General features: G+C 38.6%; 1 protein-coding gene and 1 pseudogene across 1 annotated transcript; both read right to left on the bottom strand.

Annotated features, from left to right (window-relative positions):
• Positions 1-27,142: 27,142 nt before the first annotated feature.
• LOC111531284 lies at positions 27,143-28,104 on the bottom strand (annotated as a pseudogene).
• A 7,044-nt stretch (positions 28,105-35,148) lies between these two features.
• On the bottom strand, positions 35,149-35,674 carry LOC111531279 (growth-regulated protein homolog gamma-like). The gene is made up of 3 exons (XM_023198499.1): positions 35,569-35,674; positions 35,350-35,473; positions 35,149-35,236 (listed from the first exon to the last, which is right to left on the bottom strand). Exons 1-3 carry the CDS (start codon positions 35,672-35,674, stop codon positions 35,149-35,151), a joined length of 318 nt encoding a protein of 105 aa, XP_023054267.1.
• Between the last annotated feature and the right edge of the window lie 36,415 nt (positions 35,675-72,089).

Below are 72,089 nucleotides of genomic sequence, written 5' to 3'. Positions count from 1 at the left end.
ATGTCCCTACAAAGGACATGAACTCATCCTTTTTTATGGCTGCATAGTATTCCATGGTGTATATGTGCCACATTTTCTTAATCTAGTCTGTCACTGATGGACATTTGGGTTGATTCCAAGTCTTTGCTATTGTGAATAGTGCCACAATAAACATACGTGCACATGTGTCTTTATAGCAGCATGATTTATAATCCTTTGGGTATATACTCAGTAATGGAATGGCTGGATCAATGTGGTATTTCTAGTTCTAGATCCTTAAGGAATCGCTATACTGTTTTTCACAATAGTTGAACCCATTTACAATCCCACCAACAGTGTAAAAGTGTTCCTATTTCTCTACATCCTCCCCAGCACCTGTTGTTTCCCGACTTTTTAATGATTGCCATTCTAACTGGTGTGAAATGGTATCTCCTTGTGGTTTTGATTTGCATTTCTCTGATGGCCAGTGATGATGAGCATTTTTTCATGTGTCTGTTGGTGGCATAAATGTCTTCTTTTGAGAAATGTCTGTTCATATCTTTTGCCCACTTTTTGATGGGGTTGTTTGTTTTTTTCTTGTAAATTTGTTTGAGTTCTTTGTAGGTTCTGGATATTAGCCCTTTGTCAGATGTGTAGATTGCAAAAATTTTCTCCCATTCTGTAGGTTGCCTGTTCACTCTGATGGCAGTTTCTTTTGCTGTGCAGAAGCTCTTTAGTTTAATTAGATCCCATTTGTCAATTTTGGCTTTTGTTGCCATTGCTTTTTGTGTTTTAGACTTGAAGTCCTTGCCCATGCTTATGTCCTGAATGGTATTACCTAGGTTTTCTTCTAGGGTTTTTATGGTATTAGGTCTAACATTTAAGTCTCTAATCCATCTTGAATTAATTTTCATATAAGGAGTAAGGAAGGGATCCAGTCTCAGCTTCCCACTTATGGCTAGCCAATTTTCCCAGCACCATTTATTAAATAGGGAATCCTTTCCCCATTTCTTGTTTTTCTCAGGTTTATCAAAGATCAGATGACTGTAGATGTGTGGTATTGTGTCTGAGGGCTCTGTTCATTGGTCTATATCTCTGTTTTGGTACAAGTACCATGCTGTTTTGGTTACTGTAGCCTTGTAGTACAGTTTGAAGTCAGGTAATGTGATGCCTCCAGCTTTGTTCTTTTGACTTAGGATTGTCTTAGCAATATGGGCACTTTTTTGGTTCCATATGAACTTTAAAGTAGTTTTTTCCACTTCTGTGAAGAAAGTCCTTGGTAGCTTGATGGGAATGGCATTGAATATATAAATTAGCTTGGGCAGTATGGTCATTTTCACGATATTTATTCTTCCTATCCATGAGCATGGTATGTTCTTCCATTTGTTTGTATCCTCTTTTATCTCACTGAGCAGTGGTTTTTAGTTCTCCTTGAAGAGGTCCTTTACATCCCTGTAAGTTGGATTCCTAGGTATTTTATTCTCTTTGAAGCAATTGTGAATGGAAGTTCATTCATGATTTGGCTCTCTGTCTGTTACTGGTGTATAAGAATGCCTGTGACTTTTGCACACTGATTTTGTATCTTGCGACTTTGCTGAAGTTGCTTATCAGCTTAAGGAGATTTGGGGCTGAAACGATGGGGTTTTCTAAATATACAATCATGTCATCTGCAAACAGGGACAATTTGACTTCTTCTTTTCCTAACTGAATACCTTTATTTCTCTCTCTTGCCTGATTGCCGTAGTCAGAACTTCCAACACTATGTTGAATAGGAGTGGTGAGAGAGGGCATCCCTGCCTTGTGCCAGTTTTGAAAGGGAATGCTTCCAGTTTTTGCCCATTCAGTATGATATTGGCAGTGGGTTTTTCATAAATAGCTCTTATTATTTTGAGATACGTTCCATCAATACCGAATTTACTGAGAGTTTTTAGCATGAAGGGCTGTTGAATTTTGTCAAAGGCCTTTTCTGCATCTATTGAGATAATCATGTGGTTTTTGTCTTTGGTTCTGTTTACATGCTGGATTACATTTATAGATTTGTAAACATTGAACCAGCCTTGCATCCCAGAGATGAAGCCCACTTGATCATGGTGGATGAGCTTTTTGATGTGCTGCTGGATTCAGTTTGCCAGTATTTTATCGAGGATTTTTGCATCGATGTTCATCAGGGATTTTGGTCTAAAATTCTCTCTTTTTGTTGTGTCTCTGCCAGGCTTTGGTATCAGGATGATGTTGGCCTCGTAAAACGAGTTAGGGAGGATTCCCTCTTTTTCTACTGATTGGAATAGTTTCAGAAGGAATGGTACCAGCTCTTCCTTGTACCTCTGGTAGAATTCAGCTGTGAATCCATCTGGTCCTGGACTTTTTTTGGTTGGTAGGCTATTAATTATTGCCTCAATTTCAGAGCCTACTATTGGTCTATTCAGGGATTCAACTTCTTCCTGGTTTAGTCTTGGGAGAGTGTAAATGTCCAGGAAATTATCCATTTCTTCTAGGTTTTCTAGTTTATTTGTGTAGAGGTGGTTATAGTATTCTCTGATGGTAGTTTGTATTTCTGTAGGGTCGGTGGTGATATCCCCTTTATCATTTTTTATTGCATCTATTTGATTCTTCTCTCTTTTCTTCTTTATTAGTCTTGCTAGTGGTCCCTCAATTTTGTTGATGTTTTCAAAAAACCAGCTCCTGGATTCACTGATCTTTTGGAGGGCTTTTGTGTCTCTATCTCCTTCAGTTCTGCTCTGATCTTAGTTATTTCTTGCCCTCTACTACCTTTTGAGTATGTTTGCTCTTGCTTCTCTAGTTCTTTTAATTGTGATGTTAGGGTGTCAATTTTAGATCTTTCCAGTTTTCTCTTGTGGGCATTTAGTGCTCTAAATTTCCCTCTACACACTGCTTTAAATGTGTCCCAGAGATTCTGGTATGTTATATCTTTGTTCTCATTGGTTTCAAAGAACATCTTTATTTCTGCCTCCATTTCGTTATGTACCCAGTAGTCATTCAGGAGCAGGTTGTTCAGTTTCCATGTAGTTGAGTGGTTTTGATTTTCTTAGTTCTGAGTTCTAGTTTGATTGCACTGTGGTCTGAGAGACAGTTTGTTATAATTTCTGTTCTTTTACATTCGCTGACGAGTGCTTTACTTCCAACTATGTGGTCAATTTTGGAATAAGTGCAATGTGGTGCTGAGAAGAATGTATATTCTGTTGATTTGGGGTGGAGAGTTCTGTAGATGTCTATTAGGTCTGCTTGGTGCAGAGCTGATTTCAGTTCCTAGATATCCTTGTTAACTTTCTGTCTCATTGATCTGTCTAATGTTGACAGTGGGTTATTGAAGTCTCCCATTATTATTGTATGGGAGTCTAAGTCTCTGTAAGTCTCTAAGGACTTGCTTTATGAATCTGGGTGCTCCTGTATTGGGTGCATATATATTTAGGATAGTTAGTTCTTCCTGTTGAATTGATCCCTTTACCATTATGTAATGGCCTTCTTGTCTCTTTTGATCTTTGATGGTAAACAACTTCTGCGACATCTCAGGATGCAAAATCAACGTGAAAAAATCACCAGCATTCTTATACACCAACAACAATGAAGCCAAGAACCAAATCAGAAAGAAACTCCCATTCACAGTTGCTGCAAAAAGAATAAAATACCTAAGAATACAGTTAATTAGAAAGGTGAAAAATCTCTATAAGAAGATCTACTAGCCACTGCTCAAAGAAATCAGAGATAACACAAATGGAAAAACATTGCATGCTAATGGATAGGAAAAAGCAATACCATTAAAATGGCCATATTGCCCAAAACGATTTATAGATTCAATGCTATTCCTATTAAACTACCATTGACATTCTTCAAAGAGATAGAAAAAATTATTTTAAAATGTATTTGGAAGCAAAAGAGAGATGAAATTGCCAAAGCAATTCTAAGTAAAGAGAGTGAAACTGAAGGCATCATGGTACCCGACTTCAAACTAAGTTGCAAGCCTTCAGAAACCAAAAGAGCAGAGTACTGGTACAAAAAAAGACACATAGACCAATGGAACAGAACAGAGAACCAAGAAATAAGATCATACACTTATAATCATCTGATCTTTGGCAAACCTGACAAGAACTATCGATGTGAAATAGATTCCCTATTTAATAAATGGCACTGGGATAACTGACTAGCAGTATGCAGAAGATTGAAACTGGACTGCTTCCTTACACCATATACAAAAATTAACTCAAGATGGATTGAAGACTTAAATGTAAAATCCCAAACTATAAAAGCCTTGGAAGACAATCTGGGCAATACCTTTCAGTACATAGGCATGAACAAAAATTTCATGACAAAGATGCCAAAAGCAATTGCACCCAAAGCAGAAATCAGCAAATAGCATCTAACTAAAATAAAGAACTTCTGCACAGCAAAATAAACTATGAACAGAGTAAACAAACAACATACAGAATGAGAGAATGTTTCTGCAAACTATGCATTGGATAACTAATATCCAGCAACTATAAAGAACTTAAACATATTTACAAAAATGTAACAAACAACTCCCTTAAAAAATGGGCAAAACACATGAACAATTTTCAAAAGAAGGCATACATGTGGCCAACAATCACATGAAAAAAAGCTGAACATCACTGATCATTGGAGAAATGCAAATCAAAACCACAATGAGATACTTTCTCACACTATTCAGAATGATTATTATTGGAAAGTCAAAAAATACTGTTATTCACTACAACTCCATATTTGGAGAATAACAATACTATTATTCTCCAAATACTATGCTGGTGATGTTGTGGAGAAAAGGGAATGCTTACACACTATTGGTGGGCATGTAAATTATAGATTCATTTATAAATGCTTATACACTGCTAGAAAGGAGCAGCAGTCAGGGTGTCTTAGGTGGCCTGATTAATTAATGTGTCTTGGGAAAGAAATGTGCTTCACCCAGGCATACAAGGGGGATCTCTTTCTGGAGGATTGATGTCTCAGCATTCCATAGAGGCTGAGTGTAACCACGGTGGAACTAGGCACTACTGAGGCAGAAATAATGGAAGAAAATGGAGACACCAATCCTGGCATGTGAAAGACAATGTGGCAACTCCTCAAAGTCCTAAAGACAGAAATACCATTCAACACAGCAATCCCATTACTGAATGTATACCCAAAGAAATATAAATTGTTCTGTTATAAAGTCACATGCATGCATATATTCATTGCAGTGCTATTCACAATAACAAAGACATGGAATCAACCTAAATGGCCATCAACAATAGACTGGATAAAAAAAAATATGGTATATACACCTATGGAATACTATGCAGCCATTACAAAGAACGAGATCACATCCTTTGAAGGAATGTGGAAGGAACTGGAGGCCATTTTTGTTAGCAAACTAACACAGGAACAGAACACCAAATACCACATGTTCTCACTTGTAAGTGAGTGCTAAATGATGAGAACACATGAACACATAAAGAGGAGCAACATATATATTTAGGATAGTTATCTCTTCTTGTTGGATTGATCCCTTTACCATTGTGTAATGGCCTTCTTTGTCTCTTTTGATCTTTCTTGGTTTAAAGTCTGTTTTATCAGAGACTAGGATTGCAACCCCTGCCTTTTTTTTGTTTTCTATTTCTTGGTAGATCTTCTTCCATTCCTTTATTTTGAGCCTATTTGTGTCTCTGCATATGAGATGGGTCTCCTGAATACAGCACACTGATGGGCCTTGACTCTTTATCCAATTTGCCAGTCTGTGTCTTTTAATTGGAGCATTTAACTCAGTTACATTTAAGGTTAATATTGTTGTGTGTGAATTTGATCCTGTCATTATGATGTTAGCTGGTTATTTTGCTCATTAATTGATGCAGTTTCTTCCTAGCATTGATGGTCTTTACAATTTGGCATGTTTTTGCTGTGGCTGGTACCTATTGTTCCTTTCCATGTTTAGTGCTTCCTTCAGGAGCTCTTGTAGGGCAGGCCTGGTGGTGACAACCTCTCTCAACATTTGCTTGTCTGTAAGGGATATTATTTTTCCTTCAATTATGAAGCTTAGTGTGCCAGATATGAAATTCTGGGTTGAAAAATCTTTCCTTTAAGAATGTTGCTTGTTGCGGAAAGTCTGGGACCCTGAACGGAGGGACTGGCTGAAGCCATGGCAGAAGAATATAAATTGTGAAGATTTCATGGACATTTATTAGTTCCCCAAATTAATACTTTTATAATTTCTTATGCCTGTCTTTACTGAATAATCTCTGAACATAAATTGTGAAGATTTCATGGACACTTATTACTTCTCCAGTCAATACTCTTGTGATTTCCTATGCCTGTCTTTAATCTCTTAATCTCGTCATCTTCATAAACTGAGGATGAATGTCACCTCAGGACCCTGTGATGATTATGTTAACTGCACAAATTGTTTAAACAACGTGAAATCTGGGCACTTTGAGAAAAGAACAGGGTAACAACGACGTTCAGGCAACAAGTGGGATAACCTTAAAGTCTGGCTGCCTGTGGACCAGGTGGAACAGAGCCATATTTCTCTTCTTTCAAAAGCAAATAGGAGAAATATTGCTGAATTCTTTTTCTAAGCAAGGAACAGCCCTGAGAAAGAGAATGCATGCCTAGGGGTAGGTCTCTGAAATGGCCTCTCCAGGAACTTCTGCCTTTTACAGTTGTAGATAAAGGATGAAATAAGCTTTGCTCTCCCATAGTGCTCACAGGCTTATTAGGATGAGGAAATTGCTACCTAATAAATTTTGGTCAGACCGGTTGTCTGCTCTCAAACCCTGTCTTCTGATAAGATGTTATTCATGACAATGTATGCCCAAAACTTCATTACCAATTTTAATTTCACCACGGTCCTATGATCTCACCCGCCCTCCATTTGCCTTGTGAAGCAGGTGATCTCTGTGATCCACACCCTATTCGTACACTCCCTCCCCTTTTGAAAATCACTAATAAAACTTGCTGGTTTTGCAGCTTGGGAGGCATCACTGAACCTGCTGATGTGTGATGTCTCCCCAGGACACCCAGCTTTAAAATTTCTCTCTTTTGTAGTCTTTCTCTTTATTTCTCAGACTGGTCGACACTTAGGGAAAATATAAAAGGACCCACATTGAATATTGGGGGCTGGTTTCCCCTGATATCTGGCACAAAAGCATGGTCTTTTTCTTTTTCCCAAGTGCATGTGGGAACCTGATTCCCTTTGGTAGGTGTGCAGAAACATCATTGGTTTCATTCACAGAAACACTTGTTCCACTCCCTGATGACTGGTGAGTAGTCTGTGTATGGTCTGGGTTAACTATGGGTCACATGGAGTCTAAAAATTATGCTTATCTCTTCTATCTTAAACTCTGGTTAAAACAGAAAAGTGTTTGAGTGTCCATGGAAAATATGGTCACTCTATTCAGAGCAGTGGTAAAATTCTGTGTTTGGTTTCCTGAAAAAGGAACCTTAGATGTAGACCTGTTAAAACAGGTAAGAGTTCAAGTAACCATGGAAAATATGGTTACTCTATTCAGGGCGGTGGAAAAATACTGTCCTTGCTTTCCCGAAAAAGGAACTGTATATGTAAAAGTATGGGATTGTGTTGATACAACATTCTGGGAACTGGTCTTGACAAGGAATTATGCTCCTGCACTGTTTGGGGTGATTGGACCTTGGTGCGTGCCATCCTAATACCTCCTCAATCTTCCTCTCCCACACAGCCTTCATTACCTGATCACCCTCTCCCTTTGGCTACTCCCTCACCTAACAATTCTGAAAATTCAATGTCAAACTCTGGTGACTTTGGCTTGACGTTACCCCCTACTTATCTTACTTATTTTCATGAAGAGTCAGTACTTGAAGCTCCCGCAGCTGCAACTTACAGAGCCCGGTACCATAGATATGATAATTCTTCTCTCTTCAAACTTCCTGTGCCAACTAATGGCTTCAGGACCAAACTACAATTTACCTGTAATTCTGCAGGTCCTCTCCAATCCGCCACAGCCCCTCACCCTCCTGTCATTTCGGTTCCTCAACCAATCCGCGTTGTTATATACCTCTCAATCTTACCTTTTTAAAAGAATTTAAGGATGCTTGTACTCAGTATGGTCCTTCTTCTCCTTATGCTAAAATCGTATTACAAACTTTTTGTACTGAGGTCATTTTGCTTCCTTTAGACTGGGACCTTTTGGCAAAAAGCTGTTCTAACCCCGTCTCAACCAGGTGGACAGAGGAGGCTCATTTGCAGGCTCAGCTAAATCAGACTAAAGGCATTCTAATTACTCAGGCTCAGCTCAAAGGCTCCAATAGTTTCTCTGATACTTATGCCCAATTAGGCTTTGATGCTCTTACCACAAAACAAGTAACAAAGGTGTATATAAGAGCTTTCTATAAATTACTCGTCCCAGGCCCATCTCCTGTTTCTTTTATTACTGTTAAAGAAGCTCAATTGCTTTTACTACCTAATATCATTTTAAACAAAGGAGATAAGACATGTGGCCCTGGAATTGGCTCCAGTGGTAAAAGGCTGCTTACTGGATTAATGTAATTTCTAAACAATGGCCCACCTTCACCATACACATTCAAGGAAAAAGTTCTGAGGGCCCAGAAGATACTGGGGACTGAAATTAATATTCCACATAACTCTTATATTGCTCCCAGTCAGCATATGATGAAAAACATGGGGTTTGTTCCTGGGCTCCGTCTCGGTTCAAAGCATGAAGGAATTACTAAACCCCTCCCAGTTACTGTAAAAGAAAACAGGGTAGGTTTAGGTTATCCTTTTTAGTGTCGGCCGCTTCTATGCCTCCTTATCCTATCCCTTTACAATGGAAATCTGACACACCCATTTGGATTCAGCAATGGCCACTTTCTAAAGAAAAACTGGAGGCTTTAATTCACTTGGTTTCTGAACAGTTACAACTTGGAAATAGGGAACCTTCTTCCCCCCCCAGCCCCCCGAAATTCTCCTGTGTTTCTAGTAAAAAAAAAAAAAAAAAATCAGACAAGTGGCAGATGGTAACCAATTTAAGGGTCATTAATGCTGTAATTAAACCTATGGGAGCCATCCAACCCATCATGCCTGCCCCTACTTTAATACCTAAAAATTGGTCTCTCATAGTTATTGATCTTAAAGATTTTTTTCATATTTCTTTACATAAATTGGATTATAAAAAATTTGCTTTTTCTGTACCATCTATCAATAATCAGGAGCCTGCAGCTCATTATCAATGGAAAGTACTTCCTCAGGGAATGCTGAATGCCCTACAATCTGGCAGCTTTATGTTGAACAAGTGATTTCACCAGTTCGAGCCCAATATCCCCAGACCTATATTCTCCATTATATTGATGATATTATAATAGCTGCCCCCACAGATAAAGAATTAATTGACAGTTATGAAATTTTGAGCCACCATGTTACAGAGGCTGGATTACACATCACTCAGGATAAAATTCAACAGACAACTCCTGTTCAATATTTAGGAATGGTGGTCAATAAGCAACATATTCAACCTCAAAAAGTTCAAATTAGGAGAGATTCTTTGAAAACTTTAAATGACTTCCAAAAACTTTTGGGTAACATTAATTATTTAAGATCTACTTTAGATCCTTGAGGAATCGCCATACTGTTTTCCACAATGGTTGAACCGGTTTACAATCCCACCAACAGTGTAAAAGTATTCCTATTTCTCCACATCCTCTCCAGCAACTGTTGTTTCCTGACTTTTTAATGATTGCCATTCTAACTGGTGTGAGATGGTATCTCATTGTGGTTTTGATTTGCACTTCTCTGAGAGCCAGTGATGATGAGCATTTTTTCATGTATCTGTTGGCTGTATGCATGTCTTCTTTTAAATACCATATGACCCAGCCATCCCATTACTGGGTATATACCCAAAGGATTATAAATCATGCTGCTATAAAGACACATGCACATGTATGTTTATTGTGGCACTAATCACAACAGCAAAGACTTGGAATCAACCCAAAGGTCCATCAGTGACAGACTGGATTAAGAAAATGTGGCACATATACACCATGGAATACTATGCAGCCATAAAAAATGATGAGTTCATGTCCTTTGTAGGGATATGGATGCAGCTGGAAACCATCATTCTCAGTAAACCATCACAAGAACAGAAAACCAAACACCGCATGTTCTCACTCATAGATGGGAATTGAACAATGAGATTACTTGGACTCTGGAAGGGGAACATCACACACTAGGACCTATTATGGAGAGGGGGGAGGGAGGAGGGATGGCTTTGGGAGTTTGCCTGATGTACATCATTACCTAATGTAAATGACGAGTTGATGGGTGCTGACGAGTTGATGGGTGCAGTACACCAACATGGCACAAGTATACATATGTAACAAACCTGCACGTTGTGCACATGTACCCTAGAACTTAAAGTATACTAAAAAAGAAAAAAAAATATTAATAATAAAAATAAATAAATAAATAGAAATTCCATTTAAAAAAAAAAAGACCTACTTTAGACATTCTGACCTACGTGCTCTCTAACTTGTTTTCTATGCTGCAGGGAGATTCCAATCTCCACAGTCTCAGGACTTTGATCCCTGAAGCTTCACTAGAACTGGAATTCATAGAGGAAACAATCCAGACTGCCCAGTTATCTGCAGTACAGCCATTTAATCCTTTTCAGCTTCTGATTTTTGCTTCATTACACTCCCCTACTGGACTAATATTTCAACATAATGATTTAGTGGAGTGGTGTTTTCTTCCTCATTCTGTGCCAAAACTTTGTCTGTTTATCTGGACCAAACAGCCATCTTAATTGGACAGGCTCAGTGTAAAATACTTCAAATTTCCAGATTTGATCCGAATTTAATTGTAGTTCCCTTAAATTGGCTAGAAGTTCAAACCACCTTTCCACATTCTGTACTGTGGCAAATTCAACTTGGCTGATTTCATTGGCATTATTGACAATCACTATCCAAAGAACAAATTGTTTGATTTTATAAAAATGACGTCTTGGGTGGTCCCTCGATTAACCAAAGGTCAGCAAATTTCTGAGGCTGTTACAGTGTTCACTGATGGCTCCAGTCATGGCAATGCTGGTTATGTGGGTCCTACAGGCAAGCTTATTTCTACCTCTTATACCTCCGCTCAAAAGGCGGAGTTCACTGCTGTGATTACTGCCTTACATGATTTCCCAAAAACCTCTCAATATCATCTTTGATTCTACTTAACGTGGGAAAGAGGATATGCTTGTGTTTCACCAGGACATCATCAAACAAGAACCACAGGGAAAAGACGTCCGTGTTGGAGACTTCCCTCAGACATGGTGAGATCTGTGCCAACTCCTCAGAAGCAGGCACACCAAATCACAATGGGTCTGATTCAGTCCTCCCTGATGGTGATGGAGACCCATCTAACTAATCCCACTTCTAATTACCTGTCTTTTCCTCCTTACAAACCTAAAAATCTCACCATTTCTATTAGCCTAAAAAAAAACATCCCTCTGTTCTTCTCTTCCTCCTTCACCACTAAATCTCACATACACTAGGTTTTATTTAATTACTCTCCTCCTTATACTTTCTGACTCACCAGTTTCCTCTCACACTGATTTACCTGCTACACAAAATTATTCTTATTGGGCTTATGTGCCTTTTCCTCCACTTATTCAACCTCTCACCTAGATAGATACTCCTGTGGAAATCTACACTAATGATGTGGATGCCTGGAGCTACAAATGACCATTGACCCGCTCAACCAGGAGAAGAAGGCACTGCAATTAATGTTACCATGGGTTACAAATACCCCCCTCTGTGCCTCGGACATGCAGCTGGTTGTATCCATCTAGAAACCCAAGTCTGGGCTGCTTATCTTCCAGAGACATCAGCTATAGAAAAACCGGGACATTTGGTCTCTGGCCTCTCCCTTTCTCCTTTAAAACAAATGAAAGGGGGAATAATGGGAGATACCCTATACTTTCAATATAAACCTGCAGGAAAACCATGCCCTAAAAATTTTGAGGGTCCATCTAAAACTTTAATTTGGGAGGACTGTGTTAACTCACATGCAGTAATATTAAAGAATGACTCATATGGTTTAGTAGTAGACTGGGCATCACAGGGATATTTAAAAAAACAATTGCTCCTCTGGTGGAAAGGAATGCCTGGAGGCTACTTATTTTATTTCTTATTGGGAGAATGCGAATCATCATTCTACTTTGTATAGGAGGTTCAGCTCATTCTTTCCCTTAAATTGGGAAGATAAAGACCTTATCTCCCCCGCCCCTCCCCACCCAAGGCCTTGCATCATACTCCCCATTCTGAGCCCAGAACACCCAGAACTTTGGAAATTGGCTATTGCCATGTCTGGACTGCAGGTATGGGAAGGGGAAACTATTCTGTCTGTTGTCCCCACTACCGTACCCCTCTCTCAGTAACAACGTAGATCCAGACATTCTGCTTTACTTACCTCCAATCTGACTTTTCCCATACAGAGTTGTATTAAGCCTCCTCACATGCTGTTAGTGGGAAATATCAAAATTTGAAAGAACAATCAAACTTTCCAATGCATTAGTTGTCATTTACATACTTGCATTAACTCCCATTTTGACTCCAAAAAAGTATAACACTGGTTCTAGCTCGAGAAGGAATCTGGATTCTAGTAACTTTGCCAAGACCTTGGGAATCTTCCCCCTTAATACATTTAATTAATGAAGTGTTGCAGAGAATTCTAAGGAGATCTAAGAGATTTGTTTTCAGTTTAATTGCTGTGATCATGGGCCTAATTACAGTCACTGCACTGGCCACCACTGGCGGAATGGTGTTACAGATGTCTATTCAAATGGCTCATTTTGTTAATGATTGGCAAGCCAATTCCACGCAAATGGGAAATTCTCAACAAGGCATTGATCAAAAATTGGCTAATCAAATTAATGATTTAAGACATTCTGTTATTTGGCTTGGAGATCGGGTAGTCAGTCTCGAACATGGCATGCAAATACAGTGCGATTGGAACACGTCGGATTTCTCTATCATCCTGTGTTCCTATAAGGAGACTGATCATTCATGGAAAATGGTCAAAAGACACCTTCTGGATAGGGAAGATAATTTATCATTGGACATAACTAAATTAAAGAAACACATTTTTGAAGCCTCTCAAGCTCACTTGTCCATTCTGCCTGGAGTTGAGGTGTTAGATTAGGTGGCAGAAAATCTTTATGGACTGAACCCCATGACTTGGATTAAGTCTATTTGGGGCTCCACTGTAGTAAATTTTGGAATTACATTTATCTGTTTAATTGGCTTGTCTTTAGTGTGCTGGACCAGTCAAAGAGTCCTGCATCAAAATGGAGAGAATGAACAAGCCTTCATCGCCATGGCACATTTATATAAAAAGAAAGACAGAGATATGTGGGAACTCAGGGACCTTGAAGAGAGGGACTGGCTGAAGCTGTGGCAGAAGAATATAAATTGTGGAGATTTCATGGACATTTATTAGTTCCCCAAATTAATACTTTTATAATTTCTTATGCCTGTCTTTACTAAATAATCTCTGAACATAAATTGTGAAGATTTCATGGACACTTATCATTTCCCCAATCAATACTCTTGTGATTTCCTATGCCTGTCTTTAATCTCTTAATCCCATCATCTTTATAAGCTGAGGATGCATGTCACCTCAGGACCCTGTGATGATTACGTTAACTGCACAAATTGTGTGTAGAGCTTGTGTGTTTGAACAATATGAAATCTGGGCACCTTAAGAACAGGGTAACAGTGATGTTCAGGGAACAAGGGAGATAACCATTAGGTCTGGCTGCCTGGCAGAACAGAGCCATATCTCTCTTCTTTCAACAGCAAATAGGAGAAATATTGCTGAATTCTTTTTCTCAGCAAGGAACAGCCCTGAGAAAGAGAATGCATGCCTAGGGGTAGGCCTCTGAAATGGCCTCTCTGGGAACTTCTGTCTTTTACAGTTGTAGATAAAGGATGAAATAAGCTTTGCTCTCCCATAGTGCTCACAGGCTTATTAGGATGAGGAAATTGCTACCTAATAAATTTTGGTCAGACCGGTTGTCTGCTCTCAAACCCTGTCTTCTGATAAGATGTTATTCATGACAATGTATGCCCAAAACTTCATTAGCAATTTTAATTTCACCGCAGTCCTGTGATCTGGCCCTGCCTCCATTTGTCTTGTGATATTTTGTTACCTTGTGAAGCATGTGATCTCTGTGACCCACACCCCATTCGTACACTCCCTTCCCATTTGAAAATCAGCAATAAAAACTTGCTGGTTTTGTGGCTTGGCGGGCATCACTGAACCTGCTGACATGTGATGTCTTCCCTGGGCACCCATCTTTAAAATTTCTCTCTTCTGTACTCTTTCCCTTTATTTATCAGACTGACTGACACTTAGGGAAAATAGAAAAGGACTCACATTGAATTATCGGGGGCAGCTTCCCCCAGTAGTTGAGTATTGTCCTCCACTCTGTTCTGGCTTGTAGTATTTCTACCGAGAGATCTGCTGTTAGTCTGATGGGCTTCTCTTTGTGGGTAACCCAACCATTCTCTCTGGCTGCCCTTAACATTTTTTCCTTCATTTCAAGTTCGTGAATCAGACAATTATGTGCCTTGGAGTTGCTCTTCTTGAGGAGTATCTTTGTGGCATTCTCTGTATTTCCTGAATTTGAATGTTAGCCTGCTTGCTAGGTTGGGGAAGTTCTCCTGGATCATATCGTGCAGAGTGTTTTCCAACTTGGTTCCATTCTTCCCGTCGCTTTCAGGTACACCAATCAGATGTAGATTTGGTCTTTTCACATATTCCCATATTTCTTGGAGGCTTTGTTTATTTCTTTTTACTCTTTTTTCTCTAAAGTCTCTTATTGCTTCATTTCATTCATTGATCTTCAATCATAATGGTATAAAGGGATCAATTCAACAAGAGCTAAGTATCCTAAATATATATATGCACCCAATACAGGAGCACCCAGATTCAAAAAGCAGGTCCTTAGAGACCTACAAAGAGACTTAGACTCTCACACAATAATAATGGAAGACTTTAACACCCCACTGTGAACATTATACAGATCAATGAGACAGAAAGTTAAAAAGAATATCCAGGAATTGAACTCAGCTCTGCACCAAGCGGACCTAATAGACCACTACAGGACTCTCCACCCCAAATCAGCAGAATATACATTCTTCTCAGCACCACATCACACTTATCCCAAAATTGACCACATAGGTGGAAGTAAAGCACTCCTCAGTAAATGCAAAAGAACAGAAATTATAGCAAACTGTCTCTCAGACCACAGTACAATCAAACTAGAACTCAGGATTAAGAAACTCACTCAAAACTGCTCAACTACATGGAAACTGAACAACCTGCTCCTGAAAGACTACTGGGTACATAACGAAATGAAGGCAGAAATAAAGATGTTGTTTGAAACCAACAAGAACAAAGACACAACATACCAGAATCTCTGGGACACATTTTAAGAATTGTGTAGAGGGAGATTTATAGCATGAAATGCCCACAACAGAAAGCAGGAAAGATCTGAAATTGACACCCTAACATCACAATTAAAAGAACTAGAGAAACAAGAGCGAAGACATTCAAAAGCTAGAAGAAGGCAAGAAATAACTAAGCTCAGAGCAGAACTGAAGGAGATAGAAAAAAAATAAATAAACCCTTCAAACCTCAATGAATCCAGGTGCTGTTTTTTTTGAAAAGATAAACAAAATTGACAGACTGCTAGCAAGACTAATAAAGAAGAAAACAGAGAAGAATCAAACAGATGCAATAAAAAATGATAAAGGGGATATCACCACTGATCCCAAAGAAATACAAAATAACATCAGATAATACTATAAACACCTCTATGCAAGTAAAACTGGAAACTCTACAAGAAATGGATAAATTCCTGGACATATACACTCCCCGAGACTAAACCAGGAAGAAGTTGAATCCCTGAGTAGACCAATAGCAGGCTCTGAAATTGAGGCAATAATTAGTAGCCTACCAACCAAAAAAAGTCCAAGACCAGACATATTCACATCCATATTCTACCAAAGGTACAAGGAGGAGCTGGTACCATTCCTTCTGAAACTATTCCAATCAATAGAAAAAGAGGGAATCCTCCTTAACTTATTTTATGAGGCCAACATCATCCTGATACCAAAGCCTGTCAGAGACACAACAAAAAATTTTAGACCAATTTCCTTGATGAACATCGATGCAAAATCCTCAATAAAATTCTGGCAAACAGAATCCAGCAGCACATCAAAAAGTTTATCCACCATGATCAAGTCAGCTTCATCCCTGGGATGCAAGACTGGTTCAACATACCCAAATCAATAAACGCAATCCAGCATATAAATAGAATCAAAGATAAAAACCACATGATTATCTCAACAATGCAGAAAAGGCCTTTGATAAAATTCAGCAGCCCTTCATGCTGAAAACTGTCATAAATTCAGTATTGATGGAACATATCTTAAAATAATAAGAGTTATTTATGACAAACCCACAGCCAACATCATACTGAATGGGCACAAACTGGAAGCATTTCCTTTGAAAACTGGTACACGACAGGGATGCCCTCTCTCACCACTCCTATTTAACACAGCGTTGGAAGTTCTGGCCAGGGCAATCAGGCAGGAGAAAGAAATAAAGGGTATTCAGTTAGGAAAAGAGGAAGTAAAATTGTCCTTGTTTGCAGATGACATGATTATATATTTAGAAAACCCCAATCATCTCAGCCCAAAATCTCCTTAAGCTGATAAGCAACTTCAGCAAAGTCTCAGGATACAAAATCAGTGTGCAAAAGTCATATATGCACCAATAACAGACAAACAGAGAGCCAAATCATGAACAAAATCCCACTTCATTCCTAGTTATGCAACTTACAAGGGATGTGAAGGACCTCTTCAAGGAGAACTACAAACCACTGCTCAACGAAATAAAAGAAGAAACAAACAAATGGAAGAATATTCCATGCTCATGGATAGGAAGAATCAATATCATGAAAATGGCCATACTGCCTAAGGTAATTTATAGATTCACTGCCATCCTCATCAAGCTACCAATGACTTTCTTCACAGAAGTGGAAAAAACTACTTTATAGTTCATATGGAACCAAAGAAGAGCCCGCATCGTCAAGACAATCCTAAGCCAAAAGAACAAAACTGGAGACATCACATTACCTGACTTCAAACTATACTACAAGGCTACAGTAACCAAAATAGCATGGTACTGTTACCAAAACAGAGATATAGAGCAAAGGAACAGAACAGAGCCCTCAGAAATAATACCACACATCTACAACCATCTGATCTTTGACAAACCTAACAAAAACAAGAAATGGGGGAAGGATTCCCTATTTAGTAGATGGTGTTGAGAAAACTGACTAGTCATATGTAGAAATTTGAAATTGGATATCTTCCTTACATCTTACACAAAAATTAATTCAAGATGGATTAAAGACTTAAATGTTAGACCTAAAACCATAAACCCCCTAGAAGAAAACCAAGGCAATACCATTCAGGACATAGGCATAGGCAAGGACTTCATGTCTGAAACAGCAAAAGCAATGGCAACAAAAGCCAAACTTGACAAATGGAATCTAATTACACTAAAGAGCTTCTACACAGCAAAAAATAAAAACTACCATCAGAGTGAACAAGCAACCTAAATAATGGGATAAAATTTTTGCAATCTTCTCATATAACAAAGGGCTAATATCCAGAATCTACAAAGAATTCAAACAAATTTACAAGAAAAAAACAAACAACCCCATCAAAAAGTGGGCAAAGGATATGAACAGACACTTCTCAAAAGAAGACATTTATGCAGCCAACAGACACATGAAAAAAATGCTCATCATCACTGGCCATCAGAGAAATGCAAATCAAAACCACAATGAGATACCATCTCACACCAGTTAGAATGGCAATCATTAAAAAGTTAGGAAACAAGAGGTGCTGGGGAAGATGTGGAGAAACTGGAATACTTTTACACGGTTGGTGGGACTGTAAACTAGTTCAACCATTGTGGAAGACAGTGTGGGGATTCCTCAAGGATCTAGAATTAGAAATACCATTTGACCCAGCCATCCCATTACTGGGTATATACCCAAAGGATTATAAAACACGCTGCTATAAAGACACATGCACATGTATGTTTATTGTGGCACTATTCACAATAGCAAAGACTTGAACCAACCCAAATGTCCATCACTGATTGACTGGACTAAGAAAATGTGGCACATATACACCATGGAATACTATGCAGCCACAAAAAAGATGAGTTCGTGTCCTTTGTAGGGACATGGATGAAACTGGAAACCATCATTGTCAGCAAACTATCACAAGGACAAAAAACCAAACACCGCATGTGGTCACTCATAGGTGGGAATTGAACAATGAGAACACTTGGACACAGGAAGGAGAACATCACACGGGGTGGGCTAGTATTAGGAGATAAACCTAATGTAAATGACGAGTTAATGGGTGCAGCACACCAACATGGCACATGTATACATATATAACAAACCTGCATGTTGTGCACGTGTACCCTAGAACTTAAAGTGTAATTTTTTAAAAAAAGTGGAACAACACACACTGGGTCCTCTAGGAGGGTGGAGGGTGGGAGGGAAAACAGGATCAGGAAAAATAACTAAAGGGAAGTAGGCTTAATACTTGGGTGATGAAATAATCTGTGCCACAAACCACCATGAAATAAGCTGACCTACTCAACAAACCTATACACACTCCCCTCAATTTAAAATAAAAATTAAAGAAAGTATTGATTGAAGGACACAGGTGACTGGAACTAGGGAAATTTGTTAAGAAGTTATATCAATAGTCAGGTGAATGCCAGACTCAAGGCAATTGCATGGGAACGGGAGAGGAAGAGTTTAGGAGAGTTGTTAAAGAGACAAAATGGCATGATCTAAAACCCGGGTGGAGTTCTAGTTGGAGCAAAGAGAGAGGCTCAATCTATGATGAAACTTAGGTCCCTCCCTGGCTTAGACAGCTGAGTGAATTGTTTATAAAGCAAAATGGAAATACAGAGGAACACTGGGCTCCCTATGTGAACTTTAGGGAGAGCTAACTAAATTACAGTGGTTGCATGTTAACACTGACAGCAAGAAGAAAGTGGAGAAGACAGGCATTGGCCCAGATTAGTACTATTGTACCTGATGTTCCAGTAAAGGAAAGCTGTCAGAGCTGCTGGCAAGCAGCAGCATCAGGATGTCTTAGATGTCCTGATGAATTTATTCACATTAGTTTCATGGAGAAGAAATGCGCTTTACCCAGGTATACTCAGACAGTCTCTCTCTGGGGGCTTTATGTCTCGGCATTTCATAGAGGCTGAGTGTAGCCAGGGTGGAGCTAAGTACTAACAATTGAGACAGAAATAATGGAAGAGAATGGAGATAAAAATCCTTGCATCATGTCTTGGTTCTGTCATTAACAGGTTTTATAAACTTGAGTGAGCCAGTTGATTTCTCACTGTTCATTTCCTTCACTAGCACACCATAGTAAAAATGAGATATTTCTTATTATGATGCTTCATTAGCCAATGAATACTTGAAGGGCTCAGGAAAAGTCTCTTGGAGAAAGTGATTTACAAATTAAGAGCTGAAGATTCAGTAAAAATAAGCCAGATGAACAGGCTAACGTTTGGAGAGGAGGTAAAACATGTTCCAATTACAGGGAACAGCATGTGAAAGGCCCCTAGCCAAAAGAGAAAATAGTCATTTCATGGAACCAAGTAGTGATCTGCTATAACTAGGGCATACAGTTTCACAGAGAAGCAATGAGGAAACCTAAATTATAAGCACTTAAATAACTTGATTAAGGTCTCCTAGCTAACAAAGTTCTAATCTGTAAATTGAACATGTCTGTATCTGCATTTTAACTATTAATTATGTACAGTCTTCCTACAATGCCACACAAACAGGAGAAGATCATTGCTACGGGTGATACAAACATAATATTTCTCAGTGTATCTAGAATATTATATGGTGAATAGTCTCTTGAGTTTAAGTTTTTGAAATTATGGTGAGATAATGTTAGAACTGAGAGTCATTTGGTATATAGAATCAGACCACAACAAAAAGGAGGGTAAACTCCAAAATAAATCCATGGATAAACAACTAACCCTTGCTCTCACTCTAGTCCTCTGGAAATACAAACATCATCTCAAAATGAGGTTTGTGATTGATGTAGTTCGGTTATGTTCCCACTCAGATCTCATCTTGAATTGTAATTCTCATAATACCCATGTGTCATGGAAGGGACCTGGTGGGAGGAAATTGAATTATGGGGGTGATTATCCCATGCTGCTGTTTTCATGAGAGTGAGTGAGTTCTCAGAAGAGCTGATGATTTTATAAGGGCTTTCCCCCTTTTGCTTGGCATTTCTTCTTGCCGCCACCATATGAAGGACATGTTTACTTCCCCTTCCGCCAAGATTGTAAGTTTCCTGAGGCCACCTCAGCTATGCTGAACTGTGGATCAATTAAACCTCTTTCCTTTATTAACTATCCAGTCTCGGGTATGTCTTTAATTAGTGGTGTGAGAATAGACTAAATAAGCTCTGAAAAGACCTATTATTTGCATCTATATTATTAAAAAATCCAAATCAATTCAGTTTTGTAAAGCGTGAATAATGTTATTAAATACACTGTCCAAAGACTGGATGAACTGGCTTTGTCCACACCTCTTCCCTAGAACACTCACCCATAAGATTACATTAATTTAAGATCTTCTCCTTATTCTCTGTATTCTGATGTTTCACTACAAGGTGACAAGGTGTTGAATTGTTTTTATTTATTCTGCATGTAATTTTGTTGAGACTCCCAAATATGAGACTTGTTGTCTCTGGCAGCCATGAAGGCACATCACTCAGATTTTCCTCTAACAAGACCTGCTGCAAGAGCTCAGCTGATGGCCCACAGTGGCAGGGCAGCTAGCTTAATAGTGCACTTTTATTAGTGGCATTCCCATCTTTATATTATTCCCATCTACTTCCCTGCTGGCCTTCCTTGCACCTCTCAAGTATTTACTTGCACTTCAATCTTTGTTCCAGAGTTTTCTCTTGTTATCTCATTTCTACCCAACGATTTGTTGACTGTGCCTGGAAGTGAGCTTCTGGTGACACTATATTGGAGATACAGAATTTCCACCAAAGAAGATTTTGGAAAAAGTTTCTTTAATAGGCCTATGTTTGATCTGTATAAGACAACATATAGCCATTGTTGTCATTTATATGTATAGTAAGGATAATTATAGCATATGTCACTTTGAATATCCTACCTCTTTATGTAAAAAAGTATCAATTCAATTCATTTAAATCTATAACAGAGCTTTTGTTTAAATGCCAATCTACTTAAAAGAAACAAATTATTATCAAGACATTTTGACAAGTATTATACTTATCTTTAATCTTTTTGGTAATGATCACCACTCATACTTCCTTAAGAGCCTCAAGAAAACTAATTTTTCATCTTTCATTGTGACTGTGGAAAGGAGACTATTTTGATAATTAAAAATGGGCATACCACCTGTTAATAAATGGTTCTCAACAATTATAAAATAATTTAATATTATTTATTGTTTTTAACAACTGTAAAATACATGTATTTCAAAATAAACTTGTCTCAAATATTACTCTAACCATATATTTAGAATACAATGTTCTGTGTGCACTACCACACTTTCTACCATTGACTATGAATAATGTCTGTTTTAATGTATGATAAAACATTTTCCAGCAAAAAACAAATCACAAAACATTTGCTACTATGTACGAGGTTCTGTGTTAGCTTTAGTAATCTACACGTGGATCTCCCAAGCTGTCCTTTTAGAATGTTTACCATATATTATTTAGCATTCTATCTCTAACACTCTTTTTAGGCAGTTTTTGCTTGTTTGGTCTTTAGAGTCCCATTAAGACATCATTTATAATTAGGTAGGGAAAGCACACATTGTCCAAATCAAAAGGAAAGTATTCTGCATTCCTGTTTAACTGCCCATTTAAATTGACGCTGAAGTTTTCAACCACTATTCACAGACTACAGGGCTCCAAGATTCCCTAGAAGTTCATTCAGTGCAGACATGGCCACCTCGCCTTTCTTTAGGAGCAGAAACTCCAAGATTTAAAAATAATAAAATTCTATGTTGATTTGTGATATGAAAAGAAAACTCAAGAAATTATTAATAGCAGGCTCAAATAAACATTAGCCTAAAATAATATAAATATTATATAAAATAATATAAATATTAACCTAAAATCAATATTATACTTAGAGGTAAATGTTTAGACAGTTTCTTAAGAACAAAACAAGAGTATCTGCTATCACCACTTCCCTTCAAACATGTACTAAAAATTTTAATGAGTACAGTGAGGCTAGAAAAATATATAAAAATTGATGACGGGTAAAAACACAAAACTGCCATTAGAAGTGAATGTATAATTGTCTATGTAGAAAATGCACAATAATTTATACTACTAGAATACTGATGAATACAAAAATTAGATACAAAATCAGAAAATACAGTGTTCAAGACACTATTTACAAGAGTGGCCAAATACAAAGTCTCTAGAAACAAGTTAATGCACAAGGAGAAACATTTTTTTTAATATTAAAGACCTCAATTTATGGGCTATATCATAAAATGTTAATATTTTAAACATGCATCAACTATCTCTCCTGAAACTGATCTATTACATCACTACAGTTTAATTCAAAAGTTACATATTGACAAACTAATTCTAAGGTGTATATCAAAGAACTGAGAAGACATCAGTGACTCCTAAAGAAGAAAAACAATGTTGGGAGACTTGCCTTTTCAGTTATCAAGAAATTTTACAATAATATAGTGATTAGGATAGTATAGCACTCATGTAGATATGACATATTGACCAATGAGAAAAAAAACAAAGTCTAGAAACAAACTATGCATATAAGAAATCTTGATTTATGACAGAGATTGAAAAATGATTAACATTTCAACACATGATACTGCACCAATTTGTAATCCATATGAAAATTAAAATTAAACTTCTACCTCACATTATAGAGAAAAATTAATTCTGAGTAGATTAGTTCTAAGTAAGAAAGACAAATCTACTTAATTTTTAGAACACAATGTAGAATATTTTGTGATTCTGAGAAGAGATTAGCCATAAGAGAAAAAATCATATCATAGAAAATTCACTTTAAAGCACACTGCAGAGACAACTTTGTGTCACATATATAAGTGACAAATGATTATCCAAAATATTTTTTACACTTTTATGAAAAAACTAATAGCACAACAGAACAAGTGGACAAAAGAAAGAAATTTCACAGAGGACCAATTACAAATGGTTCATAAATGTGAAAAGATATTCCACTTCATTTATAATAAGGAAAACGTAAATTAAAATTACTATATGATACCATTATATAGTAATTTAGCAACAGTTTTAAAAGCCTGACGATTTCAAGGGATGGCCAGTGGGTGGAGGAAAAGAAACTTTCATGAATTGCTTGTGGGTGTGGTAGATGAGTACAATCATTTTGAAAATAATTTTGTATGATTTTGTAAAGTTGAATATATGCATGCCATATAAGCCAGTAATTCCACCCTATATATATATCCTAAAGTATCTCTAAGACTTATATATCCAGGACCCAGCACAAAAAAAATGTTGAGAGCTATGCTATTAACACTAGCAAAACTGTAAGCAACTCAAATGTCCACACAGCAGTGGACCAGATAAGTGTTTGTGTTGTCACAAAATGTAATAGCAGTCATTGATTGAAATAAACCATCCTATATGAAATTCACAAATAAGTTCCTAAATGACAAAATTGGATAATATCTATGTAGCATTAGCTCATTTTTCCAAAGTTCAACGCAAATAAAATTAATAATCAATTATTTAGGATTTTACATATAGTTGTTTTGCACTAATATAAGTGGGAATGACTGACACTGAATTCAAGTTAAGGGTTAAGGTGCAAGGAGTGTGACAGGAAAGGAGAAAGATGAGATTTGGAATGGGTACAGAGAGTACTTCCAGTATCCTGCTAATATTCTTATCTTAAACATGGAAATGGGCATAATGGTTTATTTTGTTACTCTTCCTAAACCTTTGTGTGTGTGTGTGTATATGTATGTATGCACACATGCAAATAGTATACATATGCATATATATGCTTTATACAATCTTTAATATTAAATATTATTTTTATAAAGCATCTATTAATGCTTTCATATAGTATATGTTTCTATACAATCTTATACATCTATGACATATTGTGCAATTTAGAAAACTTTGTAAGCCTGCTACATTATATTGCAACTTTTGAATGTTCTTTGTCCAAGTATATAAAAGACTTCCCAATAATCTAGCATGATCAAAGTATTTTTAATGCTAGTCATGTGTCATTGCTTATTATAGATGTCATTGACTTCAAAAATCAATCTACACATTTTAGCTTATGCCCTACTCATGCTCCAATGTCAGATACTTTTTTTTGAGGCAGTTACGAGAATGGAATCTTGAAGATGGTAATTTTTTTCCTTCACCATTTAAGAATAATGCCCAAACCATTGGTCTCCTATATTGTTAGTCTGGTAAATTTTGCAAGCACTTCAGCTCTGAAAACTACTACTAGAGACTATTATCTTTGCCTCATGATTCCTACTTACATTATTTCTTTCAGCTACAGCAAGAAGCTTCAAGTATCAACTGGACATTTTTAATGAGTCTAGAAAAAAATTTTTTTAATCATATTCCAAATATATTATATTGAAACTCTCAGCTCTCACAAGCATCAGCTATGTGAGGTAAATACAGCAAAATCTGAATGAAAATAAAGACAGTCATATTGCCTAACCCTTAATTTACTATTTCAAATCAATGTAGCTGGCCACAATATTGGATTAAGAATTCAACATTAATAGAAATAGTCATGGAGAAATCACAGAATACCAATTATTTGCCAATATCATAATCAATATGAATTTATTGTGTTGCTACTATGAAATAGTGTTAGGCATAAAAGAGCATATATCCACTCCTTGAGGTTTTAATTGCAATCAAAACCATAATTACATAAGTATAAAAAAACTGCTTCAGTCCAGCAAAAATTTATCAGTATAATAATTAGGTGTAAGATTTCAGTTGAATGTAATAATTCCATCTGCTAACTAACACAAAAATAATCACCCTAGATTGACTTGAAATAATATTACTACCATCATCTCCCCCTTACTCTTCAGAAAGAGAAGTACAGACCCTGTAATCAGAATTTCAAGTTAAATAAATTTGTTCTGCCTCTATCTGGGCTTCTTTGATACTTCACAAACTGCATGCATGTCCTAATTTAATTTTAGATATTTCACAGCTTTTGTTATACTTAAAGTAAAAAAAAAAAAAAAAAATCTCTTTAGACCTGGTTTCTCTTTTATGTAATGTTAAATGCATAAAAGAAAAGGATACACTTTGTAAGGGCAGATAGCCAAAGAATGTGAGATCTCAGTAGGCATTTCTGATTTCAAACCTCGGTACACTCAGGACTATAGTGTTTGTCATCCACCACAATCTCAAGAGCACTTTTGTTGTCTTCTCCCTTTTCGTGGAAGAATGAAAAGAGAAACTTATCAAAGTGATGTTTGTCAGTTACAAGCTAATAAGAAAGTAGAATTTAGTTTTCCAGTTTTTTTGAGAGGAATGGAGATTGTACAATGTAAAAAATCTGTTGGTAAAGATACGAACTTTTTGCCTTCTTATTTCCTGGAGGTGGAACTACACAATTTTGAAGACTCCAATGACATCTGCAGTTAATGATTATTTAAAATATGCTCTCATAAGAAAGTCTGTATCTTTTTTAAATCCTAGTTAGTACTAAGCAGGAAATTAATATGCCTTAACATGTTTTCCTTTTATGTCAATTTGAATGATCATATTTAGGCTATTAATGGAATCTGCTATCTATTGATAAGCTATTAAGAAAACAGAGTTCAGAATAAATTAACTTATTGCAGTCAGGAGCAGTATGTTCAGCTTCACAGCTCTTAAAACTGAATTACTGAAAATGGAGTATGAACTCAAATTCTGTTTATTATTCTGTTAAATGACCTTGGTTAGATCACACTGAACACATTTTTTCCTTTATCAACATATCAAACCCTTTAAAGGAATAATTAATAGAATTGTAGATACAGTGCCACTTTATACGTAGCTTCAAAAATCGGAGTATCTCATTTGCTTTCATGGGGAAGATATCACTGAGTTGTATCAAAAAAATTCATAAAAGCTCAGCATACAGAGAAAAAGCTGAAGGACATTGCAAACAGAAGCATACTCCAAGAGGTAAAGTTTTGAGACAGAAAATGGCATATGAAGGAAAAGTCTCAACATATAATAGGATTGAATGACTTTTTAACATTCCACTGCTTGCTGACTTCTTGGTTTTTTTGCCAGGCAAAAACTCAATGAATCAGAAACACTATTCAGACACACTATCATTTTTTTTTTTTTTTTTTTTTTTTGAGATGGAGTCTCGCTCTGTCACCCAGGCTGGAGTGCAGTGGCGCAATCTCGGCTGCAAGCTACGCCTCCTGGGTTCATGCCATTCTCCTGCCTCAGCCTCCCAATTAGCTGGAACTACAGGCACCCACCACCACGCCTGGCTAATTTTTTGTATTTTTAGTAGAGACGGAGTTTCACTGTGTTAGCCCAGGATCAGACACTATCTTAATCTCTTTGAGTCATTATTCTCTGTGCACAAGGTAGAGATGATCAAATTGTGTGTTATGATAGTAGAAAATAAGTATACAAACATGAGATAAAAATGTTTTAAAAAGTTATATCTAACTTCACATTAATTTAGGATTTTTTTAAAAAAAAAGACATTCAGCATCAGGATCAGACTATTACATTTAGCTATCAACAGCTTGGATGAAAAAAAAAAAAATCTACATTAAAACCTTTGGTTGGAATGTTTTACACTTTGAACAGAACACAAACTAAAATAACCTGTTATACAATTAGTCACAAATACAGTCCTATTTTTGCCCATACACATGAGTATTTGTCTAAAACATGTCTTCTTTGTAGCAGCTAGGCCCTGCCACCACTGTGCTTGGCTGAGTTCACAAATCTGAAGCTTCCCTGTCAATTCTCCAGCTCTCCTCTTCTGCTAAGCTTTGTTCCCTGATTAAAATCTTCTGCCACTGCCACAGCTACTGCTGCTACTGGAAACACCATAGCCACCTTGATTTTATGCTTTGGCAAACTACTGGACTCCACCACTACAGGGGCCAGAGCTTCCACCTCCAAAGTTTCCTCCCTTCATGGGTCCAAAATTTGAAGACTAATTGTTGTAACTGCCAAAATCGTTGTAGCTTCTACCACCTCCAAAATTGCTTCCATCATTACCAAATCCATCATAGCTGTCCCCACTGACACCATATCCATGACCACCATGGCTGCCACCAAAGCCACTATGACCACTGAAGTTTCCTCCACAACCAAAGTTGTCATTTCCACCAAAACCACCTCCATGACCACCACCAATGTTACCAGAACCACTTCGCCTCTTTGACTAGAGGAAGCACTAGCCATCTCTTGCTTTGACAGGACTATCCTAGCTTCACAGTTGTGACCATTCACAGTGTGGTATTTCTGAATGACAATCTTATCCATGGAGTCGTGGTCGTCAAAGGTGACAAAGGCAAAGCCCCTTTTCTTGCCACTGCCTTGGTCAGTCATGATTTCAATCACTTCAATTTTCCCATACTGTTCAAAATAATCTCTTAGGTGATGTTCTTCACTGTCTTCTTTAATGCCATCAACAAATACCTTTTTCACAGATAAGTGGGCACCTGGTCTTTGAGAGTCTTCTCTTGAGACAGCTCTCTTTGGTTCCATGACTCTTCCATCTACCTTGTGTGGCCTTGCATCCATGGCTGCATCCACCTTCTCCATAGTGGCATAAGTGACAAACCCAAAGCCCCTGGAATGCTTGGTGTTTGAATCTCTCATTACTGCACCGTCCATGAGCATTCCCCAATGCTCAAAATGGCTCCTCAGGCTCTCATCTGTCGTTTCAAAGCTCGACCCTCCAATGAAGAGCTTCCTCAACTGTTTGGGTTCTTTAGGAGACTCTGACTTAGACATAATGGCAGGTTGAAGAGAGACTGCAATGATGCTTCTTCGGCAGCATCTACGGGCTGATTTAGGAGTTAATGGAAGTTATTGTAGAATTTGTCAAAAATATTGTGATTAGGTTTTCAAATACAGGTATCTATTTTGAGAAGGTTGACCCAATGTCAGATTGATAATAGGTTTAATATATTTAATTTGTAATGAATTGTAGACTCTTTAAATTACAAGGTTATCAGATTCTCAGGTTGGTTTCAAATAACTTACTGCGTAGCCATGATCTTCCAGCTGCTCTAAGGACAATACAAAACTTTAAATCACATTAAATACTCCATTAGAACTACCTTATAGCTCCCTTCTCAAAAATAATTGCTTATTCTGACAGGTACTAATAACAAAAATGAGTGACTGAGGCAAATATCTCAATCAATCAAGGTTTATTAAGCCAGCTTTAGGGCACTGATATATTAACAGTTTGGATACTTGTCCCCTCAAATCTCATGTTGAAATGCAATCCGCCGTGTTGGAGGTGGGACCTGGTGGGAGTAGTTTGGGTCATTGGGGCAGATTCTTCATAGCTTGGTGCTTTTCTCACAAAAGTGAGTGAGTTGGCCTGAGATTTCGCTGTTAAAAAGTGTGTGGTATATTCTCACTTGCTTTCTTTCTCGCTCCCACTCTCACCGTGAGGTATGTTGGGTCCCCCTTTGCCTTCTACCATGATTGTAAGCTTCCTGAGGATCATGATTGTAAGCTTCCTGAGGCTTCCTCACCAAAAGTAGATGCCAGCATCACACATCTTGTGTAATCATCATCATTGTGAGCCAATTTAATGTAGTTTCTTCATAAATTACCCAGTCTCTGATATTTCTTTACAGCAATGCAAGAATGGGGCAACAAGGTGTGGTCAGGAAAAACACAAGTGACAAACATCCAAAGACATTTTTAAGGGGTTTAGTATGTATACATTTACTTAAACAGGGGAAGGCATGTAGGAAGAATGGCAGATAAGCAATACAGCAAATGGTTACATTATCGTGAGACTTTAGTTAGTGCCCAGTAAATCTACGCTTTGCATGAGATAAGGGGAATGTTTGAAGAAAAAAATAGTAAAAGAAGAATCAATTATGTAAACATTTCTGGGGAGGTGGGGGAAAGATCAATCTCCTCTTGTCTTTGTTCTTCACCTGGGAACATAAGCTTGTAATCTACATCATCATTGTGGAATCTGTGGACTTGAAACAGACTTTAGTTTTAGACATGAGACCTTTTACCTTTTTGTGGAGATCTGGCTAATGCATTATGTTAGTAAGAGTTATTCATTTGGAAGAATGTGTTGCATGAATCAGCTTCCAGGCCTATCTTTCATTTTGGCATAAGGAGTTTGGGGGTCTTGAGATTTTTTTAAAATTTTCCTTCAGACACTATAAACAGTAGTAATAACAACCGTTTCCAGAGTGTTGCTTTGTACCAGTACTACTCTAAATACTTTTTGTGAATTAAGTTGAAACCTTACAACAACCCTACAAGGGTTATTTTTATTTTACAGATGAGGAAATCCAAACTTAGAGGAAGTAAGTCATTTGGCAAGGTCACAAGACATGGTAGAGATTTTTATTCCACACTTACTCCATGCTCATTCCAAGCATGTTTGTCTATGATGTCCATACCTTTCCTCTGGTCCACACTGCAGTGGTTATAGTGAAGGGTCAGAGAAGAATCCTGAGAAGCAGAAGGAAACCGTGGTTCTAGAATATGCACAAAAACAACTATGCCTGGTGGTTCATGTCATCATTTTTTGCAAGACTCCTGGACTAATGTTCAAAATCTTGATTCTCTTTCTTGTTTTGTATTTGTATAGTTCTGTCAGGGGAGTAGATTAAGTGGACTTGTATTTGTTTCTTGCCCACAGAGCAGATTTCTATGTGCTCTGACTTGCTGCTATGAGACCAGGTCCACTTGATCTGTTCGCCACTCCCTAGATCATCCTATGTTTCCCCATCAGACTATTGAAAGTAAAAGGCACATCCCAGTTACCTGTCACTATCAGTCTTAAGGCAGAGAATAAAATATTTCCACAGGGATACCACACACCCAGCTAAAGATAAGGCCCCAGATGTGGGCTTGTGGACTTAGAATTGGTATAGCTACATAAGCCTTTGTCTCGGTCTTTATGGGAAATCTAGTACAAATGAACTCCTGTCTTATAACTTTGATATTCCAGCAGAGGAAACATTGCCCAATCCTGCTATTGCAGAAGCTCCATCTCTCTATCTCTCACTTCCCACCAGTTTCTGGAAATCTCTAAGAGCAGATTTCAGGATAATTCTCAAATAAGGAATCATAATAACAGAGTGGGGTCATCCATCATTCCTTTTTCTCTTGTAATTTATTTGCTCCAAAAGTCTCAGGTACTGTTGACATTGTTGTTTGCCTCTCAGAGTCACAAGTCATGCTGTGTCACACTGCTCTAAGACTGATCTTTAAATGCAGATAACATCTGTTTTCTGCCCTCGTGATCTGGTGGCCATTCCCTCAAATACTGCTATCTGCCACCTGCTACCTTGATGTCCTAAATGGAGGTCTGCCTTGCACTCCAAATTTTCACAGATAATTTAATGTGGTACTCACTCTTGCTGTTACTGCTTGCTCCAATAATACATTGATATAAATGAGAGTGGGCTAGAGTACCAAAGATAAACATTGATCCAGGGACCCTCTCAAAGTTTTCCACCCAGACCTTCCTCTTGTTCTTCTGGTAATTCATGCCTTCCCACCAGTTATGTAATGAATCTTTTTTGGTTTGGTTTGAAGCTCTCCAGTCTGGAGAAAATACCTAAGTCTTCTTTTGTTTAATTTATAAACATTAACAATAGTTGCATGTATTGAAAACTAGCCAGAGCTGGCACCGTTTTGGTTCCTCCCACAATTTCAGACTTTTTTTCATAACATGTACATGCTTTTTAGCTTATAAAATGTGCTTCGAACACTGACTTTCAAAACCCTGTGGTAGGTTGAATAATGGCCCCCTAAAGATGTCATTGTCCTAATCCCTAGAACCAATAAATATATCACCTTATATTATAAAAAGGACTTTGTAGAAATGATGAAATTAAGAATACTGAAATGAGAATTTTATCCCCAATTATCCTGAGTGGGCCAGATATCATCACAGTGTTGTTATAGAAAAGATGCAGGAGGTATTAGAGTTAGACAGAAGGCAATGTGACAGAACAAAGGGACAGAAAGAAAGACGTGAAGAAGCTATGCATTGGAGATGCAGGGATATGCAGAAAGGAAGCCATAAGGCAAGGAATATAGACAGCCTTCCAAGTTGGAAAGATCAAAGAAACACATTCTCCCCTAGGACCTCCAGAACAAACCAGCCTGTGGATACTTTGACTTTAGCTCAGTGAAACTGATTTTTGTCTTCTGGTCTCCCAGAAATTCCAAAGCCACTAACACCTCTCAGGCACTGCTCAGCTCTTTGCATAAATAATTACAATGCATAAGTTTAGTAACAACTACAATAAGGTGTAACATTTTTAATACAATGAGAAAATATAGTTTTATTAAGAAACTTAACCTCAAGATCACACAAGAGGTGTTACAACTGGACTCTATTCCCTGATCCATCTAATTATTCACAGCCTATGTTCTTAATCACCATATGAACTGACCGCATCTTCTTTCTTCTTTCCATACGTCATTAATGAAGTCTATGTTGGGTTTTTAACCACATTTTAAAATCTAAAATTTACACACAGGGGATTCTGGATCCCAGGCAGATTTCCTACTGAATACCTCTCATTAAGTGTGTCAGGCCTCCTGCTTGCCTTGGGCCTTACCCCTGAGGTGATGCAATGAAAGTCACATCTATTGTCTCACACACTGGGACACACCCTTCATAGGGTAAGGAGAGGAATAGATGTTTCCTTCTGCTTGTAAAGGAGAAGGAAGAAGTTGTCGCACTACCCTCCTGAAAGGGTCTTCCTGGAAATGCAATGAGCTGGAGCCCTAACTCCAACCCTTTAGGATGTAAATACCTTTCCCCTGGAACCTAGTAGCCCTCTGCTCTTTACTTTGTGTGTCCTACTGATGTCTTTAGGGTCTGTGGGCTTCATCTCTTTTGATATGTAAATAGTTAGGAAGATGGCATTCCACTCTCCCCAGCACTTCAGGGCTTAATCTAGGGACCAAGTCCTGGATGTAACCATTGGGCTTTCTTAGGAGAGATTAGAGATATTTTATTACTCTTTTGGATCCATCCACTAACTGGAAAAAATGACTACAGCTTTAATTCTCATGGTCTGAGAATAGAAAAAGACTTTTCACAAGAACACTGAGGAATCCAAGGAAGTTTTATTTCCCACAGCCTAAAACATACGTCACTGAGTCAAGGATAAGTTGGTAATTGCATTTACAGAGCTTCCAGAATGGTTCACATTTGTTTATTGCTATACAATCTAAAAATTGTTTTTCCATCTCATCTTTTGTATTCTGAGAACATAACATTGGGGTTACATAGAGACCATTATACTCACTTTTCAGGGTTGGAAATAGAGTCTATAATCATTTCCTGACTACAGTTACCCAGCTGCTTAGGACAAGCCTGCACTTGCTCCCAGGCATCAGGCTGCCAACCTAGGCCCCTTCCCTCTGCTGCAGGCAATAAACTCGGGCTTAGGAGTCCAGGGACATGTACTGAATCAGAAACACACACACACACCCACCCACACACACACACACACACACACATACAAACACACATACAAAACCTTGCTCTCCCCTCCTCCACCAACTTGTCTCCTTTTTGGGTTTGGAAGGTGTTCTTTCCCAGATGGCTCAGATCTTTCCCTAACATGAGATGACAGCTTTTGTCCCTAATGTGGAGTCTAGGTACCCTCCTGCCATTCTGGGGCAATTTGAATTCAAATTTATAGTCTTAGAAAACATTTAAACCATTATCACACCTTTAAAGAACTGGATCTGCGTTCCATTCAGTAGTTATTATCTCTCCATTAAGGTTGGAAAATAAAACCTTTCTCAACTAGACCTTTACACAAGTAAAGTACTCAGGCACTCACTTTTTCTTTTTCTTTTTTCCATTGTACAAATTACTTGAGTTCTAAAGAAGAATCCACTTTACTGTAAGGTAGCTACCAGCTTCATTAAGAAAAAAATGCATAATTGGAAAACCATTAACAGCTTAATTTGAATGAGAGCTTTTTTAAACATTTCTATTAAAATTGGAAAAATTTTAAAGTTGTAAAATTGAATAATAGGTTGGTTGCAGTGAAACAAGATGGATATTTTACATAAAACATGTATTTTAAAGGTGGGGATCTGCCTTTGAAAAAGCATCAAATATGCTTTCTTGAACAAGAGAGAAACAAGGGAAGTGCTGCCTAGTGACAACTGTCCAGTGGGCCTGAGACATGGTATGTTATGAAGTCCTACCATCTTGAGTACTCAAGAAAAACAAAAGGTTGAAAAGTATGAAACAAAACTAGGCATGATATTTTTTGGAAAGGTTTTATTTTCATGGTTTTCTTCTGCTAAAATACATCAATAAATAAGCTCTATTATTCCAAATCATAGAGGAGCATTACATAATTAATACAAAACAAAGCATCATGTCTCACAAGGAAGACATAAAATATCCAAAGGATAATTACAACATTGTAGTTTTTACAGCTTCAACATCAGAAATCTTGACAGTTTTGATAAATAACAACTGACATTCTTCTAAACAGTTACAAAAATAGATGGGACATACATGCATTTATCTTAACAGTGATCTGACTATTAGCTTGGATCCCCACTATTTATTTTTAGCTGCTATCACAGTGTCTGGCATGATGTGATCTCTTCCCCACCGTTTAATTAATGGAGAATATGTAAAATCCATCATCATCAAGTTAGATGACAGTAAGGACTGAACTTTGGTTTAACACAAAAATATCTTTGAAAATGACAGTACAGTGAGTTACCAAACACATTCACATCTTTCAATATCAGAAAGAACCTTAATAGACAAGCTTTGAAAAATATATACATACATACATACATATATAAATAATTAGAAGTACCTTCATAAGAAGCAGTTAAACACATTAAACACAGTCCAAGTGCGCCCAGGAGCTAATTGTTTTTCTTCTTTCACTTTGATTCCCTTAAGAATAGACCTCCTTTAGGAATTGTAGCAGATACGCTTCCTCCTTCTCTCTAGGTCAGTGTTGTCACTGTGATGAAAAAATGCTGTTAGTAGCTACTCAGGAAACTGACCCCACAGATCCTTTTTCCCACCTTAGATCCTTACCTTCTAGGGTTTTTCAAACGTGATCGTTCCTCCTAGCCCACACTAAGTGATTATTACTTGCACAAAAGTTGTTCTGTGTAGCAAAATAAAGCCCCAGGCTCCCGGACGCTATTTAACTAGAAATAGTGGACCTGTGGTCACAATTGTATTATTTGCTTCAAAAAGTGAAACAAAGGTTATACACAGGTTAAAAATCTACGTTCATGACTTCACATAAGGTTCACAGCAAACCTTTTGAAGTAGCTATTACTGTTTTCAGATTTTGTTAAGACTCAGGATACTGACAGGTAGAGCCCGGACATGAACGACTCATGAGGGAGGGTCTGACTGGAAAGTCTCTACTTTTCACCAGGGAGAGTTAAGAGTCCCACTGTGCCCCAAATCAGGGGGGTTCACTTTTCAGGTCTGATGCCCATGAGGGAGTGAAATAAACATCCTGAAATAGGTAGGAGTCATTTTAGCATCATTAGCCAAATTCACATAATCTTAAAGAAAGGCACATTTACCCTCACTTATTTCAGTAGGGGTTAGGCCCGGGAACGGAGGACACTGAAATACTGAAATATCCTCTGGCACCAGAGCAGATTAATAACCTTAATGGCAACTTTAACTGTGAAAATAATAATCATATTTCTAGTCCTTCAACTAACCCCTGGGTTTCCCTTATTTTATTTTTTGGAGCCAGATGCCAGTATTTCTGACCAACGGCCCCAGTCACCTGTGTACGTGGAAACCATAACTCACCTATTCAGCATCTTTTTGATGATTTTCTGAAACATGGGTGCTGCGGGGTTGAGACACACTTTCTGCCCATTTTTGAGTGTGGCTCTGCAGAGGGAAGGGAATCCCGTGAGGCAGGAGGTCGGGCTGGGGACAGGGTTGGGGCAGCAGGAGGGTCTGGGACGCGGGCAGTGGCAGCGGTAGCGCGCGGCGGGACTAACATGACTTCGGTTTGGGCGCAGTGGGGTCCAGGGAACGTCAGGTTCACACTTCGGATGTTCTTGGGGTGAATTCCCTGCAGGGTCTGCAAGCACTGGCAGCGCAGTTCAGAGACCACGGGCGCTCCTACGGAAGAGACTTGCTGGGTGAGCAGCACTGTTGGCGCGGGGCGTCACCCCAGCCGTGTCGCTCCCCGGGGACCCCAGGGCGCCGGGACCCACCTGCCGCGCGCCGGCCGGCGGCCATCAGGAGCACGAGCAGCAGTAGCAGCGCCACCCGCAGGAGCCGGAGAGGGCCTGGGGCAGCGTGGGGTGCGGCGCAGGTCATCAGGCTCAGAAGGCTGGTCCGGCGGCGGTGCGAGGAGCAGGGGAACTGACAGCGAGGTGCCTGCAGCCCAGGCTCTGTGGCTGCGCAAGATCGGTGAACCCTTTTAATGCACGGTTGGGGCTGAAAAGTCTGGAAACCCCGGATCAGGGAAATTCTCGGAGCTCCAGGTCGATCTGGAGTACAGAAGAAAAGGGCTGACCCTGCCCCCTGGGTGGTGGGTGGTGGGCGGTGGCTGGTTACCCACTGGTGCCGCCTCCCCGGTTCGCCTTCCAGAGTAACTCCCGTGGACTATGGGATATTCGCTTTCTGCCCCAAATCCCTGGAAAAGCATTGAGTACACCTCGCTGGAAATACCGCCTGCGGGGAAGGACCCTGGACAGGGAGGAGAGTAAGAGCTGGCGCGGATCCCTGAGAACCACAGCAAGGGAGTCGCGAACTCTTTAGAAGACAGTGATAACTACTTAGTTAATAGGGTTGGGATGGGGGATTTAAGAGGAATTAAGGAGGACCTTGAAGGGTAGATTTGGTTTAGCTAGCTATCTTCTAGACATCGTATCGCTATCTAATTAACCTCTCTGTGTCTATTCTGTCTCTGCTTTTCGGTTTAGCATATTTCACATATATCTGAAATCAATGCTCCCTGTAAAAATACAGCAGCCATCATGTCAGATTCCAGAGAAGAATGTTCTGCTTGTTCCTTGTGTTGCATATTCTCTAATCACACTCAGAACATCTTCTTTACGTTTCCCATTTGGTGGCAACAGATTATCAGTGTCAAAAGTCGAATTCAGTGTTAGTTTCAGTGGAAGCCCAGGCTGTAACATGACCTTTTTTTCCCCCTATCCTGCATAACTTCCTTCTTCCCTCTGAAATACTGGAACTTCCAAAAGTCCCTAGAGATCTCCTTCTCCCCCTACCAGAAGTTCAGATTTGATATATGACATAATGGGATTGGCTATCACTCTGAAGCTGGGCACTGGCTGTCACTCCCATATGTTACAGATTTGATCTATGACATAAGGGACTTGCTGGGTCCAGCAGCCTCATGGACTATTTCTGGTTCTCTGTCTTTGGACCCGGAACAGCACATGACACTGGGGAGTGGGTACCTGGTGTGCAAGCACTCTTCCCACTGAAGCAGCAGATGTCCATTCAGATGAAATACGAACACCAGATCCCACATAGAGGCACATTCCATTTACTATCAGACTCTCTGGTATTTGATGTTGGACCTGCTTTCTCTGGAAACATAGGCATTGCGCTTTCTGATCATGAATTTCAGCCTTTTAACCCGACTTCTCTATCACTTTTTCTACCGTTTTAGAAAATTTATTTTGATTCATCATCAGGTTTTAGAGGGTTTTAGTGTGAATCTCCAAGTCAGTTTCAGACCTCTCTGAGACATGGAGTAAAACAGAGAGAAGAGAGGAGAAAGGAATGGCCTCTGCCTAGAGTACAGAGCTCTGCACAGCCCAGTTCAAGGTATAAGAGCTCTTGTAGCCAAACACAGGGCAATACAACTTGGCTGCCTGCACTCAGTTGCAGAGCATCACCTGCAGATTGTTTAACCTCTGTGTGCTAAGCCTAAGGTAGTTATGAGAAATGAGTCAATATTTGTAAGAGTCATCATGGATTAAGTGTCTTATAAAAGTTTTTTAAATAAAGAAAATGGAAATAGCTTTTCCCAATGTTGCCTAAACAGAAAACCAATCTGCTATGAATTATTCTATAAAGAAGAAAAGAGGATCTAATAAAAGGTTCACTCCCTAATTTTTTTTACATTTAAAATTTTCTGCATCCCTACTGCCACCCAACTGTACTTAGCTATACACAGCACCATATAGAGCAGTGTGAGTCCTTAAGAAATCAAAGCAGGTCCTAGAATGATGGCTATTCATATAAATGCAATCTCAGTGTCCAAAATGTCCTCGTAGCTACTGGTGCTCACAGGGACCTGTGCTGTCATTACAGTAATCTTGGGCAAGGGGTGGAAAGGTGTGCTAGAATGTTGTGTTGCTTTAAAACAGATCCTATCATTAGTATTTCTGTTCCGATCTTTTTCAATTATTTCCTTTTGCACATTTTCCTGATTACTTAAATTCCATGGCAGAAAGGATACAAGAAAAGCCTTGGCCCAATGGAGGACAGAATACAAAGTGCCCTAAATGTCTTCAGCTGTTTCAAGCTATAATAAATGCTGCAAATTTCTAAGTTAAAAAAAAAAATAAAAGCAACACACACACACACACACACACAAACACAAACTCGAGGCTGCTCTCCCTATGGAACAGCTGTTCTTTTGCTTCTGTGTTTCTCTAATAAACTTGCTTTCACTTAAAAGATCAATTAAAAAATAAACTCAGGAATTTACAAAAAATTAACATGAAATTACATTTTCCATATCTGACTTTCAGAAAGGAAGATACATCTGTACTTTACTAGGAGATGCACTTAGATGGGAGGGGGGACATATTTTACTGTTGAGACAGATCCTTGATTTATTTTATAGCCCCAGTTTCAAACATTTTATCTGTAAAAAGAAGTTTAAATATAAAAGCTCCATCTTATTTATTGGAAAAGATGTTCAAAATCCATGACTATATTAAAAAATACTTGAGCATGATCCTAAGAGAAAAGCCCAGAGAATTAAGAAATTCACATTTGTATTGGGGGTATGAAATGACGTATAACTTCCAGGTTATAAAGTATGTGACTCGCTCATGAATGATTGAGAGGTTGTGTGATTACCCCTTTTATTATTACCCTTTTTGGGGGATTTGATGATAAACTGGCTTAGAAATATGAAAGTGATTCTTTAAAATTTGTGTTTTGTTTCCTAATGGTAGTTGTAATACATGTTCATTGTATAAAGTTTATCATGGTCAGCAAGGCATGAAGAGTTTTTTTCTCTCTCTAATCTCTCTTCACATTTCTCTATGAAACCGACTTTAATGGGTTGCTGAAAATTTGCTTGCTTTTGTTCAGTAAACATAGGAGTTAATAGCACATCATAGGTTTACATACTCCTATTGTGGATTATGTACTCTGCAGGAAAGCTGTAAAACTTCATCCCTGTTTGTCTCCAATGACTCTGGTTCATACTAAGCACTCTACATATACTTGTTGAAATAATGCACAAATGAATGGCGTTGGGCCACTGTTTTAGAATCAAAGTGTCCTGAGGTGAGTACATATGGAAATTGCCCTTGAAGGACTGCAGCATGTCCTTGTTTTTTGTTACCTTTTTCACCTTTCAGTACTGAATAAAACCTCTCAGTAGACCTAAGTAAACCCAGATGATACAGCTGGGCCAGAGCCAGAGTTTAAATTTTAGAGTAAGAGCTAAGGAAAAGTATCTTACCTGGGACAGCTCATTTCAGAATATGAACCTTGGCTTAGATATCGCTGAAGCTAATTTCTGCCAAGTTCAAAGAACACAGATGGGACCTGCAAGGGCATTCAAAGCCAGAAGACCTGAGCTGCTTAAGTCTGGAACAGAATAGGGGAAATGTCAGAAATAAAACAAGGGAGTTTGTCCCAGATGGAGCTGGAGTATCTGTGCTTGGCATTTATGGATCATCTGTCTCATGGCGGATGGGAGGAACCAGCTAATTCAAGGTTCATCATATAGACAGAAAGTGAGAAGATAATAGGTACATTTCCCACATGCTTTTAAATTAATCTATGTGTATAAGGCACAGTGATAAATTTAGTAGAAGAGATAAAGTTGGATAAAGTCCAACTTCTAATGCAAAATTCTATTTAGCCTGTCTACTTTCTTTTGCAATGCTAGATTATTTATTTTTCTGTTTCTGGCATGATAATCTGATGATATGATCAGTCTACAAGTACTTAAAATCATTCGGATATCATTGAGAATCATCCAATATATTAGATTTTGCCAGTTTTCTTGGGGGGTAAGGGGGTGGTTATTGGCTTTTAAAAGTGTTTTATACATTGTTTTGCCGCTCCATTTTCCTCAGATCCTTTCCTGAGCTATTCGGAACTGGTTATTAATTAAATAAATGATACTATGATCACATAATGTAAAAAAAAAATCTGAAATACAGGACTGCCAAAATTGCAAAAGAGTAAGGAAATGAGAAAACTTCTCTTGGAAATAATTACATAATAAATTTTTTTTGGAAATTAAACATCATTATGACTTGACATTCTGGAAACAACATTAAGCAAGCTGAGAGATGAATGTATAAACCACAAATGGAAAAATAGCATACACAGCATAAAACACAGACTTCAGCTAAGAAAAGTTTGAATAATCATGAAATCTTGACTTAAATATACTGCCATAGTATTTTTCAACGTTCCTTATCCTCTAATTTTTGGTCAGGAATACTTTTGGTTTAGTTTTTTTCTTTCTGGGCTCTGTCCATATATTCAGAAGAGACTTCTGAACAACCCTGATTTCAGAGGGATGATTTTGTTGGTGTGTGACTGAGCTAGTTCATTGATTGACATTTTTGAAGTAGTTAAGGATACTAAAGAAATACAAGATTTAATTACATACTATGGAAATTATGGTGAAAGTGGAGACACGAGAACTTGGTTGTGTATAATATACCATCTGTATGTTGCACATTAGAGTAAACATCTACTATCAAATAATATTTAGTGAGCATATATTGTCACATCTGTGTATGATTGGACTATGTGAATGAACAGATGAGGGGAACTCTTAATAGAGTCCCTAATAGTTACAAATGTGACTGTAATGAAATGCCAAACAAATCACTTATGAGACAAATGGCATGAGCATGTCTTAATGTCTGTAAATGACTTGGCAAGATCTGTGAGCCTAGCATGGTCAGGAGTTGGGAAAACAGTATTTTTAATGTTCAACCAACTTTCTGTTGGCTGAATGCCTTATCGTCAACGCTAAACTGCATCGTTACATTGTATTGCTAACTACAGTATTATTCCTCTTCATGTAGTTAATATTTGACAAACATTTTTTAGCTCCTATTCTATTATGCATTTTTCTGAAATATGGAATGAAGAGATGGAGTAGGCTTGGCCCTTATTGGCTGTTTTACAGTAGAAAAACAGTCAGATAAATGAGCAATCCCAGTGCAATTTAATAGGTATTGTGATGGAGGTAAGTACAAATTGCTTCATTCTTTATTTCCTAATAGTCCCTATAGTCAGCCCTAGAATGAGAAAAGAAGATTAATTCTCCAACACAGCTTATTAGTAAAACTGATTGTTCCAACTCTGCTTGTTGCCTGCCTTGCTTTCAGATTTTATTGCCTGTCATCACAAATGCTGCAGTCCATGAGAAATTTTGTTAAATGTAATGCGCAATTATCAAGTCAAAGTATGCAGGGTATCTATCACCAAAGTCAAATACATTTTTGTTAAGCACAGTCATCCTACTCTGCTCCCAAACATTGAATTTCTTCCATTTGTCTTACCGTAGGCTTATACTCTTTAACCCACTTTTTTTTTCATTCTTTCCTTTCCCTCCCTTTCACGCTTCTCAGTATCTCTAATTTATTTTACTTCTCCCTGCCTTCATGTGTTCAAATTTTTAGCTTCTACATATAAATGAGAACATGCAATATGTGTCTATAAGTGCCTGGTTCATTTCACTTAAGATAATGATCTCCAGTTCCACTCATGTTTCTGTAATTGACATAATTTCATTCTTTTTGTGGCTGAATAGTATTCTTATGTATAGATATTTCCTTTATTTATTCAACTGTTGATGGACAATTAGGTTGATTATACATCTTTTCTATTGTGAGCAGTCAGTCCTGCAATAAACATGTGAGTGCTGATATCCCTTTGATATATTGATTTATTTTCCTTTGGGTAGATACCCAGGGGTGGGATTGCTGGATCAAATGGTAATCTTATTTTTAGCTTTGTGAGAAATTTTCATACTGTTTTCCATAGTGACTGTACTAGTTTACACTTCCATGAACAGTGCATAAAAGTTCTCTTTTCTCTGCATTCTCCCCAACATCTGTCATTTTTTGTCTTTTTGATAATAGCCATTCTGATTGGGTTAAGATTATACCTCATTGTGGGTTTGATTTGCATTTCTCTGATAATTAGTGATGTTGAGTATGTTTTCATATACCTGTTGATTGTTTGTCTTCTTTTGAGAAATGTCTCATTTCCTTTGCCCACTTTTTTAATGGTATCATTCATTTTTTTCCTGTTAAGTTGTTTTTCTTGTATAGTCTGGATACTAGTCCACTGTTGAAAGACTAGCTTGCAAAGCATTCTCCCGTTTGACAGGTTGTTTCTTTCCTCTATTTACTACTTCTTTTGCTGTACAGAAGCTTTTTATTTTAATTAAGTGCCATTTATTTATTTTTATTTTTCTTGTCTGTGCTTTTGAAATCTTAGTCATAAATTATTTGCTTAGACCAATATCCAGGAGAGTTTTTCCCAGATTTTCTTCTAATATTTTTGTAGTTTCAGGTTTTATAGCTAAATGTTTAAAGTTTTTGTGGGTTTTTTTTTTTTTTTTTTTTTTTTTTTTTTTTTTTTTTTTTTTTGCTTATGTTGAGGATTAGGAGTCCACTTTCTTTTTTCTGCCCATGGCAATCCAATTTTCCCAGAACTACTTATTGAACAGCACATCCTCCTGCTAATGTAGATTCTCACCATCTTTGTTGAAGATCTGTTGGCTATAAATATGTGGCTTTATTTCTGGGTTCTCTATTCTATTCAATAGGTCTATGTGTCTATTTTTATACAGATACTATGTAGTTTTGATAACTATAATCATGTAATATGTTTTGAAGTAAGGTAATCTTATCCCTTTTACTTTGTTCTTTTTGCTTAGGATTGCATTGGCTATTTGGGCTCTGTTTGGGTTTCGTATACATTTTAGGATTGTTTTTTCTAAGTTGGTGAATTATTGGGGGAACCCATCCCTGATAATCCAACATGAGTCCTTTTCTATTTTCCCTAAGTGTTGACTGGTCTGAGAAATAAAGGGAAAGAGTGCAAAAGAGAGAAATTTTAAAGCTGGCTGTCCAGGGGAGACAACACATGTTGGCAGGTTCTGTGATGCCCCACAAGTTGCAAAACCAGCAAGTTTTTATTAGTGATTTTCAAACTGGAAGAGAGTGTATGAATAGAGTGTGGGTCACCGAGATCACATGCTTCACAAGGTAATAAAATATCACAAGGAAAATGGAGGCCAGGCAAGATCACAGGATTAGGGCAAAATTAAAATTGCTAATGAAGTTTCGGGCATGCATCGTCATTGATGGCATCTTATCAGGAGACAGTGTTTGAGAACAGATAACTGGTATGACCAAAATTTATTAGGCGGGAATTTCTTCATCTTAATAAGGGTGGGAGCACTACCAGAGACTGGGACTTATTTCATCCCTTATCTACAACCATAGAAGACAGACGTCCCTAGAGCACCCATTTTAGAGGCCTACCCCTAGGCACACATTCTCTTTCTCAAGGTTGTTCCTTGCTGAGCAAAATAATTCAGCAATATTTCTCCTATTTGCTGTTGAAATAAGACAAATATGACTCTGTTCTGCCTGGCTCTCAGGCAGCCAGGCCTAATGGTTATCTCCCTTGTTCCCTGAACATCGCTGTTACCCTGTTCTTAAGGTGTCCAGATTTCATATTGTTCAAACACACATGCTCTACAAACAATTTGTGCAGTTAATGCAATCATCACAGGGTCTTGAGGCAACATACATCCTCAGCTTATGAAGATGATGGGATTAAGTAATTAAAGACAGGCATAGGAAATTATAAGAGTATTGATTGGGGAAGTAATAAATGTCCATGAAATCTTCATAATTTATGTTCACAGACTCCAGTAAACAGGCATAAGAAATTATAAAAGTGTTAATTTGGGGAACTAATAAATGTCCATGAAATCTTCACAATTTATGTTCTTCTGCCATGACTTCAGCTGGTCCCTCTGTTCAGGGTCGCCATCTTCCTGCAACATCTCTCCCTTTCTTTTATATAAATGTGCCAGGGCGATGAAGGCTTGTTCATTCTCTCGATTTTGATGCAGGATTCTTTGACTGGTCCGGCACACTAAAGTGAAGCCGATTAAACAGAAAAACATAATTCCAAAATTTACTACAGTGGAACCCCCAATAGACTTAATCCAAGTCGTGGGATTTAGTCCATAAAGATTTTCTGCCACCTCATCTAACACCTCAACTCCAGGCAGAATGGACAAGTGAGCTTGAGAGGCTTCAAAAATGTGTTTCTTTAATTTAGTTATGTCCAATGATAAATTATCTTCCCTACCTAGAAGGTGTCCTTTGACCATTTCCCATGAATGATTAGTCTCATTATAGGAATACGGGATGATATGGAAATCCGAAGTGTTCCAATCTCACTGCATTTGCATGCAATGTTCAAGACTCACTACCCGATCTCCAAGCCAAATAACAGACTGTCTTAAATCATTAATTTGATCAGCCAATTTTTGATCAATGCCTTGTTGAGAATTCCACATTTGGGTGGAATTGGCTTGCCAACTGTTGACAAAATGAGCCATTTGAATAGATTGGTGTAACGCCATTCCAGCAGTGGTGGCCATTGCAGTGACTATAATTAGGCCAATGATCACAACAATGAAAGTGAAAACAAATTTCTTAGATCTTTTTAGAATTCTCCGTAACACTTCATTAACTAAATGTATTGAAGGGGAGGATTCCCAAGGTCTGGGCAAAGTTACCAGAATCCAGATTCCTTCTTGAGCTCAAACCAACATTACAATTTTCCTGGAGTCAAAATGGGAGTTAACACAAGTGTGTAAATGACAATTAATGCAATGGACAGTTTTCATTCATTCAAATTTTGATATTTCCCACTAACAGCATCTAAGGGAACAGTCAGGTTGGAGGTAAGTAAAGCAGAATGTCTGGATCTACGTTGATACTGAGAGAGGGGGGTGGTAGTGGGCACAACAGAGAGAATAGTTTCCCCTTCCCATACTCGTAGTCCAGACATGGCAGTAGCCAATTTCCAAAGTTTTGGGTGCTCTGGGCTCAGAATGGGGAGTATCATATGAAGTCTCACAATGCTAATGCCTTTATCTTCCCATTTTAAGGGCAGGAATGAGCTGAACCTCCTATGCAAAGTAGAATGATGATTCTCATTCTCCCAATAAGAAATAAAATAAGTAGTCTCTGGGAATTGCCTTCCACTAGAGGAGCAATTTTTTTTTTTTTTTTTAAATAGCCCATTGGTGTCCAGTATATTACTAAACCATATGAGTCATTTTTTAATATTACTGCATGTGAGTTAACACAATCCTTCCAAATTAAAGTTTTAGATGGGCCCTCAAAATTTTTAGGGCATGGTTTTCCTTCAGGCTTGTATTGAAGGTAAGGGGTATCTCCCATTACTCCCCCTTTCATGTGTTTTAAAAGAGAAAGGGAGAGGCCAGAGACCAAATGTCCCTGTTCCTCTGCAGTTGATCACTCCAGAAGATAAGCAGCCGAGACTTGAGTTTCTAGATGGATACAACCAGCTGCATGTCCGAGGCACAGAGGGGGGTATGTATAACCTATGGTAACATTAAATGCAGTGCCTCCTTCTCCTGGTTGAGCAGGGCAATGGTCATCTGTAGCTCCAGGCATTCACACACTATTGTTAGTGTGGATTTCTGCAGGAGCATCTATCCAGGTGAGAGGTTGAATAAGTGGAGGAAAAGGCACATATGCCCAATAAGAATAATTTTGTGTAGCAGGTAAATCACTATGGAGGAAACTGATGATACAGAAACTATAAGGAGGAGAATAATTAAATAAAACCCATTTTAAGTGAGATTGAGTGCTGAATGAGGAAGAGAATAGAGGGATGTTACTTTCAAGCTAATAGAAATGGTGAGATTTTTAGGTTTGTAAGGAGAAAAAGAAAGGTAATCAGGAGAAGTGGCATTAGTTAGATGGGTCTCCGTCACCATTAGGGAGAATTGAATCTGACCCATTGTGATTTGGTGTGCCTACTTCTGAGGAGTTGGCACAGATCTCACCACATCTGAGGGAAGTCTCCAACACGGATGTCTTTTCCCTGTGGTTCTTGTTTGATGACGTCCTGGTGAAACACAAGCATATCCTTTTTTCCACGTTAAGTAGAATCAGAGACAATATTTAAAGGTTTGGGGAAATCCTATAAGGCAGTAATTATAACAATTAACTCTGCCTTTTGAGTAGAGGTATATGAGATAGAAATAAGCTTGTCTGTAAGACCTACATAACCATCATCGCCATGACTGCAGTCATCAGTGAATGCTGTAATGGCCTCTGGAATGGGCCGATCTTTGGTTAATCCAGGGACCACCCAAGATGTCAATTTTATAAAATCAAACAATTTGTTATTTGCATTATGATTGTCAACAATGCGAATGAAATCAGTCAAGTGAATTTGCCACCGTATGGAATGTTGAAAGGCGGCTTGAACTTTGAGCCAATTTAAAGGAACTACAATTAAATTCTGATCAAATCTGGAAATTTTTGGTATTATACACCTTGCGTGTCCAATTACAGTGGATTTTTGGTCCAGATAAACAGACAAAGTTTTTGACACAGAATGAGGAAGAAAACACCACTCCACTAAATCATTATGTTGAACTATTAGTCCAGTAGGTGAGTGTAATGAAGTGAAAACCAGAAGCTGAAAGGGCTGAAATGGCTGTACTCTAGATAACTGGGTGGTCTGGATTGTTTCCTCTATGAATTTCCATTCTAGTGAAGCCTCAGGGGTCAAAGTCCTGGGACTGCATAGATTGGAATCTCTCCGCAACATAGAAAACAAGTTAGACAGCCCATAGGTTGAAATGCCTAAAGTATGTCTTATATAATTAATGTCAACTAAAAGTTTTTGAAAGTCATTTAAATTTTTAAAGAATCTCTCCTAATTTGAACTTTTTGAGGTTGAATACGTTGTTTATCAACCACCATTCCTAAGTATTGAACAGGAGCTGTCGGTCTGTTGAATTTTATCCTGAGTGATGTGTAATCCAGCCTTTGTCACATGGCAGCTCAAAATTTGATAACAGTCAATTAATTATTTATCAGTGGGGGCAGCAATTAAAATATAATCAATGTAATGAAGAATATAGGCCTGGGGAAATTGGGCTTGAATTGGTGAAAGCACTTGTCCAAAATAAAGCTGGCAGATGGTAGGGCTATTCAGCATTCCCTGAGAAAGTATTTTACATTGATAATGAGCTGCAGGCTCCTGATTATTGATAAATGGTACAGTAAAAGCAAATTTTTCACAGTCTGATTCATGTAAAGCAATATAAAAAAAACAATCTTTAAGATCAATAACTATGAGAGGCCAATATTTAGGTATTAAAGCAGGGGCAGGCATGTTGGGTTGGATGGCTCCCATAGGTTTAATTACTGCGTTAATGGCCCTTAAATCGGTTACCATCTGCCACTTGCCTGATTTCTTTTTTACTAGAAACACAGGAGAATTTCAGGGGGAAAGAGAACGTTCCCATTTTAAAGTTGTAACTGTTCAGAACCAAGTGAATTAAAGCCTCCAGTTTTTCTTTAGAAAGTGGCCACTGCTGAATCCAAATGGGAGAGGGCCTGGAAAATTATAGGTAAATTGTAGTTTGGTCCTGGAGCGATTAGCTGAGGCAAGAGGTTTGAAGAGAGAAGAATTAGCGTATCTATAGTCCCAGGCTGTGTGAGTCATGGCCCCTGGAGCTTCAAGTACTGGCTCTTCATGAAAAGAAGTAAGATAATTAGTGGGTGACTTAAGCCGAAGTCTTACGAGTTAGACACTGAATTTTCAGCATCCTTAGGTGGGGAGGAGTAGCTGAAGGGAGAGGTTGATCAGATAATGAAGGCCGTGTGGGAGAGGAAAGTTGAGCAGGTATTAGGAGCTCACTTACCAAGGCCCAATCACCCCAGTGACAGGAACATAATTCCAACATTCAGTTCCCAGAACGTTGAATGAACACGATCCCATAGTTTTACTTATATGGTTCCTTTTTCAGGAAACCAAGGACAGCATTTTCCCACTGCCCTGAATAGAGTGATCATATTTTCCATGGTTACTCGGATCCTTTCCTGTTTTAATAGGTCTGCATCTAAGATTCCTCAAGGACAGAATTTTACTATTGCCCTGAACAGAGTGACCATATTTACCATGGGCACTTGAACTCTTTTCTGTTTTAACCGGAGTTTAATATAGAAGAGATAAATATAATGTTTATACTCCACGTGACCCATAGTTAACCCAGACCATACACAGACTACTCACCAGTCATCAGGGAGTCAAACAAGCATCTCTGTGGGCTAAACTCATGACGTTTCCCTGCACCTAACAAAGGGAATCGAGTTCCCACATGCATTTAGGAAAAAAGAAAGACCATGTTGGCTGCCAGATATCAGGGGAACCCACATTGATAATTCAACATGAGTCCTTTTCTATTTTCCCTAAATGTCGGCTGGTCTGAGAAATAAAGGGAAAGAGTACAAAAGAGAGAAATTTTAAAGCTAGGTGTCTGGGGGAGACATCACATGTTGGCAGGTTCCGTGATGTCCCACAAGCCTCAAAACCAGCAAGTTTTTATTAGTGATTTTCAAACGGGGAGAGAGTGTACGAATAGAGTGGGTCACAGAGATCACATGCTTCACAAGGTAATAAAATATCACAAGGAAAATGGAGGCAGGACAAGATCACAGGACCAGGGTGAAATTAAAATTGCTAATGAAGTTTTGAGCACACATTGTCATTGATAACATCTTATCAAGAGACAGGGTTTGAGAGCAGACAACTGGTATGACCAAAATTTATTAGGTGGGAATTTCCTCATCCTAATAAGCCTAGGAGTGCTACTGGAGACTGGGGCTTATTTCATCCCTTATCTACACCCATACAAGATAGACGTTCCCAGAGTGGCCATTTCAGAGGCCTACCCTAGGCATGCATTCTCTTTCTCAGAGCTGTTCCTTGCTGAGAAAAAGAATTCAGCAATATTTCTCCTATTTGCTGTTGACACAAGAGAAATATGACTCTGTTCTGCCTGGCTCTCAGGTAGCCAGACCTAATGGTTATCTCCCTTGTTCCCTGAACATCACTGTTACCCTGTTCTTAAGGTGTCCAGATTTCATATTGTTCAAACACACATGCTCTACAAACAATTTGTGCAGTTAACGCAATCATCAGAGGGTCCTGAGATGACATACATCCTCAGCTTATGAAGATGATGGGATTAAGTGATTAAAGTAAAGACAGGCATAGGAAATTATAAGAGTATTGATTGGGGAAGTAATAAATGTCCATGAAATCATCACAATTTATGTTCAGAGATTGCAGTAAAGGTAGGCATAAGAAATTATAAAAGTATTAATTTGGGGAACTAATAAATGTCCATGAAATCTTCACAATTTATGTTCTTCTGCCATGGCTTCAGCTGGTCCCTCTGCTCAGGGTCCCTGACTTCCAGCAACAGTTACACTGGTATTTTGATAGGGGCTGCAATGAATCTTTAGATTTAGTTAAGCAGTATCATCATTTTAATAATATTAAGTCCTCTGATTCATGTGCATGAAATGTCTTTCCATTTGTTTGTGTCATCTTCAATAGCTTTCATCAGCATTTTGCAGTTTTCCTTGTAGAGATCTTTCACTTCCTTGTTAAATTTATTACAGGGTAGTTTAAGTTTTTGTAGGTATTGTAAATGGGATTGCCATCTTGATTTCATTCTTAGTAGATAAATATTGGTGTATAGAAAGGCTACTGATTTTTGTATTTGATCTTGTATCTTGCAAGTTTACTGAGTTCATTTATCAAATCTAAGGTTTTGTTGATAGAGTCATTAGGTTTTTCTACATATAACATCATATCATTAGCAAATTGGGAAAATTTGCCTTCCTCTTTTCCAATTTGGTTGACTTTTATTTATTTCTCTTACCTGATTGCCTCTGGCTAGGACTTACATTACTATGTTGTAAAGAAGTGGTGAAAGTGGGCATCTTTGTATTGCTTTAAATCATAGAGAAAAGGCTTTCCACCTTTTTCCAATCAGTATGATGTTAGCTGTGGATTTACTATATATGGCACTTATTATTTTGATGTATGTTTCCTCTATTCCTATTTGTTGAGAGTTTTTATTATGATGAGATAGTGCATTTTATCAAATAATTTTTTCTATGTTTATTGAGGCAATCATATGTTTTTTGTACTTCATACTGTTGATGTAATATATCACATTTATTGATTTGCATATATTGAACCATCCTTGCATCCATGGTATGAATTGAACCTGATTATGATGTATTATCTTTTGGATATAATGTTTTATTTGGTTTGCTAGTATTTTGTTGAGGATTTGATGTCTATATTCTTCAGGGATATTTGTCTGTACTTTTGACATTAGGGTAATGCTGGTGGCCTAGAACGACTTAGGGTGAATACCCTCCCCTTCAAATTTTTGGAACAGTTTCAGGAGAATTGGTGTTAGTTCTTTGTACATTTAGTAGAGTTTTTTTTTTTTTTTTTTTAGATGGAGTCTCACTCTGTCATCCAGGCTGGAGTGCAGTGGCACAATCTCGGCTCACTGCAAGCTCTGCCTCCTGGGTTCATGCCATTCTCTTGCCTCAGCTTCCCAGGTAGCTGGGACTACAGGCACCGCCACCATGCGTGGCTAATTTTTTTGTATTTTTAGTAGAGACGAAGTCTCATCGTGTTAGCCACGATGGTCTCAATCTCCTGAACTCGTGATCTGCCTGCCTCAGCCTCCCAAAGTGCAGGGATTACAGGCATGAGCCACTGTGCCTGGCTGGTAGAATGTTTTTATGATTTTATATGATTCTGGGCTTTTCTTTGTTGAGAGACTTTTTGTTACAGATTCAATCTAGCTACTCATTATTGGTCTGTTCACATTTTCTATTTCTCCCTGATTTAATCTTTGTACATTATATATTTTCAAGAATTTTTCCATTTCTTATAGGTTTTCCAGTTTGTTAATCTATAGTGGTTCATAATGATCTTTTGTATTTCTGTGGTATCACTTGTAATGTCTCTTTATTTGCTTATTATTTTGTTTATTCTGATTTTGTCTCCTTTCTTCTTGGATAATCTAGCTAGTGGTTCATCAATTTTGTTTATCTTTTTGAATAACCAACTTTTTTTGTTGACTCTTTGCACTTCTGTCTCTATTTCTTTTAGTTCTTTTCTGATTTTTATTATTTCCTTTCCTATGTTAATTTTGGGGTTGGCTTATTCTTGCTTCTCTAGTTCTTTGAGGCATGTTGTTAGATTGTTAGTTTGTAATCTTTCTCTTTCTTTATTTATTTTTTATTTTATTTTAAGTTCAGGGGTACATGTGCAGGTTTGTTATATAGGTAAACTTGTGTTATAGGGGTTTGTTGTAGAGATTATTTCATCAACCAGATATTAAGCCTAGTACCCATTAGCTAATTTTTCTGATACTTTTTCTCCTCCCACCCTAACTCCATCTTCCAACAGGCCCTAGTGTGTGTTGGTTCCTTATATGTGTCCATGTGTTCCATCATTTAGCTCCCACTTGTAAATGAGAACATGGAGTTTTTGATTTTCTGTTCCTGCATTGGTTTGCCAAGGAAAATGGCCTCCAGTTCCATCCATATTCCTGCAAAGTACATAAGTTTGTTCTTTATTTTGGCTGCATGGTATTCCATGGTGTATATGTAACAATATTTTCTTTATCCAGTCTACCATTGATGGTCATTGAAGTTGATTCCATATCTTTGCTATTGTGAATAGCACTGCAATGAACATATGTGTGTATGTGTCTTTTTAATAGAATGATTTATATTCCCTTGAGTATATACCCAGTAATGTGATTGCTGGGTTACCTGGTATTTTTTCTAATACTCTGTTGAATAGGTGTAGTGAGAGAGGGCATCCTCATCTTGTGTTGATTTAAAAGAGGAATGCTTCCAGCCTTTGCCCATTCAGTGTGATGTTGGCTGTGGCTTTGTCAGATATGGCTCTTGTTATTAACATGAGTGGGTATTGAATTTTATCAAATGCCTTTTCTGCATCTATTGAGAAAATCATGTGGTGTTTGTCTTTAGTTCTGAGTATGTGATGAATCATATTTATTGATTTGTATATGTTGAACCAACCTTGCATCCCAGGGATAAAGCCTACTTAATTGTGGTGGATAAGCTTTCTGATGTGCTGCTGGATTTGTCTTGCCAGTATTTTTTTGAGAATTTTTGCATTGATGTTCATCAAGGATATTGACTTGAAATTTCCTTTTTCTGTTGTTGTTGTATCTCTGCCAGGTTTTGGTATCAGAATGATGCTGGTCTCATAGAATGAATTAAAGAGAAGTCTCTCCTCCACGGTTTTTTGGAATTATTTTAGTAGGAACGGTACCAGCTCTTCTTTGTACGTCTGATGTAATCAGTTGTGAATCTGTCTGGCTCTGGGCTTTTTTTGGTTGATAGGCTATTTATTATTGCCTCAATTTCAGAGCTTATTATTGATCTGTTCAGGGATTCTATTTCTTTCTGGTTCATACTGGGGAGGGTGTGTGCATCCAGGGATTTATCTATTTCTTCTAGATTTTCTAGTTTATGTACAAAAAGGTGTTCATAATATTATCTGATGGTTGTTTGCCCTTCTGGGGGTCAGTGGTAAAATCTCCCTTGTTGTTTCTGATTGTGTTTATTTGAATCTTCTCTTCTTTCTTCTTTATTGGTTTAGCTAGTCATCTATCTATATGATTAATTTTTTCAAAAACCAGTTCCTGAATTTGTTGATATTCTGAATGGTTTTTTATGTTTCAATTCCCTTCAGTTCAGCTCTGATTTTGGTTATTTCTTATCTTTTGCCAGCTTTGGGGTTGATTTGCTTCACTAGTTCTTTTAGTTGTGATGTTACATTTTTAAATTAATATTTTTCTAACTTTTTGATGTAGACATTTAGTGCTTTAAATTTCCCTCTTAACACTGCCTTGGCTGTGTCCCAGAAATTTTACAGTATTGTCTCTTTGTTCTTATTAATTTCAATAAATGTTTCATTTCTGCTTTAATTTTATAACTTACCTGAGAGTCATTCAGGAGCAGATTATTGCATTTCCATGTAAAAGTATAATTTTCAGTGAATTTCTTAGTCTTCATTTCTAATTTGATTGCACCATTTATGTTGTTTGGCTATGTTGTCACCCAATTCTCATCTTGAACTGTAGTCCTGGTAATCCCCATGTGTCATGGAGGGACTCAATGGGAAGTAACTGAATCATGGGGGTGGGCTTTTCCTATGCTGTTCTTGTAATAGTGAATAAATCTCACAACATCTGATGATTTTATAAAGGTCAGTTCCCCTGCACACAAGCTCTTGCCTTCTGCCATGTAAGATGTTCTTTTGCTCCTCCTTTGTATTCTGCTATGATTGTGAGGCCTCCCCAGCCATGTGGAACTGTGAGTCCATTAAACCTCTTTTTCTTTTTAGCCAGTCTTGGGTGGGTACATCTTTTTTTTTTTTTTTTTTTTTTTTTTTTTGAGGAAGTCTTGCTCTGTCACCTAGGCTTTAGTGCAGTGGCATGATCTTGGCTCAATGCATCCTCCACCTCCTGGGTTCAAGCAATTCTCCTGCCTCAGCCTCCTGAGTAGCTGATTACAAGCATGCACCACCACACTTGGCATTTTTTTTTTTATTTTTAGTAGAGATGGGGTTTTTTCATGTTGGCTAGGCTGGCCTTGAACTCCTGACTTCAAGTGATATGCCCACCTTGGCCTCCCAAAGTGCTGAGATTACAAGTGTAAGGCACTGTGCCTGGCCTGATATGTCTTTTTAGCAGAGTGAGAATAGACTAATACTGTAAATCATAACTGTGAGTGGGGCACTGCTGTAAAGATACCTGAAAATGTGGAAGGAACTTTGGAACTGGGTAACAGGCAGAGGTTGGAACAGTTTTGAGGACTCAGAAGAAGACAGGAAAATGTGGGAAAGTTTGGAAATTCCTACAGACTTGGAGGACTCAGAAGAAGACAGGAAAATGTGGGAAAGTTTGGAAATTTTTACAGACTTGGAGGACTCAGAAGACAGGAAGATGTGGGAAAGTTTGGAACTTCCAATAGACTTGTTGAATGGCTTTGACCAAAATGCTGGTAGTGATATGGACAATAAAGTCCAGGCTGAGGTGGTCTCAGATGGAGATGAGGAACTTGGGAAGTACGGCAAAGGAGACTCTTGCTGTACAAAGAGACTGGCAATATTTTGCTCCTATCCTAGAGATTTGTGGAATTTTGAATTTGAGAGACATGATTTAAGGTATCTAGTGGAAGAACTTTCTAAGTGGCAAAGTGTTCAAGAGGAAGCAGAGCATAAAAGTCTGGAAAATTTGCAGCCTGACAATGCAATAGAAAAGAAAGACCCATTTTCTGAGAAAAAATTCAAGCCAGCTGCAGAAATTTGCATAAGTAACTTTAAACCAAATGCTAATCACCAAAACAATGGGGAAAGTGTCTCCAGGGAATGACAGAGACCTTCACAGCAGCCCCTTCCATCACAGGCCTGGAGACCTAGGAGGGGAATATGGTTTCTTGAGCCAGGTCTGGGCACCCTCCACCCTGTGTTGTTTGAAGCCTAGGGATTTGGGTCCACGTGACAGCCAATCTAGCTGTGGCTAAAAGGGGCCAAGGTACAGCTTGGGCCATGGCTTCAGAGGGTGCAAGCCCCAAGCCTTGGCAACTTCCATGTGGTGTTAGGCCTGTGGTGCACAGAAGTCAAGAAGTGAGGTTTGGGAACCTCCACCTAGATTTCAGAGGATGTATGGAAATATCTGCATGTTCAGGAAGAAATTTGTTGCAGGGGCAGGGCCCTCATGAAGAACCTGTGCTATGGCAGTATGGAAGGTAAGTGTGGGGTTGAAGCAACCACACAGAATCCCCACTGGGGCACTGCCTAGGGGAGCTGTCAGAAGAGGACCACTGTCCTCTAGACCCCAGAGTGGTAGATCCACTGGCAGCATGTGCTGTGTGCCTGGAAAAGCCACAGAAACTCAACACCAGCCCATAAAATCACTGGGAGGGGAGCTGTACCCTGCAAAGTCACAGGGTCAGAGCTGTCCAAGACCATGGGAACCCACCTCTTGAGTCAGTATGACCTACATGTGAGACATTGAGTCAAGAAGATTATTTTGGAACTTCAAGGTGTAATGACTGCCCTATTGGATTTCAAACTTGTGTGGAGCCTGCAGCTCCTTTATTATGGCCAATTTATCCCATTTCTTGTGATGGTAACTAAGTCTCATGAGATCTGATAGTTTTATAAAGGGAAATTCACCTGCACACACACTCTTACCTGCTTCCATGTGAGACAAATCTTTGTTCCTGTTTTGCATTCAATCATGATTGTGAGGCCTCTCCAGCCATGTGGAACTGTGAGTCCATGAAACCTCTTTTTCTTTATAAGTTATCCAGTCTTGGGTATGTCTTTATTAGCAGCATGAGAACAGACTATTACAGCGGTGGTCCAAGAGATAGTCTGCTTTGATTCCAGCCCTTTTGCATTTGCTGAAGAGTGATTTACTTCCAATTATGTGATTGATTTTAGAGTACGTGCCATGTGGCAATAAGAAGAATGCATATTCTGTTATTTTGAGGTGGATAATTCTGTAGATGTCTATTAGGTCCGTTTGATCCAGTACTGAGTTTAGGTCTTGAATATATTTGTTAATTTTCTGTCTCAGTCTAATACTCTCAGTGGAGTGTTGAAGTCTCACACTATTATTTTGTGGGAGTCTATGTTTCTTTGTAGATCTCTAAGAATTGCTTTATGAGTCTGGGTCCTTCTGTGTTGGTTGCATATATATTTAGGACAGTTATATCTTCTTGTTGAATTGAGCCCTTTACTATTATGTAATGCACTTCTTTGTCTTTTTTGATCTTTGTTGGTCTGTTTCATCAAAAATTAGAATTTCTATCCCTGCTTTTTTCTGTTTTCCATTTGCTTGGTAGATTTTTCTCCATTTCTTTATTTTGTGACTATCTGTGTCACTGCACGTGAGGTGGTTTGCTTGAAAACAGCATACGAATGGGTCTTGGTTATTTATCCAGCTCGCCACTGTGCACCTTTTAATTGGGGAATTTAACTCATTTACATTCAAGTTTAGTGTTGATATGTGTGGATTCGATTCTGTCATCATGTTTTCAGCTGGTTATTATTCAGACTTGTTTATGCCCAGAACAGTTCTTGATGTGGCTGCTTTATAGTGTCACTGGTTTGTGTACTTCAGTGTGTTTTTGTAACAGCTGATAATGGTCTTTTCTTTCCATATTTAGTGCTTCCTTCACATGCTCTTGTAGGGGAGGTCTGGTAGTAATGAATTCCCTCAGAATTTGCTTCTCTGAAAAGAATTTTGTTTCTCCTTCACTTATGAAGCTCAGTTTAGCCAGGGATAAAATTCTGGGTTAAAATTTCTTTTCTTTAAAAATGTTGAATATCAACACTCAGTCTCTTTTGGCTTGTATGGTTTCTGCTGATATGTCCACTGTTAGTCTGGTGGACTTCCCTTTGTAGTTGATGTGACCTTTTTCTCTAGCTGCTATGAACATTTTTTGCTTCATTTTGACTTTGAAGAATCTGATGATTATGTGTCTTGGAGTTCATCTTTTTGTGAAGTATCTTACTGAGGCATTTCATGAATTTGACTGTTGTCCTCTCTATCTATGTTGGAGATGTTCTTATGGATTATATCTAGAAACATATTTTTCAAGTTGGTTCCATTCTCTCCATCTTTTTAAGAGACACCAATGAGTTCACAGATTGGGTCTCTTTACATAATTCCATATTTCTCAGAGATTTTGTTTGATCCTTTTCATTATTTTTTTCTCTATTCTTGTCTGACTCTTATTTCAGAAAGCCAGTCTTCAAGCCCTGAGATTCTTTCCTCTCCTTGATCTATCATGCTATTAATACTTATGATTGCATTATGAAATTCTTGTAGTGAGTTTTCAGCTCCATCAGATTGGTTACATTGTTTTCTATACTGGACATTTTTGTTTGTCAGCTCCTGTATTGCTTTATTATGATTTGTAGCTTTCTTGAGTTGTGTTTCAGCATATTCCTATAGCTCAATGATCTTTCTTCTTAACCATATTCTGAGTTATATTTCTGTTGTTTAAGTCATTTCAGCCCTGTTCAGAACCCTTGCTGGAGAGCTGATATGGTTGCTTAGAGGAAGGAAGGCACTCTGGCTTTTTGAATTTGCAGAGTTCTTGCACTGATTCTTTCTCATATTTGTGGGCTTATCTTCCAGTGATGTTGGCTTAAGTGCAGGGCACTGGCGAGTGCAGGTCTGTGTGCCTTCTCTATGCCCTGCAAGTAGAAGTGGTTTCTCAGGGCAGAGAAGGATTTATTGTTCTCTCTGTGGTGTTAGCACAAGAACAGATCACTGGTGGGGCTGGGACTGGCTGTCTCTGTCCTGGGTGAGACTCAGTCTGTAATGGTGGTCACCACTGGGAGGGGTGTGGACCGCATGTATCCTTGTGTGCTAGCAGGACAAGGAAAGCAAAATCTGCCACCTGCAGGCAGGCACCAGGAAAGCAATGTGGGGAGTAGCAATGGATGTCAGGGAAGCTTCAGTATGCGGAGGGAGCACGCAGGCTGGTGTTTGGCTGTAGGGGCTGCTTTGCTGTAGCTCTTCACCAGTCAGGCATGAGTTTGCCAGTGCAGAAGCTATGGGGTGGGCCTCCAGGGCATGCAAGGCTTCCCTGCAAGCAGCTATAGTCAGTCAGGGCCCTGGGAGAGGTCAGCAGACCAAGAGGTGCTCAGATTGGACCAGCCCTATCTGATGGGCAAGACTGCCCCATAGAGTTTAGGACTTGACAGTTCCACTAGGGCTAAAGTCTCCTATAGGAGCAAGTCAGGCCTAGAGGGATGGCCATCACTGGCTGTGCTCTGCTACAGATACTCCTGCACCAAACCTTCTGGGCTCCACATCAGCTGACTTGTTGCCCCTACCACTTCCCTAAGCAACTCTCCCTGCCAACTCAAGTGTCTGTGATGGTAAAGAGATCTCCTCCTACTGGGTTTCCAGACACTTGTGGGGAAAGTAGGTTGCTCCTTACCAGTTCAACTCACCCATTCTCCTGGAGCCATTGGGAGCTAGGAAGGAGTCCGGGTGTGCTGTAGCCCCACGAAGGGTTCCCAGGTTTCTCCCCCTTCAGCCCAGCTTCTGTGTCTTCTATCCACCCATACTCTGTTCCTTCCCTCTGCAGATTTGTTAGGAGCATGCTAGTCATCTCAGTTCCTCAGTGGGAGCTGTTTGACCCAGCTGCATCTAGTCGGTCAACTTGCCCTCCCAATCTCTCCTTTTTAATATAGACATTTATTGCTATAATCTTGCCTCTTAGCACTGCTTTTGCTATATACCACAGGTTTTGGTATGTTGTATTTCCATCTTCATTGTTTTCATGGAATTTTTAAATTTTCAAATTTTCATTTTAACTGTTTTCTTTACTCAGTGGTCATTTAGGAGCATGTTGTTTAATTTCCATGTGTTTGTATTATTTCCAGTGTTTTCCTTCATAATGATTTTTAATTCTATTCCATTTTAATCTATAAGCTATTTGATGTGATTTTGACTTTTAACAATTTGTTGGGATGTATTTTGTGAGATAACATATGTTCCATTCTGGAGAATGTTCCATGTGCTGATAAAAAGAATGTATTTTGCTACTGTTGGAGAGCCTTCTGTAAAGGTCTCTTAGGTTCATATGACCTAAATATAGTTTAAATCCAATATTTATTTTTTGATGCTCCATCTAGATGATCTATGTAATGTTGATATGAAGTGGTAAAGACCCCACTATTATGTTTCCATCCTCTCTTTAGCACTAGTAATATTTGCGTTATTAATCTGTGTGCTCTAGTGTTGGGGATATATATAGTGTTACATATATAGTGATATATATATATATATATATATATATATATATATATATATTTAGAATTGTTATATTCTTTCACTGGATTAATTCCTTTGTCATATAATGATTATCTTCATCTTTTTTTTTTTTCTGTTCTCGACTAAAAGTCCATGTTACATAAATATAGCTACTCCTGCTCACTTTTTGTTTGCACTTATGTGGCATATGTTTTTTCATCTCTTTACTTTAATCTGTATGTGTCTTTACCAGTAAGGAGAGTTTCTTGTAAGTAGTATATAGTTGGATCATGCTTTTAATTTCATTCAGCCACTCTATATCTTTTAACTGAAGAATTTAATCCACTTGTGTTCAAGGTTATTATTGATATGTGAGGCCCTGTCAAATTGTTAATTGTTTTCTGGTTGTTTATACATTCTTTCATCCTTTATTTATCTCTTATATTTGGGAAGCATAGGAGACCCAAGGTCACACCATTGTAAAATCATCTCCATCTTAAAATTAGCAAGGCACATTCCTTGTCAGACATGACCGATGGTCATAGGATGTTTATGGCTGATGAAGGGGATTAATAATGCTGTAAGGACAAACTCCTACAACAAGAAAATGTTCAAGTGCCCTGATACTAGCAAGGCACATTCTTTGCCAGTCATGACCCATGGTCATAAGATGTTTACGTCTGATGAAATAGCTTAATACTTTCTGTAAGGACAAACTCCTACACCAACAAAATGTCCAGATGCTCTGACACATAAAGCAATATAATGCTTTCAACTTGCTGTTGTAAATGTTTTGTGACTGAATATTATCCTGCAACCATATTCATATTCCATCATACCTTTCTTTTATTGTTCATAAATGAAGATTGATTCATCCTTTCAATACTCAGTATGGAGAAGAAGTATGATACAGAGAGTTTAGAAGTGCAGTAATTGAAATAATCCAGTTTTACTGTGAGATGCCAGGTCTCCATGAGTCTTGTTTACCTTCTTTCTTCCCTTTAACTTTAAAAGGATCTAAAAAGCCACAGAAGTACTTATGTGAATGGATATAAAACTCACATCTGTGACAATATTACCTGTCAAGGAGATCAAATCCATTCAATTAATCTGCCATTTCTCAATGGTAAGACAGAGGGAAAATATTCTTAAAAGGTTTTAGTTTACATGATCACCAAAATGGCTGACGAGAAGCAGTTAGTGTGCACTACTTTCACAAAGAGAAGAAAAAGTGCTGAATAAATACTACATCTTCAATTGAAACACCCAGGTGGGCACACTAGGATTCGTCAAACAAACAACTCAACCCAAGGAGAACACAGAGGAGAAAGAATAGATGAATGCCTACTTGACAGTGGCATGGAGCCAGAGGAGGCTCCCCCACTACTGGAAAATGGTGAGAGAGTGAGAAACCCTGGGACATGCACTTGGTCCATAGACCTTTGCAAGTCCTGATCTCAGGAGATGCCCTTGTGAGCTCATCCCACCAAAACCTTCAGACTGATATGCAAAGCTATGGGAGTCTCAGCAGAGCCACTGCTGAAGCATAGTCAAAGTACCAAAAGCCTTTGGTCCCTAGGCATCCCAGCATTATTGGGCATCCCAGCATCCCAGCATCAGCTCTGGCAAAGGGGGAGGTTAGACTCCTTTATGCACATCCAGGAAAGAAGCCAAATCCAGGGGGTTGAGCAGCAACTGTTTACAGGCCTCACTTCCACTGCACCTCACAAGATGAGACCCACTGGCCTAGGACTCCAGCCTCTCACCACTGGGGTTCTGAGGCCAGTAGCAGCTCTGAACTTCCCCAGCACAGAGCTCCAGGGCGAGGGGGAAGCAACTTTCCTGTCTTGCAGCCCTCACTGTTGTTGTCTTCAGGCTCTGGAGAGCTTCCAGTGACTAGGGCTAGCGCAAACCCCCAGCAAAGCACAGTTGTCCCACAGAAAAATGGCCAGACTCCCATATTTATCCTCAGTGGATGGGAGCTCCCAACTCTCAGGTTGGTAGCAGCTCTGCATTTCCATGGGACAGAGCTCCTAAAGGGAGTGGTAGGCTGCCACCTTTGCTTTCTCACAGCACTCACTATTGTTGCCTTCAGGCTCCAGAGAGCATGTGGTGAAGAGGGACTGGCACGTAACCCCAGCACAGTGCAGCTGCTTCATTGAAAAGTGGCCAGACTCTTCTACATGCAGGTTCTCATGCCAACTTCTCCTTAACTGGTGAGGCCTCCTAACCTTAGACTCCAACAAGACCACCCTACCCCTACTTGAACACTTCAGTTGGAGGCATCTCAGCGTTTCTCTGAGGAGGATGTCTCAGAGTCAACCCACAACCTCTTGGCCATTGCAGCTGCATTAGTACCATCCTAACCAACCACCTTTGGGCTGGGGAAGGAACAAAGGGCCTAGTCACTTCACTGGCTCCTGAGCACTCCACAGCCACCATACTGAGAGGAGTTGAGTCTGTCTTCCCTGTGAGTCCCCAGCACCCACTCTTCAGCAGGCAGGGCCCCCTGCTCAGGTCCACAATTTAGATGTCCCACAAACAGCTGAGAATACCCACTGGTAGTGGCTCTGAATTTCCTGGGAAGGGCCTCCAAGGGGCAATCAATGTTCCTTTCTGCCACTGTCACAATGTTCTGTCTCTTCAGCTCACAGGCTGGGGAAGAAACAGTGAGCCTGAGGGCTTCACCTAAGCTTACAGTACACAGTAGTCACCATACAGAGAGGAATCCAGTCTCTCCTCCCTGTAAACCCTCAATCCCCAGGTTCCCAACAAGGGGGGTCCTCAGCTCAGGTTAGCAGTGCAGCCACTTCACCCCCTGCCTGAACATTCCCAGGAGCTGTGGCTATATGGTTCTCAGAGGTGGAGCTCCCAGAAGCGACTGAAAGCCCCTCTACCACTGCCACTGCAGTGGTACTGCCCTTGCCCTGGGGAATAAGCAAAGACCCTTATTCCTTCATCTACACCTTGAGCAAGCTTTAGTTGCCCTATGGAGAGGTTACTGGTCTGTCTCCCCTCTGTCCCTCCCACCCACTTGTCACAAGGTATGTCTCCCTGGTTTGGGCTCACAGTACAGCTGCCTCAACCCAGGTTGAAGGTTGGTCACAATGACTGATAGCAGCTCCATACCTCTCTGGGTGGAGCCCCACAAGATAAGTGAAAGACTTTCTATCACAACCACTGCTAAGTTCCTTTCACCTGTTACCTCTAAGCTTGGGAGGGAACACAAAGCCTGACATTGCCCCAGAGCTGAGATACGCAGCCCAGGAGTGTTAAATTGTCATCTTGAGCCAGCATTTAAGTAAGAGAGGAGCTCTCACTTTCAGCATGCTGAGAAGGAGCATGGCTATAGTCAAGAGGAAACACAGAGAAGCCACATGACTGAGAAAAATCTTACCTACTGGCGATTACACTAAGTACCACCTACCAGATTGCAGCCCAAAACTTCAACACCAAAAATAATTTGTTATTATACCTCCCTGTGATATCAATGACAGGAACTCAGCTAAAAATAAAGACCCTGCGAAAAGCTTTGGCCTTCTGAAAGCATCTAAAAAAGAAGTCTACTAGTGGTCCTCAATTTATACCAAGTTAAAGGTACACCCATCCACACAGATGAGAAAGAACAAATAAAAGAACTCTAGCAACTCAAAGAAGCCAGAGTGTCTTCCCTGCAAATGGCTATGCTAGTTTCTGAGCAAGGATTCTTCACTGGGCTGAAATGGTTGAAATGACAAAAATAGAAATCAGATTATGAATAAGAATGAAGATCATCAAGATTTGGGAGACCATTAAAATTCAATACAAAAAAAAATCTAACAATCACAATAAAATAATACAGGAGCTAATAGATTAAATCATATTTTTAGAAAGATCATCTGATAAAGCTGAAAAATACACTACAAGAATTTTGTAATGCAGTCACAAGTATTAGCAGCAGAATAGATGAAGTGGAGGAAAAAATCTCAGAGCTTGAAAGTTGACTCTGAAATAACTCAGTCAGCCAGAAATCAAGCAAAAAGAATAAAAAAGAATGAACAAAATATCACAGCGATATAGAATAATATGAAGAGACCAAATCTATGACTCATTGGTGTCCCCAAAAGAGCCAGAGAGAAAGCAAGAAACTTGGAAAACACATAATCTTGAGATTCTCAATATCAAAATAAAATTTAAAAAAGTTAAAGGCAGAGAGAGAGGTAAGGTCACCTACAAAGAGAATCCCATCAGGCTAACAGTGGACTTTTCAGCAGAAATTCTACAAGCCAGAAGAGATTGGGATCCCATATTCAACATTCTTAAAGAAAAAATTTCCAACCAAGAATTTCATATCCAACTAAACTAATCTTCATTAGTGAAAGAGAAATAGGATCCTTTTCAGACAAGCAATGTTGAGGGAATTAAGTACCACCAGGTCTGCCTAAGAAGAGGTACTGAAAGATGCTCTAAATATGGAAAGAATATACTCCTACTAGCCACTACAAAAACACACTTAAGTACACCGACCAGTGACACTGTAAAGCAAGCACACAAGTCTGCATAATAACCAGCCAAAAACATGGTGATGGGATCAAATCCATATATATTAACACTAACTTTTAATGTAAATGAGCTAAATGCCCTAATTAAAAGGCACAGAATGGCAAAAAACCATGGTTAAAGAACCATGGTTAAAGAACCATGACGTATTGGTATGCTGTCTTCAAGAGACACATCTCACATGCAGTGACACACATAGGTGCAAAATAAAGGCATGAAAAAAAATCTACCAAGCAAATGGAAAACAGAAAAAAAGCAGGGGCAGTAATCCTAATTTCAGGCAAAATAGAATTTCAGCCAACAAAAATCTAAAAAGACAAAGAAGGGTATACATAATGGTAAAAGATTCAATTCAACAAGAAGACGTAACTATCCTAAATACATATGCACCCAACACAAGACCACCCAGTTTGATAAAGTTCTTGGAGACCCACAAGGTGACCTAGATTGTCACACAATAATAGTGGGAGACTTCAATAATCCACTTACAGTATTAGAACATTGAGGCAGAAAATTGACAAAGATATTTAGGAGCTGAACTCAACACTTGACTAAACAGACTAAATAGACATCTAGAAAATTCTTCAACCAAAACAATGGAATATATATTCTTTTCCTTGCCACATGGCACATACTCTAAAATCAACTACACAATCAGACATAAAACAATCCTTAACATATTTAAAAAACTTGAAACAAAACCAACCACATTCTCAGACAATGGCACAATAAAAATAGAAATCAATACAAAGAAAATCACTCTAAACCAGAAAATTACATGGAAATTAAACAATCTGCTCCTGAATGACTTTGGAGTAAATAATGAAACTGAAGCAAAAATTAAGAAGTTCTTTAATAGTAATGAAAACAAAAATAAAACATACCAGAATATCTGGGGCACAGCTAAGACAGTATTAAGAGGCAAATTTATAGCACTAAATGCCTACATCAAAAAGTTAGAAAGATCTCGAACTAGCAAGCTAACGTTGCAGCCAGAAGAAATACAGAGGCAAGAGCAAATCAACCCCAGTGAGAGCAGAAGACAAGAAATAACCAAAATTAAAGCTGACCTGAAAGAAATTGAGACACAGAAAACCATACAATAGATCAAGAAATCGAGAAGTTGTTTTTTTTTGAAAACATTAATAAAATAGATACACCACTAGGTAGAGTAATAAGGAAGAAAAGATAGGAGACCCAAATAAATACAATTAGAATTAACAAAGGGTATATTACCACTGACCCTGCAGAAATACAGAAAGAAAAATCATACACTACTATGAACACTTCTATGCATACAAACTAGAAAATCTAGAAGAAATGAAATAAATTCCTGGACACATACACCCTCCCAAGACTAAATAAGGAAAAATGTTAATCCCTGAACATACCAATAATAAGTTCCAAAATCAAATCAGTAACAAAAAGTCAACCAATCAAAAAAAGTCAGGACCCAACAGATTCACAGCAGAATTCTACCACATGTGTAAAGAAAAGCCGTTACCATTTCTACCAAAATTATTCCAAAAATACTGACAAAGGAGCTCCTCTCTAGCTCATTTTATGAGGCCAGCATCAGTTGGATACCAAAACCTGATAGAGACACAACAAAAAAAGAAAACTTCAGGTCAATATCCTTGATGAACGTTGATACAAAAATCCTCAACAAAATACTGGCAAACCAAATCCAGCAGCACATCAAAAAGCTTATACAACATGATCAAGTAGGCTTTATCTTTGGGATAAAAGATGGGTCAACATATGAAAATCAATAAATGTGATTCATCACATAAGCAGAACTAAAGATAAAACCCACATGATTACTCCAATAGATGCAGAAACAACTTTTGATAAAATTCAATATCTTTTCATGCTAAAAACTCTCAATAAAATAGACATTGAAGGGACATACTTTAAAATAATAATAGCCATCTATGACAAACCCACAGTCAGCATTACACTGAATGAGCAAAAGCTGGAAGCATTCTCCTTTAAAACAAACACAACGATGCCCTGTCTTACCACTTGTAGTTAACATAGTATTGACCAGGCAACAGAAAGAATAAAAGGCATCCAAATAGGAAGAAAGAAAGTTAAACTATCCCTGTTTGTAGATGTCATGATTCTGTATCTAGAAAACTTCATCATCTTGGCACAAAACTCCTTCAGCTGATAAACAACTTCAGCAAAATCTCAGGATACAAAATCAATTGTGAAAATTATTAACATTCCCGTACATCAACAACAGTCAAGCTGAGAGCCAAATCAGGAGTACAATCCCACTCACAATTCCCACAAAAGAATAAAATGCCTATGAATACTATTAGATCTCTACACTTAGAATTACAAAACTCTGCTCAAAGAAATCAGAGATGGCACAAATGGAAAAACTTTCCATGCTCATTGTTAGGAAGAATCAATATTGTTAAAATGGCTGAACTGCTCAAAGCAATGTACAAATTCAATGTTATTTCTATCAAACTACCGATGACTTACTTCATAGAAAGAGGACAAACTGTTTTAAAATTTATGTAAAAGCTGAAAAGAGCCTGGATAGCCAAGGTAACCCTAAGCAAAAATAATAAAGCTAGAGGTAGCTTGTTGCCTAGCTTTAAATTATACTATAAGTCTATGTTAACCAAGACAGTCTGGTACTGGTTTAAAAAACAAAACAAAACATATAGACCAATGGAATAGAATAGAGAGCCAGAAATAGTGCTGCACATCTAAAATAATTGGATCATTGACAAACCTGATAAAACCAAGCAATGGTGAAATGACTCCCTATTCAATAAGTTGTACTGGGATAATTGGCAAACCATATGCAGAAGATCAAAACTGAACTCCTTCGTCAGACCAGATGGAAAAATCAACTCAAGATGAGTTAAAGACTTAAATATAAAACCTAAAACTATATAAACCCTGGAAGATAAAATTCAATACCATTCAGGAAATAGGAATGGGAAAAGATTTGTGACACACCAAAAACAATTGCAAGAAAAGCAAAAATTAACAAATGGGATCTAATTAAAATAAAGAGCTTTTGCACAGCAAAGAAATGAGCAACAGAGTAAATAGACATCATACAGAATAGGAGAAAATATTTGCAAACTGTGCATCCAGCAAAGGTCTAATATCCAGAATCTAAAAGGAACTTAAAGAAGTTTACTAGCAAAAGCCAAACAACTCCCTTAAAAAGCGGGTAAATGACATAAACAGACACTGTTCAAAAGAAGATATATATGTGGCTGAAAAGCATATGAAAAAAGGCTCAGCATCACTAAACATTAGAGAAATGAAAATCAAACCAACAATATGACACCATCTCACAGTAGTTCGAATGACTGTTATTAAAAAGTAAAAAAATAACTTTGATGTTAGATAGCCATAGCGAATACCTTTTTGCATTGTATTACCTGGATTCTTTCAGCCACCTATATCTAAATGTCGAAATCTCTTGCTAGACTTTGGAAATTTCCTTCTATTATTTCATTGAATAGGTTTTCTAATCTTTGTTTCTTCACCTTTAGTAATACTGATAATTTGTTTATCTTGTCATGTTATGTTGTTCCAAATGTCACAAAGGCTTTGCTCTTTCTTTTTTATTATTTTTTCTTTACTTTTGTCTGACTGGATTATTTCAAGAGACCTACCTTCAAGTTCTAAGATTCTTTGTTCTGCTTGATCTAGTCTGCTGTAGACCCTTTCAAATGTCTTTTGTATTCCCTTTAATGGATTCTTCAGTTCTAAACTTTTTATTTGGTTCTTATTGAAAATATCTATCTCTGATAAATTTCTCATTCATATTCTGAATTTTTAAAAGTTTCTTTGTATTATTTTTCAGAATTCTCTTGAATATCACTGAGATCCCTTAAAATCAATGTTTTTGGCCAGGCATTATGGCTCACACCTCAGTAATTTGGGAAGCTGAGGTGAGTGGATCTCTCAAACTCAGGAGTTTGAGACCAGCATACGTGACATGGTGAAACCCTACCTCTACAAAAAAAGAAAAAAAAAAAAAAATTAGCCAAGCATGATGGCACATGCCTGTAGTCCCAGATACTTGGGAGGCTGAGGTGAGAGGATTGCTTGAGTCCAGGAGTTGGAGGTTGCAGTGAGCTGAAATCACACTTCCGTACTCCAGCCCTGGGCAACACAGTGAGATCCTGTCTCAAAAAAAAAAAAAAAAAAAAAAAAAAATCAATATTTTGTAAAAAACAATATTTTGAATTCTTTATTGGGAAATGAAATTTTCTTTTTGATTAATATCTATTGGCCGGGCATGGTGGCTCATGCCTGTAATCCCAACACTTTGGGAATCCAAGGCATGCAGATCCCCTGAGGTCGGGAGTTCAAGACCAGCCTGGCCAACATGGTGAAACCCCATCTCTACTAAAAATACAAAAATTAGCTGGGCACAGTGGTACATGCCTGTAGTCCCAGCTACTTGGGAGGCTGAGACAGGAGAATTGCTTGAACCCAGGAAGTGGAGCTGCAGTGAACCGAGATTATGCCACTGCATTCCAGCCTGGGCAACAGAGTCATACTCCATCTCAGGGGGAAAAAAAAAAAGATCTATTGCTGGATAATTAATGTGTTCCTTTGGAGGTGTCGTATTTTCTTGCTTTTTCTGTTTCCAGCATGCCCACACTGATGTTCTCACATGTAGTATAACAGTTGCTTCTTCCTGTTTTGACATTTACTTTTAGTAGAGGAGGACTTTTTTTTTTTTTTTGAGACGGAGTCTTGCTCTGTCGCCCAGGCTGGAGTGCAGTGGCCGGATCTCAGCTCACTGCAAGCTCCACCTCCCGGGTTCACGCCATTCTCCTGCCTCAGCCTCCTGAGTAGCTGGGACTACAGGCGCCCGCCACCACGCCTGGCTAGTTTTTTTTTTTTTTATTTTTTAGTAGAGACGGGGTTTCACTGTGGTAGCCAGGATGGTCTCGATCTCCTGACCTCATGATCCACCCGTCTCGGCCTCCCAAAGTGCTGGGATTACAGGCTTGAGCCACCACGCCTGGCCGAGGAGGACTTTTTTCTGAAAATGTATCTATGGTATTCAGTGGGTAGGGCACTTTGGCTGTGATTCTGGGTACACAGTAACATAGTCTCTGGGTGATTTATTTGGTTGTAAACAACATTAGTAGTATTTGTGATTTCCTTCGTGAGTTAGGGTGCAGTCATTAATGGAGACTGGTGAAATTTTGCTGTGGACTAGTATGTTTTGTGGGCCAGTCTTTAGGCCACAGCAGTGGTAGCAGCTGGCTGAGTATGCCTACCTTTATGCCCTAGGGAAGTGGACACTGCTACATGTCTTGGTTTTTACCAGTGTGTTAATTCTTGGGCCTCTAGGCAGCATGCTTGGAGGTCAGTAGTGGCAATGGTAGATCAGTTGGTGGGCAGGTTCTCAGGCCTCTGGGCTGTTGGTGTGCTATGGGCCTTCAAAGTAGCACTGGAAAGAAGATTCTCTGGGTCCCTAGCAGTGTGTGTTGATGTTGGCAGTGGCTACAGTGGGCTGGGTGCACCAGTATCCAGGCCCACAGGATATCCATTTGGGAGGTAGGTGCCAGCTGAGGTGGTAGCAGCTAGGAGTTTAGACCACACCCCAGGCCCCTGGAAGAGTTACTTAAGTTCATAGGGTGGTGGATTGGGTTGGACAGTCTCCGGGACCCCAGGCTATGTGCTTTGGTGAAGAGGTGGGGGTGCGGCTAGGTTGGATAGCTTGTGCTCAGGCACCCTGATGGTGAGAGTAGGCACTAGCCATGGCGGGCAAGAGCAGAGCAATTCTCAGGTCCCAGGCAGAGTGTATGAGGATGGGTAGAAGCAGCTTTGTTGAGGTCTTGCCACTGAAGAGGGTGAGGCATCCCTTTGGTCACATCCTTGTGCTGGCAGATGGGGAACATGCAACCCTTCAAACCCTAGTCCTTATGGGATTTTCCTCCCCTACCCTGGCTTCAAGAGCCCTCATTCAGCTTGCAACCAAGTCCCAGGAGCAGCTTTCACTCACCTCATGACCCTACCTAAGATCACTCACTTCCTGGCATCAGTTGCTGCCTCTCAGGCCTAGCTCACTTCCTAGCCCTGGCAATGAGAGTGATCCCTACTTGCTCTCCTGTCCCAGCAGTGACAACCCAAGTTTTCATAATGCCCTAGTCCCAACTTCATGCTATGGCATGAAGTTGGCAGAAGCTAGTTGCTGTAGCCACTTAGGTCTCAGAAAGAATGTGGAACCTAGTGTGAGCTCCTTCCCTGGAGCAGTTCCATCCGGCAGTCTCCTGGCTGGTCTTCATGTTAGTTTCAGGGTTTGGGAGGGTCAAAGGGCTCTCTCATGGCGAGGATTATACTATTACACGGTAGGGATATGAACCGCTAGAAGTATATTACTTGCCCCTTCTCTGTGTTAGGAAGTCACTCCCAGCTCCCAGCCTATCCTGGGAAAGGAGGCTGCCTCTCCTTCCTCAGCTTTTAGTTTCTCCTGCTACTTCTCTGTTGAATTCCAGCATCATCTCTTGAATAATGTACTCATATTGTCACTGTCTATGTACTACTCTGGTTTTTCCAAGTGGAAGAGGCAGGCATAAAATGGTTTTAATCGGCCATCATAAACAACCCATTAACATTGTGGTTTTGGTATTTAATTTTCTTTTATTTGTTACTGTAGGTGGAAATTATCATCTTGGTCTATCATGTTAAAATTTTCTTAACTCGTTGTCTGCTTTTGATTGTGATTCTGAGCAAGGGAAGTTCATGTTGGTTGTGTTGTCAACAGGTTGCTTGCTAGCTCACAGATTGTGGCTGTCACTATTGCAAATCTTATACACTCTGGTGGTGAAACTCCAAGGAAAGGGAATAAAAGTCCTATTTACTTACTAGGTTCCAATTCTGAGTCCGAGTTCGTGCTGGGTCCTATTATAAGTGTGATGTATTCCTTCCAAGAGCCCTATGAAGTGGACCTTATTGTCCTTATTTTGCAGATAAGGAAACTGAGGAGTCTTGGAGTCACACAGAATCAAAGTTGAGATATAACCTAAACTTACTCAAAAGCTCACTGGGCTAATGCCAGCATCTACAGGACTCACAGGGAAAGAGCCATATGGAAAGAGGGAATAAGTATAAAACAGCTGCTTAAGTCCATTAATTGTGAACATGCTTGCTTTTTATCCAAGTCTTCCTAGCAATCAATGTATTTTCAGTCCTCTATTAAGTTTGCATTAGGAAGCAACTAGAATGTACATGACTGAAGTAGATGGGTAATGAATATAAATGGTAGCCCGAGCTGAAAAGGACTTAGAATCCCAACAGTCCAGACAACATCCTGTTTGGTGTGACATCTTTACCACAGAAACTATTTTTCATGGGTTTCCCAGAGATTCCAACCCTAGGTCAGGGATGGAGATTGAAATTGAAGGAAAACTACAGACCAGGAGATTTAACTATGCAGTTGGTCCTCAGCATCCTGGTCTTACTGACTCCCCATGCATCTTGTTTGGAGTGTGGACTCCAGTATGGACCATCAGAACCTAACTTTTTAATCAATGGACTAGATTAGTGCTTTAAAACTACACATCATGATCCATCAGTGGATTATAAAATCATTTTATAGAGTTATGGCCAACATCTTTTAAAAAGTGGAATATGGTAGGATAGGATAGGATAGAAAATAAAATATCAAGATGCATAGTACAAAGCAGGTGTAAGTATTGTATTGTAAACTTGTTTTATGTGTGCAGGAGTATATATGTATGTAAAGATGTAGAAAAACATGCATACATTCATATACACATAGACACAGTGAATATAAATATACACAGGACTATATATGTATAAGTGAATGCAATATCACATGAGTTAGCCATTTGTTCTCCAGCCAAGGAAAATATTTTATATTACCCTGGGACATGCTTTCATACTCTTAAAATTTGGACAGCAATGCTCCCTAACTAATAGCAATATAATTAAATAAATTACTAAGTGTTCTTCTTTATGGTATTTACAAATAAATACTTTATTAAAAGCTAGCAGTTCAACTTGCAAGGATATCAAATGACTAAGATTTTCAAAAATAAAAAATTGAGTGGTGAAATTACAGGTTATGAAAAATATTTTTATTTCATCTGTATTTTCTGCTCTTTGCAATAAATAAGAATTGCCTTTTATAAAGAGAAAAATATGGATATATATTTGAAACCAACTAAACCTTCAATGTTTTTTACATTACAGGAGAAGCTATTTTTACCACAGTCCTTAGAAGAAAAAAATGAAAAATTACAAAAATGCAGAACAGCTTCCAAGAACAAAATATTCTTTGGTGGTTTTGTTTTACTGATAGAGCCCATGACTAAGCAGTAAGTGTCTAGTTTGTGGACATTTTCTTACAACTAACAAGGAGTTTGAGTAAATTTAAACTTTATCACTCCATAACTGTTGAAACAACAGGGAGCTGCTGTGTGACTTGAGCTTTTCCCAGCAGAAAAGCCATCTTCCCATGCCCTTGCTGATAAAGGAGGCAACTTAAAAGTGTTCTCAGTATAGTTAGATCAAGGTAATTCTTAAGCAGTAATTTATGAGGCACCAGCATTCCAGCATTGATTGACTTTGGTCCTCATGATCATCTATGAAGTAGCCACTCATAATATCCCTGTTTCACAGATGAGAAAACTAAGGCACAGTGGGAAAGTGAGTGTGACACAGTGCAGACTGCCATGCTAAGGACTTTTGATCTTGAATGATTTATGCAGGGGAGTGAAATATTTCTATCTGTGTTTTGAATAAATAATATGGGTAGCAGTGCATAAGTTGTATCATAGGTGAAAAACACCAAGGGGGTGAAAATTAATTGAGAGACCATGCTTCACTCTCTCTCTCCATAGATATTCCAGCCCTGCAGAACTATGAACTATTGTCCAAACATGCAAAAGACCTAATTATCTAGTGTCCTTTTTACATAGTATTCATCTGGTGACAGTTCCTGTCTTCCCTTTGTCCCCCTGGAAAATTCCT

The sequence above is a fragment of the Piliocolobus tephrosceles genome, chromosome 3 (genome assembly GCF_002776525.5).
Source record: "Piliocolobus tephrosceles isolate RC106 chromosome 3, ASM277652v3, whole genome shotgun sequence".
Taxonomy (NCBI): Eukaryota; Metazoa; Chordata; class Mammalia; order Primates; family Cercopithecidae; genus Piliocolobus; species Piliocolobus tephrosceles.
The sequence above is the reverse complement of the archived record's forward strand: the minus strand, read 5'-3'. Positions and strand labels throughout refer to the sequence as shown.

Bases quoted from the DNA above. Each gene is read 5' to 3' on its own strand.
- LOC111531279 (XM_023198499.1), bottom strand. From the start codon at position 35,674: ATGACCTGCGCCGCACCCCACGCTGCCCCAGGCCCTCTCCGGCTCCTG. The intron at 35,474-35,568 runs GTGGGTCCCGGC...TCTCTTCCGTAG, and splicing joins CGCCGGCCGGCGCGCGGCAG to GAGCGCCCGTGGTCTCTGAA. The intron at 35,237-35,349 runs GTTAGTCCCGCC...TTCCCTCTGCAG, and splicing joins TGCGCCCAAACCGAAGTCAT to AGCCACACTCAAAAATGGGC.